The 54103-nt window shown below is 53.9% G+C and overlaps 2 protein-coding genes across 10 annotated transcripts; one reads left to right on the plus strand and one right to left on the minus strand.

Annotated features, from left to right (window-relative positions):
* The first annotated feature begins 16127 nt into the window (after window positions 1-16127).
* On the plus strand, window positions 16128-37013 carry MKLN1 (muskelin 1). 9 transcript variants are annotated; one of them, XR_013637210.1, is made up of 20 exons: window positions 16128-16242; window positions 18802-18871; window positions 19552-19694; window positions 20021-20109; window positions 20440-20549; window positions 21067-21280; window positions 22044-22121; window positions 22231-22296; window positions 23091-23203; window positions 25395-25607; window positions 27321-27554; window positions 28463-28592; window positions 29031-29178; window positions 30258-30375; window positions 30893-31032; window positions 31173-31275; window positions 31967-32021; window positions 32754-36257; window positions 36325-36353; window positions 36471-37013. XR_013637210.1 is itself a non-coding variant. In XM_078861118.1 (18 exons), exons 1-18 carry the CDS (start codon window positions 16133-16135, stop codon window positions 32873-32875), a joined length of 2256 nt encoding a protein of 751 aa, XP_078717244.1. In that variant the 5' UTR covers window positions 16128-16132; the 3' UTR covers window positions 32876-37013. The 9 variants fall into 9 exon arrangements, 2 of the variants coding, with proteins under 2 accessions (XP_078717244.1, XP_078717245.1); XR_013637205.1 differs by having other exon boundaries at window positions 32754-36353; XR_013637206.1 differs by having other exon boundaries at window positions 36325-37013.
* Window positions 37014-38996: 1983 nt separating this feature from the next.
* LOC144934872 (uncharacterized) lies at window positions 38997-47986 on the minus strand. Its single transcript, XM_078861120.1, has 6 exons — window positions 47843-47986; window positions 43138-43254; window positions 41809-42170; window positions 40376-40439; window positions 39701-39801; window positions 38997-39389 (listed from the first exon to the last, which is right to left on the minus strand). The coding sequence occupies exons 1-6, from the start codon at window positions 47901-47903 to the stop codon at window positions 39090-39092; spliced, it is 1005 nt and encodes a 334-aa protein (XP_078717246.1). The 5' UTR covers window positions 47904-47986; the 3' UTR covers window positions 38997-39089.
* Window positions 47987-54103: the final 6117 nt, after the last annotated feature.

The raw sequence follows: 54103 nt of genomic DNA on the forward strand, positions 1-54103 counted from the left end.
GGCGAGGGGGTGGAGCGAAGGAGGAGAGGGGTGAGCGGGTCCACGCACATATTTTTATCCCGTTTCCATGACGACCGCGGCGAGTGAGAGATGACGTCGCGAGTGGAGAGGGGCGGGGGAGAGCGTGGAGGGGAGAGCGTGGAGGGGAGAATGGAGAGAGTGGAGGGGAGGGGAGAATGGAGAGAGTGGAGGAGCGGGGAGGGGAGAGTGGGGAGGGGGAGAGTGGGGAGGGGGGAGAGCGGGGAGGGGGAGAGCGGGGAGGGGGAGAGTTGGGAGAGCGTGGAGGGGAGAGCGTGGAGGGGGAGAGTGGGGAGGGGGAGAGTTGGGAGAGCGTGGAGGGGAGAATGGAGAGAGTGGAGGAGCGGGGAGGGGAGAGTAGGGAGGGGGAGAGTGGGGAGGGGGAGAGCGGGGAGGGGGAGAGCGGGGAGGGGGAGAGTTGGGAGAGCGTGGAGGGGAGAGCGTGGAGGGGGAGAGTGGGGAGGGGGAGAGTTGGGAGAGCGTGGAGGGGAGAATGGAGAGAGTGGAGGAGCGGGGAGGGGAGAGTAGGGAGGGGGAGAGTGGGGAGGGGGAGAGCGGGGAGGGGGAGAGCGGGGAGGGGGAGAGTTGGGAGAGCGTGGAGGGGAGAGCGTGGAGGGGGAGAGTGGGGAGGGGGAGAGTTGGGAGAGCGTGGAGGGGAGAATGGAGAGAGTGGAGGAGCGGGGAGGGGAGAGTGGAGAGTGGAGAGCGGGGAGGGGGAGAGTTGGGAGAGCGTAGAGGGGAGAGTGGAGAGAGGGGAGGAGAGAGCGTGGAGAGGAGAGCTGGGATGCGAGTGGGGAGTGGTAGCGCAGTGGTCACGAGTTCGATTCCTGCTCACGACGGTTATCTAAACCGGTCCTGGGACTCCCCTAGGTCAACTCAGCCTTGAATGAGTACATGGTGCGGTACTTAAAACGTCAGCACAGGGGAGACAAAGACGGCCGGGGTTGGTGTTGGCTTCTCATCCCTCTCGTATGCAGTACCGGCCTTCAATAAGTGCTTGCTTGAACCACTGGCCCCAACATTCTGTTGCGACTAACGGGGGATCTGTGTGAGACCGTGCGCGTGTCGTGGTATCCATATCTTGTGGGTTTTGTGTGTGCGCGTGTCTAAAACCACTCGAGGTGCGGTGTTATCCTGCTCCTAAATTAGCACTCCCTGCCGCCACCCGAGTCTCGGACTCGGAGTTACGTCTGAGAACTCGGTGGGGAGGATCGGTGGAGGGGCGGGGGGAGCAGATGACCCCTTTCTGACCCCATTCTGACCCCGGTGACCCCGTCTCGACCCCCCCCCCCCCCCCACGTGCCCCTCGCTGTCTACAGATTCGCCAGTGCGACCTCAGTCCGCAGACAGCGGCGAGGCGGTGGACTGGCACGGAAATTGCCGCATAATTTGGCGCACAAAACTGGCACGGAAAGCGATGCGCAAGCTGGCGCACGACTCGCACCCACTGGCGCATAAACTGCTGCGTAAAAACTGGCGCACACGCTGTGATAGAACTGATACGTGACCCGGCACGCATCCCAGGGTGAGCTGGCACACGTTGGGGCACAGTCGCACAACATGGCACATACGTGGCACACGCATTGGCACATACGTGGCACACACAATCCGCAGGACAGAGACTGGCACAAAGGGCATCTGCGTAGGACACACACACGGATCCCTGTAACAAGACACCCCCCCCACCGACCTACCATTCATCTCTCCACTCCCCTTTATCCCCCACACACCTGAACACACCTGATGTCATCTTTGACCTCACGTCACCTGACCGGTCGTCATCTCATCCTCACCTGCCTCACCTCATTCCCACCTGCTCTCGTCTGGCCCTCACCTCACCTGCCCCCGCTCAAGTGCTATTAGCGAGCACCTATTAAGGCCTGGCATGGGGCACCAGGGAGTGGCGTGGCCAGCGCCACGCCTGGCTGCCTTTGTCTCCCAGCGCTGGCATTTACTCCACAGCGTGTGTACATCCAGACACGAACGCCACGCGCACACGCCCGTGGTGCAGAGAAATAGTCACTGCAGCCAGAGAGGGAGAGATGGAGGGAGTGGAAGGGAGAGATTAGCGAGGGAGAAAGTCGAGAGAGAAGAATGACACGGAATGAACAGGATGGAAAGCAGAGAGAGAATAAAGACGTGGGAAGGGAGATAATGGAGAGGCTAAGAAAAGAAAGAGAGGATAAGGAGGAGAGTGTAGACCAAGAGATCCAGAGAAGAGGGTAGAGAGAGGTAAGGAGAGGAGAGACGGAGTGTGGAGGGCGAGAGTGGGAGGGAGAGGCAGGATACTAACTCGCTGACCCCACGGGCGCGCGCGTCACGTGACCGCGCCGCTCCGCATGCGGATTCGGAACCCGAGGCAGCAGAATGCGCAGTCACGTGGTGGTCAGGGTGGGTGAGGGTGGTGAGGGTGGTGAGGGTGGGTGGGTGAGGGTGGTGAGGGTGGTGAGGGTGGGTGAGGGTGGTGAGGGTGGGTGAGGGTGGGTGATGATTGGTGAGGGTGGTGAGGGTGGGTGACGGTGGTGAGGGTGGTGAGGGTGGTGAGGATGGGTGAGGGTGGATGAGGATTGGTGAGGGTGAAAACTCAAGGTGGCGTCTGCTGCTGATGATGTTGACGATATGATAAATGGATGATTGTGATGTTACTGACAAGAAAAGCTACACCATCACCACCACCACCTACATCAGTGACGGTGCCCCCAATGCCACTCAGACCCCCCCCTTCCCTCCCCAAGCACCTCCTGCTCGTCTCTTCATCCTCACCCAATAGCAGCGAGAGAGAGGGAAGATCTCTCCTCACGTGAACTCTCGCATCCATTACCCGGAAAAGAGGGCACTGCCACCCCGCCCCTCCACCCCCTTTTCCCCGCCCCTCCACCTCCTCCCCGCCGCCCCTCCACCCCCTCCCCCGCCCCTCTTGGGCACTGCGCGAGACGCGCCCTTCCCTGCTGCTCCCCCTCCCTCCTCCCCCTTCTCCCCTCCCTCCCCTTTTTTCCTTCCCCCCTCCCACCTTCGCACATTCCTCCATCCACCCGCCCCTCGCTCCCCTCCCTCCACCCTCCCCCACTCGCTTTCCTCCTCCCCCTCCCTTCCCTCCCCTCCCTCCTCCTCCCCCACTCGCTCTCCTCCTCCCCTCCCTCCCTCCTCCTCCCTCTCCCTCCCCTCCCTCCTTATTCCCTCCCTCTCAATGTGGCCACGGATATATTTTTTACGTCTCGATATGAGGGGATAAAAGTCCGTCAAATCGTGCTCGAGTTCCGTTGGCAGTCGCAAGATCATCATCCTCATCGAGCTATCATAATTGCTGGGTCATCATCGTCGAGGTATCATTTCTAGGCAATCATCGAGGTATAATTGCTAGGTCATCGTCATTTCTAGGTACCAAAATCGACGTATGATCGAGGTAACATTGTTATCAATAATTATCACCACTGTTTGATTATCATAATCACCGTAATCATCATAATCGATTTATCTTTGCCATCCTCATAACAATATTTGTCATCAATGTATTTGCAATCATGACTTATATTTTCATCATCATGTATTCGTCAACAGCATCATCTACATACCTTTGGAATGATCAGTAGCAACAATATCAATATTTAATCATCATCATCATCATCACGTGTTACCATCATGAAGTCATTATCAATCACCGGGAGTTTCAAAGCATCACGTGGCATTCATCTCAATCCTCCCGTAGGATTAGAATCTGCCCCCCACTTTGCCCCCCCCCCGCCCTCCCCCTAACTAAACCAATTAAGAGCGCGGCGCGTCCATCACGCGGCTGGCGAGGCGACGAGGGCGACTCGGGTAACAGCGCGGTTCGAGCCACATGGCGACCGGGGACCCACAGGGCCAGGCGAGGACACAAGCGCGCCCTCATCCAGCAGTGGATAGACGACGACGCTGCTGCTGCTGCTGCTAGTACTACTGCCGCCGATTATGATGATGCGCTTACTGCTGCTGATGATATTGCTGCTGATGGTGATGACATTTACGATCGTGGTGCTGCTGATGTCCTTGCTGCTGATGATAATGCTGCTGATGATGATGGTGCTAATACTGATGATGCTACTGATGATGTTGTCCTTATTGTTGCTGCTGCTGATGATGATCTACAGAAACTCTCATCCCTTGGTTTCTCTAATGGAGCTTGTGAGTGGGCAAGGGGACAGCTCCTGGTGCTGACTCATCCAGAACACACCCCGTGAAACACCCCTACAGACCCCGTGAAACACTCCTCAATCAAGTCACCCCACCTCCTGTAGATGCCTTCACACACCCCTAGAGACCCCCAAAACACCACCTTCAGATCCATTTAGACCCCTATTATATAGTCAGATCTGTAAAACCCTGCAGTCCGCCATAGAGAACACATAAAAGCCTCTTCCAGACCCCTAAAACACCCCTCCTCTCCATACCCCCTTTTAACCTCCCGCGCCTCCCCTTCAGACCCCTCGCGCACACCCCCTTAGTAAGACCCGCGCGCGCCGACACACGGAGGTGCACTGCTCGCGACGAGGGCCGCGCAGACAAAGAGGCGTCCTCCCCCTGCTCATCTCGTGCCACGTGAGCGACACCGGTGAGTGAATAGAACAACACCAACCGCACTGCTTCATTTACCCACGCAGAGTGTAATCAATTAGCCAATTACCGAGACAAGCTAAATGACCCTGTTCTCAATGCATCAAAGGCCGGCATTATCATACCTGCCAGACAGACACTCCAATGTGTGAGTGTGTGTGTGTGTTCTCTATGTGGGGAGCGGTATTGTAGTGGGTAGAGCACTGCACTACGAACCTAGAGTCCCGAGTTCGATTCACCCTCACAGCCAACATTGGCGAGGAATATTTGTGGACTGGTCATGGGTCTCCCTCTAGGTCGACTCAGCCCCAAATGAGCACCTGGTGCGGTGTACAAGTAATTGGCACCGGGGAGACAAAGTAGGCCGGGCCTCACGCACCGTGCTGGCATTCGTAGCTGGTCTCTAACAGCACTTGCCCCAACAGTCTTTGGAGGCTACGCGGGGGAAACCTTGTAATTGTTTTTGTTATGTGTGTTCTCGTAAAGACTTCTTATGGACTCTGATGTTTCCGGGAAACGTGTTTGAGACGTTCCCCCTGTGCTGGGAAAGTCCCCACGTGGCGCTGCGTGTTGGAAAACACTGGGACTGTGAAAAACAGATTCCCGGCCAAACACTGAGCTCGCTCTATACCTAACCCGAACTCTCGCCCGAATCCTAACGCTGGCCAAATTCCTAACACTAACCCTCGACCTCAATTTCTAACGCGAGCCCGAACTCTATTCCTAACACTAACCATAATCCTAACCTCAAGGCTATCCATGAAGCGAACCCTAACCCCAGGTTACCAACATAACTGCAGCTCTATTACCCTTAACCCCAACCTAAATCTTGCCCCTAACCCAACCTTCTCCCTACTTGTAACCCTAACCCCGAATCTATCCCGAAGCAACAACTCCTTCTCTGGCCCCATCTCTCACCATCAGTTTATCATTAACTCTTAACCCTAACTCCTAACCCCAACTTTTATCTGATCTATATCTGGCTCGTGTGGGGCATATTATGCCCTGACACGTGTTCAACATCAATGCCCTTTATTCACACAGGAAATACTCACATAATCTCATGACTCCATTTCAGGAGGGTGCTGCTACTTTGGGATGTTTGACCGATTCGATGCACGAGTGTGTCGAGTCTATAGGATGATCATCGTCAATAACAGCAGCGGCGTCAGTAGTTATATCAGCAGCATAATAATCAGCAGCAGGCAGTAGTGTCATCATCAGCTGAACGACGAATCGTGGGAGATAATCAGATTACAGAACACAAGCGTCTACATTTATGAACTGAATAATTATTCAAAAAGCTAAATTCCAAATCGTTATTTTTTTTAAAATTCCGCAGCAATTCCGTTAATTTCCACCCAGGGGAGAAACTCCTCCACCACTTGTTTTTCTGTTTGCCATTGTGACGAGAGAGCCAGGCGACACTTGCAAACGAGACTCGATTCTGGTCTCTCATTCTCACCTGGTTAAGCAAACGAACCTGGACACTTGGAACCACAGCACTTTCCGAACCGTGAGCCCACAATCAGCGACGCGTTCATGGACAGGTGAAGCAACTTCACGTTCGCTTTATTATTGGGTCAACCCCAACGGCCACTGGTCAAGAATAGTAACGGACTGGGAGCCAAGCGATGGAAGGCATCTGAGTGGATGCACACCGAGGAGATGGAATCAGCTCGTGCACTGGCCCTAGGAGGATCGTCACAATCACAGACGCGGCGGAAGATGGCGACGGCTTGAGGAAGCCTTCATTCACCCAGCAGTGGATTGATCGTGGCCAATTATGTCATGAGTTATCGTTAACCGGCAGGTTATAAAGAATTAATATTCTCACGATTCGATCTGTCAATCATCCAGCACAGCACCGCCCCCCAATTCTCCCCCCCACCCTCCATCCACCCCCCTCCCTGCACTCACGCGGATTTGTGAAAGTCGCCGAGTCAGCATCCACCAGGTTGTTAACAAGGGTTGTGGGTTCAAAAATTCGAACCAATCATCATCTTACCTCGGTGAGGGCGTGGTCGATAAAACGAGGATCACAACCACTCATCTGTGGTGACGTCAACAGCCACGCTCGTCCGTTTGGGTCAGCCGCTCCCTGCCGTGGGACTGTGGAACTTCCACCGCCACTGATTCAGGACGGAATATAAAATACAGTCTTTGGTAGTGCGAACTGCTCCAATGCGATGTTTATGTAAGCTACACATTTTTGTAACCCCCCCCCCAAATATTACCCCAATTGCGCTATTGGCTTCATGCCCCTTGCACGCACGGGGCTTCTCTGCGTGCTCCAGTTTCCTCCCACATGTATGAACGCACATTGGCTGAAAGCATCTTCACATGTAGAGGACTGCAGAGCTGCCCGGGCAATTCTTGGTCACGCCGCCTCACCGCCTGGCTGCTGCCTCCCAGCTCGTCTGTGGGTTCCTCATCAGCGATTATAAGAGATGCAATTTGTATGGACAACGCTAATATATGAAGCCAAATATTGTTATGACTATTATCACGAGACTAAGAATCCATTCGTAACTCTCACAGAGCAGTGCAACACCGCATGTTAGAGAGAGGCCTGCGGAAGCGGATACCACAGAGCTACCTCCGATGTCCATTATTCAAATGCTCTCTCGTCCACTCACGGTCTAGGGCAGCACTTTCTCACTCGGCCTGCCATATAAGAGTAATGATTTTTGTATCACGGTCAAACCGATATTTGTAATTCTCAGCGCTGGAATAGCCAAATTAGCTTCAGAGCCGAATCGAATGTTTTTGTTGGGCAGTCATTGGTCACATATAAAATTAAATATTGACAAGTTTATTGGAATTAAATCTGTTTTATGGCACCGAGGTATGAATCGTTCTGCATCTTATCTGTGCTCTGCGAAAGGATCATAGCCCAAAACGTCAGAAGGAATGCGCTAATGAATGGGGAAGTTTAACCGTTCTGCTTGGGAAGTTTGTTATCAAGTGTTGTAGGAATAAGAATAGTGATTGGGTGAATCTTAATGAATGTAAGAATGAATAAGGAACGATTGGGTCAGAGTTAATCGAAAGCATCAACGAAATAAAATGAATTAATCGAAAGGATGAATGGATGGATCCGAAGGAATCACAATCATAAATAACCATGATGAATTAACTTATACATGAATCCGACTAAATGAATCGGAATGCATAAGCGAATCAATGAAGGAAGACGAGGACAGTGATCTAGAGGGGCCTGGAGGGAGTTTGGAGAGAAAGGGAGCTGGATGGATGTGGAGGGAGGGGGGGGAAGGGACGTGGAGGGAGCTGGAGAGAGGGGGGCTCGTGGGGGATGTGGAGGGAGCTGGAGAGAGGGGGGCTCGTGGGGGATGTGGAGGGAGCTGGAGAGAGGGGGGCTCGTGGGGGATGTGGAGGGAGCTGGAGAGAGGAGGGCTCGTGGGGGATGTGCAGGGAGGGAAGGAACGTGGAGGGAGCTGGAGAGAGGGGGGCTCGTGGGGGATGTGGAGGGAGCTGGAGAGAGGAGGGCTCGTGGGGGATGTGCAGGGAGGGAAGGAACGTGGAGGGAGCTGGAGAGAGGGGGGCTCGTGGGGGATGTGGAGGGAGCTGGAGAGAGGGGGGCTCGTGGGGGATGTGCAGGGAGGGAAGGGACGTGGAGGGAGCTGGAGAGAGGGGGGCTCGTGGGGGATGTGGAGGGAGCTGGAGAGAGGGGGGCTCGTGGGGGATGTGCAGGGAGGGAAGGGACGTGGAGGGAGCTGGAGAGAGGGGGGCTCGTGGGGGATGTGGAGGGAGCTGGAGAGAGGGCGGCTCTTGGGGGATGTGGAGGGAAGGGACGTGGAGGGAGCTGGAGAGAGGGGGGCTCGTGGGGGATGTGCAGGGAGGGAAGGAACGTGGAGGGAGCTGGAGAGAGGGGGGCTCGTGGGGGATGTGGAGGGAGCTGGAGAGAGGGCGGCTCTTGGGGGATGTGGAGGGAGCTGGAGAGAGGGGGGCTCGTGGGGGATGTGCAGGGAGTCGGCACGCGCTGTCACGCGTTGGCACAGACGCTTTAACTTCCGCGAGGGCGGCGGCGATGTTCATAATGCGAGCTGGCGACCTCCCTCACTATCCCCTCGCCCTGCCTCGTCTCCCTTCCTCGAGCCTCTCTCTCTCCTCGTCTCCCCGTTCTCCCTTTCTCGTCTCCCTTGCACATATCTTTACACATATACAACCGCGCGCGTGTGCGTGTATACTGTGCATATGTGCTAACTATTCATGTATGTACATACACATGACTGTGTATATACATTCATGAATAGTGTACACAAAGACAAAGATCCCCCGTACAGCCTTAACAGACTGTTGAGGCAAGTGCTGTTAGCGAGTAGCACCTCTGAAGGCCGGCCCGGCACGGGAGGGGCGAGTGGTATGACCAGAATCCACGCTCGGCCGCTTTTGTCTCCCTCGTGACGATCATTTTACACATCGCGCTCGGTACTCATTTGAGGCCGAGTCTACCGAAGGGAGGTCCATTCCTTGATTCAGATCATCGTCGTCACTGGCGTTGGGTGGCCGTGAGCGGAAATGGAACTCTGCCGGGTTCGCAGCACAGCCCGCTAACTGCTGCGCCACCACTCGCCACACACAACAACACACACACGTGCGCACACACGTGGATACACACACAACAGGACACGCATACACAACACAGTCCTAACACACACACACCCTTCCCCTCGTCATCCTCCATCATCACGAGCCATGACCTATCCACTGCTGGGTGAAGGTCTAACGATCTTTCGCTCCGTCTCCTCTCTCCGGGGGACGGAACGTGTGCCCCCCCACCCCACCAACACGTCATGTCATTGTTGAAACGACTTCGATCATTATCAATCGCGTCGATTCATCGACAAAGCCGTGCGAGCGGAGCGAGGCTCTTCCTGGCCCCGGCACTAGCGCGCCATCCTCTGACGCAGCTCGAATAGAAAGCAGCCATGACGCACTTCTTTATTCACCCGGGAAAGCCTTGCCGAGTCTCGAGTCTCCTTCGCAAGAGGATGCTGCTGCTGCTGCGGCCGCCTCATTGGGATGTTGTTGGGTCAATGCCGTTTGTTTTGGCACCGCGCGAGTTCGGGAAGCCGGAGTTAGCCGGAGAGCATTCTCCACGCACACACACGGGGGGGGGGGGGGGTAGGAGGGGGTGGGTTTCATAACACATCGCGGACTATGCACGCCTTACATATATACACAAAGAAGCTCCGCACAGACGGATTTAAGAATCCGATTTTGCTGCACTGCCATCTCCTGGCCAATCACGCAAACTTAAACCGCGCAGAGCATCCGGATATTCCGCAAGCAGCCCTCCTTGCCATCACAGTACCAACCAGAACGCATCACACCACCACTACCATCGCCACCACCGCCAATCCAACCACCACCAACACCACGCGCGCTCCGTTCCCAACTATTATTTCGAGGGGGGCCTTACCTGCGGTGCTTGCTGATGATGATGAATGGGGGTGGGGGCAAGGCAGGGCAAGGAAGCGCAGATTCACGTCGGTAGAGCCGGGTCTGTGCGCGGCTCCGCGTGGTGCCTGCCGCATGACATCTGCGCAACTCCTGGCGGTCGGCACCTCGTGGCGGTCGAGCAGGAAGGAATAAAATAAAAATAACACGCGGGGAGGAGGAGCAGGGGGAGGAGGAGGAGAAGACATGGCGCAGATGTATTTCCGATTCGTCCGTCCCCTCTCCCCCGTGCCCCCCCCCGTGTGTGTACACCCCTGCAGAGGGAGAGGGAATCCAGCGGGGTGTCGCCTCCCCGTGCCCCCCCCCCATCTCTATCCACACAGCTCCCTCCCTGCCACATACGCACATACACGTGCACACTCACATACTCGCGCACACACCCATGCGCGCAAACACACGCACATACACACATGTAAGCGCACACACGGACACATAGCCATGCACACTCAAACAAAACACAGATCCCCGTGTTGTCTACATGGACTGTCGGGGCAAGCACGTGGGGTGACCAACACCACGCTCGCCCGCCTTTGTATCCCCAGTGGTGATACCACACCAAGTACTAATTTAAAGCTGAGTTGACCTAGGGGACGCCCAGGACAGGTTCAATCATTCGACGCTGTTCTTGGCCGTGAACTTGAACGGAACTCGGCATCGCCGGGTTCGCAGCGCAGTGCGCTCACCACTGCATTACACCCCCACCACCAAAACCGCACACACCGAAACAGAGACACACTCAGGAGGCGCAGAGACACAGCCCCATCGCCCCACCTCGCTCCTGACGCAGCAGCTCTTGTTGCCTAGAATGACCCTGATGATGCAGTGGTGGCGGTGGGTACCGCGTTACTTCATAGCTGCTGCGCAGGTGGTGCCACGCGATCTCCACATCCCTCCCCCTCATCCCCCGAATCCACCCCCACCCCCTCCTCCCCCCAATCCACCCCCACCCCCTCCTCCCCCCCATCCCCCGAATCCACCTCCACCCCCTCCCCCCTCCTCCCCCCTCCTCCCCCCATCCCCCGAATCCACCTTCACTCCCCCCCTCCTCCCCCCATCCCCCGAATCCACCTCCACCCCCTCCCCCTCCTCCTCCCCCATCCCCCGAATCCACCTCCACCCCCTCCCCCTCCTCCCCCCCATCCCCCGAATCTACCTCCACCCCCTCCCCCCTCCACCCCCTCCCCCCATCCCCCGAATCCACCTCCACCCCCTCCTCCCCCCCATCCCCCGAATCTACCTCCACCCCCTCCCCCCTCCACCCCCCTCCCCCCATCCCCCGAATCCACCTCAACCCCCGCCTCCTCCTCCCCCCATCCCCCGAATCCACCTCAACCCCCGCCTCCTCCTCCCCCCATCCCCCGAATCCACCCCACCCCCTCCTCCCCCCGTGGGTGTCTTGGCAGTGACAACCACTGCGCGTGTTTACGAAGCGCCGCCGCGTGCGCGTGGGGCGCGCGCGCGCGACGATTATCTGACGCGGGCCCTAGGCCCTGTCCTAGGTCGACTCGGCCTCAAATGAGTGCCCTTGTGCGATGTGTAAACATCGTCACTGGGGAGACAATGCCAGCCGGGCGTAGTGCTGGCCACCCGCCCCCTCGTGTGCCATCCCGGCCATGTGCTTCTCGCGAACAGCACTTGCCACAACAGTCTGTTAAGCCTATACGGGGGATTTGTCTTTTGTATGGCTGAGGGAGAGTCAGGTTGTGTGTATATGTCTTTGTGGGTGTGTGTGTCTTTGTGGATGTATGTGTCTTTGTGTGTGTCTTTGTGGGTGTGTGTCTTTGTGTGTATGTGTCTGTTGGCGGGGAGCGGTGGTGTGGCGGTTAGCGCGCTGCGCTACGAACATGGCGACCCGAGTTCCCGCTCACGGCCAACACCAGTGACGATTATCTGAATCGGTCATGGGCCTCCTCGAGGTCGACTCAGCCTCAAATGGGTACCTGGTGCGACGTGTAAACATCGCCACGAGGGAGACAAAGGCGGCTAGGCGTGATACTGGCCACCCACCACATCGTGTGCTGTGTCGGCCATCATATGTGCTCGCTAACAGCACTTGCCCCAACAGTCTGTTATAGGCTATACGGGGGATCTTTGTCTTTGTGGATGTGTCGGTGTGGGTGTGTCGGTGCGTGTGCGAAAGCGATGGCGCAGTCGCTAACGCACTGCGCTACGAAGCCGACTACGGCTCACATTAGCGGTGATTCATATCAGAACCAGTCCTGTGCTTCCACTAGTTCGTCTCAGCCCTCAAATGAGTACCTAGTGTATGTATAAATCACTCATCAGCACCGGGGGAGACAAAGACGGCCGTGCAGTGGTTCTGGCCATAACACTACCCGCTCGTGTGCCGTGGACGGCGGTGTTACGGGCCCCTTAATAGGTGCTCGCTAACACCGGTTGCCCCGACAACCTATGGCGCAGCATGCTGTGTTTATCTGCTTCAATGATTCTTGGGCCAAACACCCCCTGCACTAAAGTGGCACTGCCCAAGCCTCTGTCAGAGCCGAGTTGTAAACAAACCAAGACCACGCCCACTACCATTAGCCCCGCCCCCAGCCCCCACCCCAGCCCCCACCACAGCCCCCACCACAGCCCCCACCACCACCACCACCCCCGAAACTTCTCCGCAGCAGCAAACAACAGCGGGAACACGCATTGGGGTCACGTGGCGTAGCCTGCGATAGCCCCTCCCCCTTCACAGTCCCCCCCCCCTCATTCCCCCCACCCCCAGCGTTGCCCAACAAGGGAGGGAGTCACGTGATTGGCTCGCGCCAGGGATGTTATCTAATCCTGATATGAACTATTAACAATCATCATGGACATCATCACTGTCATCATCAGCCAAGGCTGTCATCATCTATTCACTTGAATACACCCATTGTCTTTCGTCGACATGAACATCGTCATGAACATTATCAACAAGTTCACTAAACTAATTATCATCATCAATTTCGACTACAATATCATTATAAACAGCCATCGTCCACATCGTTAACCATCATTATCCCATTAATCATCAACATCTTGACAAGAACATCACTTAATAGTGCCGTCATCATCATTTACTTTCATTGACCGTTATCCTCGTTAAAGACCAACATCATCATAACATGCATAAACACCGATCACCAACATAATTCTATCCATTGTCAACATCACGATATACAGTAGTGCTTTCAACATCAGCAACATCATTAGCATCGTCGCCACGATAATAAACATCAATCAACATCACCATCCTCCCATTTATCATCACGAGATCATCACCAAATATGCCGACCATCACCACCACCATCATGAGTATCAATCTCACCACCATCAACATCGTCATCCCCAGATTTGAAGCTTTCGTGACTGCAATGATTCATATTCTCAGGTTTTTTCGGTAAAGTCACGTAGGTAAAAACATTAAAATTAATGAAAGTAAAATAAAACAAAACAAAATAAAATTCACGACGTTTCGGAGGCAACAACGTTTCGGAGGCAACATCACTTGATGCAGCTAATTCGGCTGTGGCGGTCCCACCTGATGACGGAGACTTGTGTTGCCTCCGAAACGTCGTGAATTTTATTTTGTTTTGTTTTATTTTACTTTCATTAATTTTAATGTTTTTACCTACGTGACTTTACCGAAAAAACCTGAGAATATCGTCATCCCCACCATCATCTTCCACCATCAGCATTACAATCATCCCTACCATCGTCCTTACAACCATCCCCACCATCACCCCACCATCACCCCCGTTACCTGCGCACTCCTCAGCAGTCGCTGCGCAGCGCGGCCCTGTCACGTGTTGCTGTCGCTGCTGCTGCCGCGGATTTCTACTCGCCCGTGTGTTGATGCGCAACGTGGATGCCCGCGGCAGCTGCGACGCAATGAATATAAATAACTAAAATTGTAATAAATCAGCCCGGTGTCGATCCTTTGCTGGATGAAGGTTCTCCATACTCGGCGGTGGTTGTGGGGGTTCTTTGACCATACTTTACTCAGCTAGTCAGGGCGAGTTGGTTCAAGTTTCAAGTTTCATTTATTAGGTATAGCTCTGTGAGCCATTCGGTTCTTGAATCGGGTGCAACCGCAACAAACAACAAACAAAACACATGAACAATAAAACATCTTAAAGTGACTATGTGCAAACAGAAAATCCAAGAAAAGACAGCAAAATATTGCAGAAAAAGCACCGGACACCAACACTGTGTGCAAAAATCCCAGTGGGAAAGTGTGGGGGTCAGCACTGGTTTGGGTATCACTCGCCAACCACGTTAGCCATGACCGGGAATTGAACTCAAGTCGCCAAAGTCGACGCGCAATGCGATAACCACCACTGCACCGCAGCACATGCTGTGAGCTGTGGGCGGCAGATGTAGTTTGTCGTCAGCAGAGGGAAGTTGCATAAATATCTTGTTTTGTACTTCTATGCTCCTCCGCCTTTACCATCCTCCACGATCCGATGAGCTATGAAGCTTCTTTTGACAGTAATACAGACCGGGCACACCACTGTTAATTTACTCGGCAGGCGGTGTGTGGTGGGGTCAAGTGTGAAAATATCCACCTCTTCAAAAACGTCCGGTCATCGTGAAAAAGTAGGCCAAGGGTTATTTTATTACTTATATTTCTCCACAACGACACGTGATTATTTTAACAAAAAAATACTTAACACCTAAGATGCATCAATAATACTGCCTTAAAAGGAAAAATACATAATAGTAATGGCTATTGACCATTGCCTGACACGATGCTTGTTCTATATCTTTTCACTTTAAGGCAATGTTATTGACGCCCATTTTGAGTGTGATGATTGTTTTATAGATTATTCATTAATGTGCACCAAACGATTCTCTGGCAAGTGCTTTAAAAATGTTTAAACGTACCCGGTTCAGCCTGGCATTTAGAGATAAAGATGAACACCCTTCGACAAATGTAAGGTTTGACATGAACCTGATTAATATTATTGCTGCATCGTATTAAATTTAAATTTGAGAATAATAATTTATGTGCAGAGGCCTTGGTTTGAAAAACAAAACGTCTTCCACAAATTCTTCAACAATATTTCCTTAAAAGAAATAAATTATCATAGGCGACGTTTCGGGCAATGACCATTATTCATACTACACAGAGAGTCCAAAGAGATAACAAGAGTTGGAGACTGCACTTGTTTACATCACGGTGTCAAGTGTTATTGACGAGTGTGTTGAGTTGTTGTTAATTGTGCTCTTGGCCCACTGCCAACGCAGCAGCTACAAATAATGTGTTTGGTTCAAGAAAGGCCCCTTTGGAGCAATATAATTCGATTGATTGACCAGGCAGGAAACTGCTGAGCCTGGCAAATCGAGTATTGCGTGCAATATTTTTCAGGAGCAAAATGTCAATATTGAGGTCTGCTAGCCACTAGAGGGCTTCACGAGAGAATTCGTGTAGTTTTGATATTCCTCCACACAAAATCAAAAGTCTATTTCCCGAGGAAAGCCAATCGAGCTAAAAAGCATTCCACAATTAGATATTTAAAACACAAACTTAATAACAGCAATTATGTTGCAAAATTATGTTCACACTTAACTCTAGCTATTTTGATAGTTTAAATGAGGATAGTGATGGCAGAACGTAGATGCCAAGATACGAAACTAAGTGGTTCCAAAACTTTGGGGCAGCTACATTAAATGCTTTCGCAAAATCTGGGAACTATTAACATACAATCAGACGCGCATCGCAGACTTTTGGAACTATCCAATGGTAATAACAGGTCAGACAAATAAAGAGCATCTCTACGGGCAATATCCTTGTATATGAAAATAGCCCAGATTACAGTGGTACTACTGAGCTAGCGCAATCACCAAATAATGTGTTTGGTTCAAGAAAGGCGGCCTTTTTTGAAGCCACAGCTCCAATGATTGACCAGGCTGGAAGCTGCTGAGCCTGGCATGCCACCACGTGCGTCCCAATTTCAAATCCTTAATCCGCGCTCCCATTGGTCCAAATCCAAAGCGGCCGCTCCAACCACGCGCGTCTCTTTCGCCCGTCACGTGGGCGCGCTCGCGGCCAATGGGCGTCGTTGGAGGGCGGCGCTCAGCATTGGCGATGGAGGCCGTGGGCCGCCGCCTCGCCTACTCCGTGCACAAGTGGTCGAGCTACTCGGCCTCCTACGTGCCCGAGTGAGTCTGTGATCGCGCCGCGACGAGGTTGCTGTCTACCCCTGCGCCAGTGCGAAGTGTCGCCAATTGCTTCGTGCGTTGATATTTAGACATTGCCACCCCGCCGCCATTACGCTCTTGCTTGGGCCTAGTCGCGGCCTACGCCCTCCCTACTTGCCTGAGCCGCTGGACCGATTTGAGGCGCACTAGCCCTAGCCGAGGGATCCATCCCAGAGCCGTCGCAGCTCCGCGGGTGTGCTTGCGTGAGGGGCGGTGGGGTCAATATTAATGTTTGTACAATAGTTTAATCGCTTTTAGTTGGTGCACATTGGAGATTACGTGCAAAGTAACGTAAGCGGGTGGATGCGCTTCGTGAGCGGGGGGAGGGTTGGCGAGCGTGTGGTTGCGGTCAAGGATAATTACGGAGTGGAAGCCAAAGCTTGCAACGCGCGCCAGAGAGAGAGAGGCAGAGACGTGGAGATGGAGCGACGGGAACGATTTCGTGTGTGGACGTTTGGTGGATTGCTACATCGCGGGGCCCAGCAGTGGATCGGTCATGATAGATAGCGATTGTTGAGCGGTGTTCCATAAACATGAATGGCTGTGGTCATGTCAATTGATCGCCTGACGCGTCGCGGAGTACGCAGACGAAATCAGTCCTTCATGTTTGTGTTAAGTCGTGGAAGCGGCTTTATTAACATTTGTAGGGGGAGGTTGGTGGCCGGTTTTGTAAAACGAATTGAGTCTTAAGCAGTCTTTAATACAACTTACACAACAACGCCAGTGGTTGCACTTAGCAGTGTGTATTACCGAGCGAGTAGTGCACATATGAACCACTCCACGACTCCGCTTGACGAGTGTGCGGTATAGTACGTGCTATGCGTTGAATGGGATCCAAGAGTGTATATTCAAGATAATTGTTTTTTTACCCTTCTATCTGGCAACAAAACTGACACCTTTTTTAGGAGTCATGTTTGCATAGACCACAATACTTGCAGCCATAATGCAAACAAAAAACATAACTCTGATAATATATGCACTGTTCTTGAAGTTGGTTGGTCCACACCCGAGACAGCTTTCCTTAGAGCCTAGTCTCACATGGGTTGGACCAGATGACGCTAAAAGGCGCACAACTCAAAGACAATGCACCATCAGAGTATGAGAGCTCGGGGTAAGCATTTACACCATTGGAACCTCATTTGCCAGTAAACATATGATAATTGTTTTTTTACCCTTCTATCTGGCAACAAAGCTGACACCTTTTTTACAAGGAGTCATGTTTGCATAGACCACAATACCTGCATTCATAATGCAAAAAAAAGGTGTCAGTTTTGTTGCCAGATAGAAGGGTAAAAAAACAATTATCATATTTTTTACTGGCAAATGAGGTTCCAATGGTGAGTGTATATTCAGTATATGAAGTGCTCTTGCCAAAATACCCGTCAACCCAGCAACTTCTATTTGGCAAACCTGTCTTCCGATGAGACCGGGAAAGTCGAAACGGGTCCATAGTTTGCATGCTTAAACACATACTCCTTAATAGTTTGGTCTGGAAAGCCTGTATAGGCTGATAGACTAAAAACGGGTTTTTATTTGCTGGAAACCACTCGAGTCGTTCTGTCATATAATATTTAAAAAACCCTGAAATTAACAAATTCGTCTGCAACACTGCCTTAAAACGAAACGTATGTGAAAGGCGACGTTTTGCCCAAATGTTCCTTCGTATCAAAATAAAGTCCAAAGAGGTAGGAAGATAATTTGCTATGTGATCGTCTCCATATGAGGGCAACGTTAACGAGCTTAAGTGGTTGTTTCACGTTGTAATGTAGACCGATGAGCGGATGCGTACAGCAGCTGAAGTCGGTTTACGTAGTTTGCGTCGGAGAGCACTCTGCGGTTGGTATAAATTAATGTCATTGTGGCTTGTAAGAGGAGGTTCGTAAGTAGTATCGTAAAACTACTCGAGTGTTTTTTTTGCAATACAAATCAATGCATGCTTTTTACAAACGCCTTGAATAGCTGCACGTGGTCTGCAGTGCTATCTTGTGTGACTGAACTCGGGATTGCACCCTCATAGCGAGCGAGTAGATTGTAAATGCTTGAGTGGTTTTATTTTGTAACTTGGATAAGGACTGTTCGATATAAATGAGGTTCGGTGTTTAAATTAGCAATGTCGAATAACGAGCGATTTCATACAGCAGAGCCACAATCCCTTGCGAGGCAACATTTCTCTGTATATTAAATAATAAGAAACAATAGACTTTATTTCACCAGCTCCAAACTCATAACAGCATCATGTCTTGTTTTGCAAGGGTGACCTGGATTAATGTTACAGGACAGTGAAATACAATCAGGGAGAGCATAACATCATTCAACACAGATTGTCAAGCTTGGAAAATGTATGCCACAACAAAAATTATACAGAGTGGAAAATGCCGCTTCAGTTTCTCTTCTTGGCTGAAGAAAATAAACTAGTTTAGTTCAAGGGTTGCTGCAGAGAACAGACAACTTCGTGGGTTGCCATCGCTCTGTGGATTTTACTTGATGAGGTTTTTGTCTCCCCGTGTCGTCGCCCACCAGAAACATCCTCGTGGACATCTCCAACGACCAGTCGTCACGATGGTCCTCGGACAGCAACCACCCTCCGCAGGTGCAGAGGGATCACTGCTCGAGATCCTACTACCATTTATAATGTTCACTTCTGCATCGCGCGTCCTTCCAAATTGCATCTCACACTCGTCGAGGAGGCACAGAAAAAAAGTGGAAGGCAGCAGCCAACCAGTGTGCCGGTGCCAACAATTTCCCAAGCTCTACATATTAAGATGTTGTCAGCCAATTAATCGTCTATACGTACGCAACACAAAACAATCGCCAAACATCGTTGTGGAGAACTGTAATGACAATATATTGCCATGTTTATTTCTGCACGTTAAATGTCACTGGTGTTTTTGACAAATTCTATTGGTGACACGGCCTTCTAGTAGTGCACATAATCAGCAGCATTGGCTCAATATAAGGAAAACATTAGACTGTTTTGACATTGTTTCTCATCAGCAGTCAGGCTTCCTCAAACCATTGCTGGTGAACTGCCAGGTGTATAAAGTGTTTTCTCGAGGAAATTCACGATTCATCAATTGGTCGGTTGAATCCTAGTTTTAGGTTCTTACGATACTTAATCACATTCAGAGATTGCACCGGAGACCTTGCAAGTCCAGCGTGCTAACCATTAGACCTTACAGCAGCATCCCGCCGGTTGAAGAATTTAAACTGTGAAACCTGTGTGGTCGTTGTGAGTAATGTTCCCCCGCTGCGTGTTTTGATCTCGCTCAGTTCCTACTGCTGAAGCTGGCACGCACGGCCGTGGTGCAGAGCATCACGTTTGGCAAGTACGAGAAGACGCACGTGTGCAACCTCAAAAAGTTCAAGATTTACGGCGGCATGAGCGAGGACAACATGACGGAGCTCCTGGCTAGGTCGGTCTATGCGTTTGACCCGGAAGTCTGTAGGGGTCGAGAGGGGTAATGGTTGGGATTGTGAGGCCGATGTAAGAATTAAGCCTTTGTATTAAACAGAACTAGAGTTGTAAATGTTTTTTTTCTATTGTTTATCAGTTATACTACATTTGAAAAATGTATAATTTGTTGTAGATTTCTGTAAAAAAAAGTATCTTAAGTGTTCAGTGCATGAAGCCAGCTGCATCGTTGTGGTTGAGGATTGTATTTTATTGTATTTCCTCTTTTAGTTCCCACTGTGACAAAAAAAAACATTCCACTTAATAACGCATTTGTGTGCTTTGCAGCGGCCTGAAGAATGACCACAACAAGGAGACCTTTTCACTGAAGCATAAGATCGAAGATCAGATGTTTCCTTGCCGCTGGATTAAAATAGGTGCGGGCTTGGACACTTGCGTCGATGCATACATTTTTTTATGAATATCGATTTTTAATAAGCTCACCGATCATATTGTCAGCCATGATCAATCACTTACCTGAGCCATCGACCATCTCACTTGGTTGGCTAAGGCGACGAAGTCATTGTGTGTGATGTCATCTCCTCACGTCACCCGTCATGCATTGTGTGACAGCATCTCGTTTTGCGGCTCGTAAATTTATTGCTGTTATCCGCTAATTAAATACGTCTAGAGAAAAACACATTTTGGAAAGCCTTATAAAATCCATGCATTTGTGTTGTTGTTCTTGTAATTGTTTGTGTGCCCAGTTCCCATCCTGTCATGGGGCCCCAGCTTCAACTTCAGCATCTGGTACGTGGAGATGCACGGGGTGGACTCTCCTGATGTGGTGCTGCCCTGCCTGCATTGGTATAGCAAGGTGCGTCTCGTGATAAAGACGCCCAGCGAATCGCGTAGAAATGTCCGCAGACTCCATACAAATTGCTTTTATAAGCGATCTTAATACAGAGCATCCCAGGTTCCTTTGCAACAAAAATAAGGCAAAGTAACTGGCCAATCCACACTGCTCAAAATGCAAATAAAACTGACGATGTGATTATTGTGAACTTTGTATTGTACAGTGTATAATGGTGTTGCCATATGGCAGGAAACCTACTTTATCTCCTGCTGTTGTTGCGTGTGAATCCACGAGTGCTGGGAGCACAAGGCCATCTGGCTGTTCCGCAAGCTGCAGCATTGCGAGGCAGTGTGACCCCACGTTATTTAGCATCAAGAGAGTCTAGAAAAACGCGTTGGAGCAATCTAACCAAGAAATAACAGATGCACACACTGACATCTCGGCGTCTCTTTAATCGGCTAGAATCGGGGCTTAATTTCACAATTTCTGGGTTGCTGGTGGACTGGAGTAGTAGGCGGTAGATGACTAGGAGACATAGCCATCGTTTCCGTCCGCACAGTACCGCGAGCGGGAGGCGATCCGCTTGTGCCTCAAGCACTTCCGTCAGCACAACTACACGGAGGCGTTCGAGTCGCTGCAGAAAAAGACGCGCATCGCCCTGGAGCACCCGACGCTCACGGAGCTGCACGACCGCCTCGTGCTCAAGGGCGACTTTGCCGCCTGCGAGCAGCTCGTGGAGAAATCCGTCGGCGGTGAGGCCACCGCACGTCCGCACAGACAGACGGACACACCAGCCACTGCGCGCACGCTTCTAGGTGTGCAGCGAATCATCCGTTATGGTTTGATTTCGAACGCTTTGCAACTAAGTGTTTGTGTTGGCACTGACCGTCGCTTCTGAACGCGGCAGGTACGATAACTCTGGTACAGATGATCCAGCGCGAACAAACAGAGTATAAAGTTGTGTTGCTCTTAGAAACTTACTGTGTTGGAAACTGGAGAAATTAGAAAAGGGTTTCCCAAACCGTGGGCACACAAACCAGTGCTCAGGGGACTGTAATTTTCAACGTGTTTTGCCCTAACAACTGCCCGTCAGTTTCTGCTTTTGTTGTTTTGCTGTAACTTCCCACTGCTGGGCGAATGTCTCCCCCATTGCATAGTAACACAAACCTGTATTCAACTCGCACTTTAATTGGCGAGTTTATAGAGGATACATTATTATAATTTACTCTCCTCTGCCAATCCATTGCTGGATGGAAGGCATCTCCATGCCATGTCGTTTGACTATACTTCACTATTCTAGTGAATGTGCATTGAAGGGGCTCCCTGGACCAGTTCCGATATGTCACTCGCCGCTGATGTTAGCTGTAGCCGGGATTTCAGCTGAGGTGGCCGGGTTTATAGCACAATGCACTAACCGCCTGCACCACTGTTCCACGACAATTTATAATTATGGTTTGCAAATAATAAAATCGCGGGACATCTTGTGAGTTGTTTCGACACTGCTTGTCGTTTCAGAGGGGCTGTTCAACCACTACATCAGCCAGCAAGAGTACAAGCCCAGGTGGATGCAGATCACACCTAAGAGCTACAAAGGTGGGGTTCTTGCAGCTGATGTGCATTCAGGAGCTGCCTTGCAGGAATTATCCCTAGTCTCGCTTGTTGGCAACAGGGCACTGACCTCATCTGCTGTTGTGTCCTCAAGATGATGGCGATGACAGCCGACCTGGGATGCGTGGAGGCCACCAGATGGTCATCGACGTCCACACAGGTGAGTGCGGACAGTCCCGGCAGGTGGCCTGTCTGTGTCTAATTCGCGTTTGCCGTTAAAATGTTAATTAAGTTGATTGCGAAACGCGTCTCGCCTGACTCCCGAGTTGCAGTGATGATGATGCTGCTTGTGAAGTGAATCAAATTACTCTGGTGATGCTGCTGCACTCAATAACACCGTGGCTTTATAACATTTAGAGAGGTCACCTTTATTTAGTGAATGAATAAGTAATCTGATTGGCAACTCGCACAAGTAGTCCAGTGGGTTGGCTGCCACTTGATTTTATACGAATGAAAAATCTAATAACTTGTGTTGCCATTAAGACAGCACTGATTGAAATTAAGATAGAGAACGTTTGTGTATGCATGTCCCACGTGACATGGTGTACTGATTCAATTTAAGGTCAGATCCCGTGTGCATGTGTGTATATACATGGTTGTCCAATCGGAGCCTCAGAAGCGGCGCTTACAACAACTGGCAGAGCTCCGGGCAGCTAAATCACAGAAAGCTGGTGCAGTCGGGAGCACAGATGGTGCATCTTGCCAATCAATATAGTCCGTCAACGCATAACACTTGTGCCTGCCCCGTGACCTCGTGCCAGCGAGCCTTCGACAAGTCATGTGGCTTCACAAGCACTAGGTGATGTCACCACAAATTAATGTCAAATGGAAGTCGTACCATGTTAATTAAAGAGTGGTCTGTGTGTTATACTGGGCTGATGATGTTGATGAAATGCAACCTGCTTCAAAGCAGAGGTATGATGTGATGCTCCCCTGGCCGCCCGCGTGCCACAGAGACCGTCTACCTGTTTGGAGGATGGGACGGAACTCAGGACCTCGCGGACTTCTGGGCGTACAGTGTCTCCAACGGCCAGTGGACGTGTATCTCCAGGGACACCGCCAAGGAGGTGAGGTTTTATTTCTCTTATCACCGGCAAAAAAGAACGGTTTAATCCTGAACGTGCGATAAGTGGCACGTCGCGAGATGAAGACTCCCATTTCGCAACTCAGAGCAGTGCAACTGGTCCACAGATGCAGATATTGCAGAGCTCCGTCTTGAGATCCCATCAAGTGACCTCAGTAGGTGACACCACTTTCCCACCTGCCTTGCCTTTTAATGTCCGTCACGTGACAGTCAAACTCGTATTTTTTATTCCCAGAGCTAGAACAGAGCCAAATTAATTGCACAACCATATTTAATGTGATGCAATCATTGGTAACCAGGCTGACATCATCATCTTGCTATGCTTGAGAACCCAGTTTAATTACAGCCAGCTGCCTGGATTTAAACTCAGGATCTCAGCAGTGTAGCAGTGGCATCTTGATCGGCCACCCAAGTTTGATTCCCGGCCACGGCTTACGCGAGTGGCGAGTGACATCTGAACTGATCCTGCGCCCCACAACTCCAGCCCGCACTGACCAGCGTGCCGAAGTATGGTCAAGCGGGTCCCCCCATGACCGACATGGCGTGGGGAAGCCTTCATCCAGCAGTGGATTGACTAAAGCAGCGTGATTCATGATTGTAATTGTAAAGCACTGCTATGGGCTACGCTGGAACTTCCCAATCACGGTAGACTCAGCAGCAAACACTGAACAGGGTGGTGTTGATGAGCTCAAAGTCCCCTGCATCGGAGGGCACAGTTGAGTGTGTTTTGTGAAAATTGCCCGCTATGCCAATGCGGTAAAAGCTTGGCTCTATAAACAGCGGGTGACCTTTAAGCTGTGCACTCTGATACAGGGATGGATAATCTACGGCTCACTTGCCAGATACACCCCAAGACTTCACATCATACGACCCATGGGCTACATGAGGTTCACCGTCATAATTTATTACTGGATATCACGCAAGTATAAAACACGGCCAGAAGCGCCAAGTAATGAAGAACCTATACTGGTTCAAGCGCTGTGGTGACATCACTGCCACTTAGTGGCGAATGGCAGCTGTTATTGGGGTTGCCAAAGGCATTTGAGAATCCGATGCAGCAGCCCTGGGCAAGGAATGGGTTTCTCACGCCTGCTCTCTACTGGGCTAACGTTTCAATTGCAGAATGTTTGTTTGTTAACACAAGCACTCGACAATGAACTCGCCAGCCATTCCAGGAGTCGTTGCAGTTCCATGTGGCGATTCGATTTCGGAGCAACGTGATTATTTTTACCTTGCTGTGAATGTCCACCACTCGTGGCTGCAGGCTTAACATAAACCAATTGTGTAACATTTATTCACAATAAGTTGCAGTCCACTGCCACATGAAGTCTTCCCAACGTGTTTTTTCGAGGGGTTTGTTTGACTATACTTCACCATGCTGGCCAATGCGGGTTGGTGAAGTTAGCGCAAGCCCATTTTTGGTTCAGATGTAGCTCGACTTTAGAAACCCTGCTCTGGAGGGAGACCGAAAGAGCACGTGGATTGAAGACCATACGCAGGTTAATGTCTTCGTCGTATTGGCTGTTGAGACGACTAAGAAGGCTTGGGCAGGGCGCGTTGCACCTAGAACTTAGATGGAATGATGGACGATGGTCAATAATAGTGACGGGAGTGGCAACAAAGGCGTGGGTCGCATCCAATGGGACGTCCACCTGGGAGATGAAGCGATGGACTCCGCGTGCAAGTGCCTGGTTGATTGTGAGAGCTTGGGGAGGCGCTCATCCAGCAGTGGAATGACAACAGCTGATGATGATGCTCCAGAAGGAGGGCCTCGTGAGTGTAGAGCCTTTACCCCGCCTCCCCTACTGCCCCCCTCCCCCATCCTGCACCCACCCGCATGTCGTATACTATACTGCGATTTAAATGTTTTTCAGGGGAGGCCCACCAAGCTCTATAGCTCTTTTTCAGAAGCGACCTGGCCACAAATGATATCTCAACGAAGTGGCTTATCATCATGTGGAAATTTATAGCGGCTAAACACTCATCATACATGTTGATTCTAAATGTGGTGAGAAAAACTGGAGCATCTGGAGAAAAATCCACACGACCACGGAGAGAGACACGCAAACTCCAAATATACTGCTGGCGTCGGGGTCGGGATCTAACCTGTGACCTCCTATATACCAGGTGAGGTCGTTAACATCTTGCCACCGTGACACCCCTGTACGACACAGGGAGGCCCCAGCGCGCGCTCGTGCCACAAGATGTGCATTGACGTGGAGCGGCGCCACATCTACACGCTGGGGCGCTACCTCGACTCGCTGGTGCGTAGCAGCAACGCGCTCAAGAGCGATTTCTACCGCTACTCGATCGACGGCAGCAGCTGGAGCCTGCTGAGCGAGGACACGTCGGCCGACGGGGGGCCCAAGCTCGTCTTCGACCACCAGGTGAGATGGCGGCGGTGGCGGCGTGGAGAGGGATGACGTAGCAGGCCCGGAAGCTCTTTTCACGCACTCGCTAATTTACTCGGCTCGGTCGCTCTTCTATCGCTACTACCATTGTTATCGTTCTCGTCACCTGCCCTCGTTGATTCCTCCACCCCTGTTGATTAGACAGAGGGCTGTTGAGCCCCCCTCGCACTCCCTTAGCCGCCAGCGATGATGTTTCCAGTCGAGCCGTTGACCGCCAGGCGAGGCAGTGACATCATCATCCGCGAGAGTTTATTTTTACAAGAACAACATACACAGGAAAAGAACTGAGCCAGAGAATGTGATGCATGGAAAATAGGTGCCCCCCCCCCAACAGTGGTCCAGCAAACAAGGGAAATAGAAACGCAAGAGACAGGAAAGGGAGAGTAGGGGAAGAGTAGGAAGAGGTAGACAAAGGAAGGTGAAAACGAGAGGAGCGATTGGAGAGGAGTACACAGAGGGGTCGACAAATCTAATTGCCGTCGAGCCGACAAAAGGGGACACCGTCTCTTCCTGTAAGCGGTTAGCGAGCGCGCGACAGAGCCCCGCCACGTACCACTGTGGGAATCTCTTGCGCCCGCGATTCGGGCCGGCGCCCGCCGCTCGGCGATTCTCGTGCTTTCGATTGCGTCAGCGGTGACGATGTTTGCAGGCGAGTGGGCGAGCGAGTCCATTTGGGTTTGGAATTGGCAGCCGCCTGCGTGCTCGGCGGTCGTGCCGCGGAGTAGTGCGAGCGATTGTGATTGCGCGCCGCCGTCGCCGCCACTGCGGTTGTTTTTGTACTGAAATCCCCGGTCCACCCTTTGCCCTGGCCAGCTGATGTTGGCAATGACCTTGGCCTAATGGGTTGTTTGTGCTCTCACTGTACCCCCACACAGTGCTGCCCACGCACCCACGCAACGTATGCCCGCATACACACAGCAGTTTTGTGTGCTTTATGGAGGGAGATTTTAAGCAAGGTGTTTGTAGAAAGAAATATTGTTGATTTACTAGTCACCTCTCTTGCATTGGTAGTATTGGTGATCACACTGGACCGGTTTTGTTCCATCTCCCTGCCCAGCTGTTTAAACAACGGTGCAAGTTTCTCAAATCCACCATTCCGCCTCTGTCCACCCGGCAGTATAAATGGGTACACCACAGTTAGTGGTTTGGTAGGACGCGTGGTGGGTAAACGCGTGGGTACTGCCACTTCTTGAAAGAATAGAGGCTCTTCTGTCAGTTGTGCTTTAATTGGTGCAGCAGTTCACGTGCTGTAAACCCAGCGAGTTCAATTCCTGGCCACGTCTCACGTAAGTGACGAGTTTTATCTGAACCAGTCCTGGAATCCTGCACCTGCACCAATCTGCATTTACCGGCGTGGTGAAGCACAGTGAAACTACCTCGTGACTGATACGGCATGTGGGGGGGGGGTGGGGCTTTATCCAGGAGTGGAGTGACGGGCTGTACATTCTACCCACCTCGTCCATCTACTCGCAACAAAAGCTACTTTCTGGACACTGGCGTTTTGTGTGTTTCCGTATTCTCTGGATTATAAGACGCATCTTTTTCTCCTGTACCTTAAAGCAAAAGTTGGGATGCGTCGGCGTGTGTGCGTGTGTATGAGAGCAGATTCGTAAACTTTTTTGGCACCAGGCACAAGTTATTTGCGTCCCACGCCGATCGTTTCACCCCGCGCCCTCCTCCCCACGCCAGATGTGCATGGACTCGGAGTGGCACACGGTCTACACGTTCGGGGGCCGCATCCTGACCGGCGGGGGCCAGGGCGACGAGAACCGTGGCGGTGGCGGTGGCGGGGAGGCCCAGTTCAGCGGCCTGTACGCCTACCACTGCCCCACACGCTGCTGGCGCCTGCTGCGCGAGGACTCCAGCAACGCCGGCCCGGAGGAGATCCAGTCCCGAATCGGCCACTGCATGCTCTTCCACACGGTGCGCGGCGACAAGGGAGATTTCCCCGCAGCTCCAAAAGGATTCCCTTTCCTAAACATTAAACCAATTGTATGGTGGTGGCGATGCTGCTGCTTGGCAGTGGATGCACGAATAACGGGAAAAATTATCCCGCCATGTTCGTTGATAACGCTGCGGCCTTAAGCAGAGGGCAGTGTTCGTGATGAATGTGTTGAATTGTTTCAGACGTGTACCCGGTTAATCATCTCCCATCTCAATCGTAATTTGATGCTAAGCTGTCCATCCTTAATGGTGACTGCACTTGCAATTGCATTTGTAGCACAATTGTCACCCTATACCTGTTTAATGTTTCATTGAATTTGTAATTGTACTCTGATCAGTCTAAAAATAATCCTCCTGAGCTGATTGATCACGCTACAGGGAATTTATTGAGCATTGAGTTATGTTTGTGGAATAATTTAGATTTCTCATGCAACAGTGTACTTGGTCTGAGCTCCTATAAAGGCTGGCACGGTATACGACGGGGTGGGTGGTCAGAACCATGCTTCACAACCTTTATCTCCCCATTGGCAATGTTTACACACTGCACAAGGTACTCATTTGAGGCTGACTAGACCTAGAGGAGGCCCAGGACGGTTCATATAATCGTCACTGGCATTGGCCGTGAGTGGGAATTGAACTCGGGTGGCCAGGTTTGTCGCGAAGTGCGCTATAAGTGCTGTTGGTGAGAACTCATTAGGGCCGGTACGGCGTAGGAGGGGCTGGTGGGGCCAGGAATATATAGATATGGACGCACGCACGCGAGATATAAATAACCCTCGAGGTCACGGCACTGAGGGACCACCTCTCTGTGCTTTTCCTCATTACGCTGAGCGACAGGCCCAGTGAGTGAGAGTCCGCTGCTTGTGTGTCCGCGTGTGTGTCCGCAGAAGAACCGCCACCTGTACGTGTTTGGTGGGCAGCGGGCCAAAACGTACCTCAACGACTTCTTCAGCTACAACGTGGACACGGACCACGTGGACATCATCTCGGACGGCACCAAGAAGGAGTCCGGCATGGGTGAGACGCGGCGCGTGCGGTGTGGCCGAGGTGATGAGGTGCTCTCGGCTACGCCTTACCCCGTATTGTCCACTTTGCAAACTATCGCTTGTTGTGATGATCGTTTTTTATATTTTGAAAAGTTTATGAAACAACAAACTTGTTAATCAAAGTTCTAAATATGTGTTAGCTGTAAAGTAGAGTGCTATGCGAAACGATTTGTCGCGTAACCGAAAGTGGATTTCGGGTGCGTGCCGTACATCAAGTACCGCATGTGTGCCATACAAGGTGGTCTCATGTGTGTGCCGTGACGTGACTGTTGTGCCGTCATAGTGTATGTGTGCCATGTGATGTGTGCATCTCGTAACGGTTGTGCCGTGCCATTCCTGCGTGCGCGTTGGTGTCTCATGCCAGTCGTGCCCTAACGGTTGTTGCGTGGGCGATTGCGTGCATGGGCAGTGCCGATGACGGGCTTCACGCAGCGCGCCACCATTGACCCCGAGCTGGACGAGATCCACGTGCTGTCGGGCCTGAGCAAGGACAAGGAGAAGCGCGAGGAGAACGTACGCAACTCCTTCTGGGTCTACCACATCGTCCACAACACCTGGTGAGCCTGCTGCCGCCACCACACCCGCCGCGGCACTCCGCGTGCCTCCCTTCCCTTCGTCCACCTCGGATGTATGTTGAACTTCTTTCGCACCGTGCATAGCCAACCGTGCTAATCGGAGGTGCTTGTGGTGCGGACCGACGGGAAGCGACCTTACGACCCACGCCGCACACCAGGGCTCGCTTCCCCGTCATGTTGTCTTCGTTGAGCTTGGGAGTGAGTCCGTTAGCCGTGTGATCGGTGCGGTTTTGCCACAGACGGATGGGCAAGGACGGGTCACCCGATGTCCTTTTGCTTGGACTCGTCTACGCGACGAGGCTGAGAAATCACGCAACCTGATCTTCCGTCACCGAACGACCGCTTTGTACACGCGGCCTATTTGTGATCGTAACGACACGTCGTGGATCGCAACCGTGTCACATTGCGATGAATTACGTCGCTTCCGATCGCTGAGCAGGTTGCCACTTGCCAGTAGCGTCTGTGTCCACTGCGAGCAACCAGTTGCGGAGATATCCAAGTACAAGCGATTGAAATGGGACCTTTTTTCCAGTATAAAAAAGGTCCCACTTCGCCTTTTGGCGTTCTCTGGTCTGACACTGGCGAGACTAGGCGCCAAAGAAGGCTGTTTATGGTATAGGCCATGCTTTGTTGTGTTCACCACAAGTTCGTGCGGTGAATGCGAACTTGATTAAATCTTGACTTAAAGCTTTCGTGACTGTAGGAATTCATATTCTTTGGGTTTTTCGGTGAAAGTCACGTAGATATAGGTTCATAGAAAATAACAAAAAACTACGACGTTTTGATCGCAATATAAGCGTTCGTCATCAGGAAAGTCATCAGGCAGACGACTGCTTGTGTTGCGATCGAAACGTCGTAGTTTTTTGTTATCTTCTTTGAACCTATCTACGTGACTTTACTGAAAGACCCAAAGAATGCGAACTTGATTCCTTGCAAAGAGTTTCTATTTGGTGTTTGAACATTTTAACACCAGTTTTATTTCCAGAAAGGGTAAAACCTATTCTTATTTTTTTTTAATGCAAGTTATTGAGTTGCGTGCGCCGTGTGCTGTGCACCCCAAGGTCGTGCGTTTACAAGAACTTCCAGGCCGGGAAGGAAGGGGCTGCCGGACGCGGCAGCGTGGAGGAGGAGCCGTGCCCTCGCTTTGCTCACCAGCTCGTGTATGACGAGGTGCACAAGGTGAGCAGCAGCCCCTCCATGCTCACCGTTAAACATCGGCCACGATCGATCCACAAGCCGCCGCCATCTCTCATGCAATGTCATCATCCGGCGAGCCGCCCTGCTGCGCACGAGCTGATCTCGCAGCTCTATCTCCTCGGTGGATGTCCAACCTTGACGCGTCCCGTCCCCAGGCTGCCACTCCATCATTATTCTCAACCGTCGGCCGTCTCCGCTTACAGTGACGTGACCTGCCCAAGCCCCGCTTACTTGACACAACGATTCTAACGGTGTCATCCACCTGCGTAGGATGTTTAATCCATGTGGTCCCTGGCTCTGTAATTTCAAGTAGGCCTCGCTTCGCGCGAGTGCTGTTCTGTATGCGACATATCAACCTGCTCTGCTTGAGAAACCCAGTTAATCACAGGTGGCTGAATCCCAGATTCTCGAATCCGGGATCTCAGGCATGACACCTCCAAGCCGCTCGGCCACCTCCCGTCGTAGGCCGCATGTTAACCGACGTGAACGTTGCCGGCAGGTGCACTATCTGTTTGGGGGAAACCCCGGGAAGCCGACCCTGCCCAAGATCCGACTGGACGACTTCTGGGCCCTCAAGCTGTGCCGGCCGGCGCGCGAAGACCTCCTGCGCCGCTGCCGATACCTCATCCGCAAGCACAGGTCAGGCTCGCTTTACTGCTAGGCTCTCCGCTCTGCTCGGCTCACCCCACGAGCCACAGTCTCGCCTCGCAGTCGGGCTCGCTCCACAGCTAGTCTCGCAGCTAACAACTGGGGGGGGGGGGCGGTGGTGGCGCGTGCAGGTTCCAGGAGAAGGCGGTGACGGAGCCCGTGGCGGCGCTCACGTACCTGCAGACGGAGCTGGCCGACACCGTGGATCACTCCGACCCCACCGAGACGAAAGAGGTAGCGGCTTCTCATCAGGGGCAGCAGCCGAGTTGCGAGCAGGCTCTACGTGTGTGTGAGGGCGGAGGAGCGACGCTCGCAACAACGAGCGGAGCGCGGGGTGGTAAAAAAACGCAGTGAGGTGGCACAGAGGGGGCAGCACATGTGGTGCATCTGCCAGCCACCTCAGTCAACCCATGGCACCTGAGTTTGTCCTTTGACCTCCTGCCAGCAGCGGTCCTTACTCGCATCACGTGATTGCCTTAGAAGTGCACCTAGCCTCTTACAAGTGGTGTGGTGACGTCACCACCACTAGTGGCGGCTGTTCTTGTTATCTATGGCTTATGGGAACAGATGAGCGCCCGTGTGAGTGGAATGGCTCGTTTGTATCGCCCGTGTGGAACAGATGTTTTTGTTCCACTGTCTGGAATGCATCTCTCATCTTCCACCTGCATGGGATCTGCACGCCCTCCAGCTAACAAGAGGCTGTGAGATAACCAGGGGGAGTGCGATGATTCACTCGCTACGCTATGAACCCGACGGCCGAAGGTTAATTCCCTGCCTCCGCTAACATCGGTGACGAGTGACATCTGAACGGGTCAAGGACCTCCTCTTTCCCACCCACCCCTTTTACCAACTCGCTCTAAGTGGCGTGGTGAAGTATGGTCAAACAACTCCAGCGGTGCATTGCCGTGTTGTTTCTCTTTGACAGTTCCAGCTGCTGACGTCGTCTCTCTTCAAAACCACGTCAGACTTCATCCCCCTGGGTGAGTGGCGCTGCGTGCGTGCGCGCCCGGCACCCCCTTCTCGGCGCGACGTCTACGAGTCGTATTTCGTAACAGCGCTCATTCATCCGAGAAATCTGCACGCGGTGGCTTTGTTGCGATTTAGGACTATAATTAATTAATGCCAGTTGTAGAAAAGTGATTGTGCCCATGTTAATGTTTAAGGCGAGGGAGCGAATAAAACTGTCTGGTTGAAACTGGACAAATGAGCTGTAAGAACATGACACCGAATCGTGAGATTCCATTGACTCGGCATGAAGGTGAATCGCTCCATACCTACTCAGACCCACAAGGCAAAAGCTTTTGTGTTGCGTCAGTCTTTTGTATGCTGGGGAGTTGGTGAGCGATGGTGCATGTTGAGGTTGCTGAGCGAGCCAGGTGGACAGTTTCAGCAGGGGTCTCATTGTGAATCTGTGAAACTGCCGATGAATGATTGAAATCGTCAGGTGTAGTTGCTTTGCGCCCTGCAGTTTGAAATTGGCGATTCCAGTCGGTCTGCGGGCTATCGTTAAATCTTCATCGGCGGCTTCCGTGAGGATGCGTTAAGCCATTCAAGTTGTTTTACGCAAACAGTCGCGTTTTGTAGACACAATCTGGACGGTTTCAGCGGAGAGGACTGGCCCCTCTGCCACCACCCCCGCCACTGAGCCTGCTGGACATCATTAGAGTCATCCTTCCCCCCCCCCCATCACTGTCCCATCACATTCCCCGCAGGTTACTCGGACGTGGACGAGACGTATGCCCGCCGCTCGCAGCTCTTCGACACGCTCGTCAATTTCTTCCCCGAGAACATGACCCCTCCCAAAGGGAACCTCGTGGATCTCATCAGCCTGTGATGCCCGCCGCTCACGCACTGTCTGGCGCCAGTACCACCACCACCACCACGGCCACTGGTGATGGACGGCGGCAGCGCCGGCGGAGCCACGGGTGGGGCTGAAGAAGTGGCCACCACCACCACCACCAAATCCAGTGCCTCGCTCGGTCATTCGCTCGCTCCTGCAGGTGCAGTTAGCCAGCGTAGAAGCAGACCCGCCGAGCGGCCAGCTCAGCGTGCGAACAGAGGTTGGTCGCCCGCCTATGTGTGTGCGCGGTCTGTGGTCGGTAAGTCCAGCCCAGGGCTCCAGTTCGTACAAAATTACAAGGTCGCTGGCAGAACGGAGTCGTTGACTCATACCCATGGCCTGAGCGCGAGAGGTATTCTGGATGTGGTGGACCGGGGAGCGGAAATATTTAGCGGGTCACCGGCGTGGTTCGACTCGGCTGAAGCCAAGCCTCGGTACCTGTGCGCACAAACGGCGCGTGCCGTGGGGTGCGTAGCGGGTGGCGCGTTGGTGCCCATGGTCATGCTGCAGCTGTTGCTGCTGAAGCACACTTCATCTCATCCCGTCGACCGGCGCCACAATGCTGGGCAGGCTTGCGGCAGGGCGAGGGCTTCCACGCGTGTATATTCTAACATTTTAAACAAACATTTTGACAATGATTTTTTTTTTCCCCATTATAAAGAATTGTTTTCAAAAGGCATGAAACTCACACAGTTTTGTTTGCGTGCGTGAAATTGACACATCTTTGCTTGCGCTTAAAAGGCTGGCTTTGAGTGGCCAGTGCTGTCTTTGATTTGATTGCTGCCACGTATAAATAAATTGTGTGGTGGTGCGCTTGGGGAGGTGGGGGGGGTGTGTTTGGGCGTTGCTGTACCGCTGGGGCATGGAACAACGAGTGCCGTGAACTCTGCCTTGACGTTGCATCTGAAATCTACTGGAGCGTTAATAATGTTTACGTCCGTGCAGGAGTTGGGCGGGGTGAGCGGTGCTGCGAGTCCGGCGAAAGCCACAGCGACCTCATAAGATCATGGAGCTAATTCAGGCGTCATACCACCCAATCATCGCTTCTGTATTCGGATTGTTAATTTCCATAGTTTTCTCTTTTATTTTCGTTCAGTACAGCGACTGCGCTTTTCCCTTTTTTAGGGGTAATGGGCGACTGCACTACAAAACGCTGGGAAAAAAAATCTCACCGCGTGGTAAAGTTTTCTTGGCATGGTTTATCCGATCACCACCCGTCGGACCGGCGCCTTTTCCCTGCCGCCGTGGCCCACTGCTCGACGGTGCCACTGCAGCGTGGGAGGTGGTGGTTCACCATCCAAGTGGGACGAGCCAGGCCACTTGCGGCACAGCACAAGCGTGACACCGTCCTTGCTGCTGCGGGGGTCGTAGCCCTGGGTGCCACGCCCGCTGTGCGTCAATTTAGTTGGGGCAGAGCCGTCAATGAGACTTGGCACAGCGATAAAAGTGCGGCACCACGTGGAGGCCAACGGGGGCAGGTTGGTCTTTGGTGGGGGCCTGAAGCTGGCCCCTCTACCTAGCAGACTGGGGGGTCCGAACTGTAGAGTTTACAGGTAACAGGGTGGGTGGATACAGATTTAAGGAGTCGGCTGATTGAAATTTTAACCTTGACTTGTATGTATTATTCTGATTACAAACATTTTTATTGTTAAATCCACAGTACATCACGGATTGAATTTACTGTCGATGTAGTTGAAGTCGGATTTGTTGTGGCGGAGGGGAGAGACGCTGTAGCCGATGGACGGAACACTTGGGGGTGACACGTTGGCAGAAGAATGCTGCGGGGGGTCCCTTACAAGGCTCCAGAAACAATTTGGGTTTCTCTTCAATGGGAAAGGAAACTCTTATGAATAATCATCGTATACTTGCGTGTGTTAGCTTCAAGCTTAGAAAGTATTGTTGAACCCTTAAAAAATAGTGCATTCTAGCCTGAGCCAGGGAGAGTCCAACCCATTTGGTTGTGCAGGTGGTGGAACTGCACTGGCTACTACGGGCCTGGAGGCAGGGGAGAAGTTGGAAAAAGTGGCCCATTTTGTTCCTTGTAGCAGAGCTCACACCAAACATACTTTGTGTGCCACTGCTCAAACCCATTGCCTTCATTTTCCAAGCGCCAGCTGCTTGGCGCCCAAACCCCTCGGCTGCAGCGCCCAGAGACGCCGCTTTCAACTGGGGAGTTGCCAAGGAGTACCCAACGATCGTGGCTTCCACATTGTCAAATGGTGGTGCCCCCCCCCCTCCCCGGAGACGAGAGCCGGCGCCACCGTGGACACCACGTGGTGCTGTGCCCCCACCGTGTCCTCCCCCCCTCCGCCACCAGTGGTTGAGTTCTCACGCTCGGCACGGCCCCCTGAGCGCGCTCGAGAGCGAGGATCCCGGTTCACTCGTTCCGGGTGCGTGCGTGTGACCCTTGCATGCACTTTTGGACATTAACCGCATAATCAGTGGCATTTTCGTGAGGATTTGAATCTGCATCGTTTCTTGAGAGAGAGGCTCTTTAAAGTGAGAATGTTAGAGGTAGGGAGGGAGGTGAGCTACATTAAAAACGTGACATTGTGTGGCGTCCATTTCATTTGCCACCAAAACTGAGGACTGGTTCCATCTCTGGAGGTCATCTCTTTTTGGGTTGTTGCTCGAGTGTATGAGGAGGTATTGGAGGGAGGCAGGACATGCAGAGGAGGTGTTGGTTTGTGTGTAGAGGTGTCTGTGAGTAGGTGTGTGTGAGTGAGTAGTTGGTTAGTGTCGCTGTGTGTTGGTGTCTGTGACTCGTGCAATGCTTCGTGCACTGCACCACGAACAGCATCTTGAGTTTGATTCTCGGCCACGGCTAACATCAGTGGCGAGTGATATCTCAACCGCTGCTGTGCCTGCCTCGGGTTGACTCAGCCTTACGAGTACCTAGTGCATTGTGTAAGCATCATCACTGGGTAGACAAAGGCAGATGGGCGTGGTGCTTGCCGCACCACCCCTCGCGTGTGCTGCGCCGGCCTTAATAGGTGCTCGCTAACCGCATTTCCCCAACAGTCTAGGGCTATATGGGGGATCTTTGTCTTCGTGTGATGTCTGTGTCAGAAGACATCTATGTGAGCAGGTGTCTGCGTGTAAGCAGGTGGGTTTGTGTGCGAGCAGGTAGCTTGTGTGTGGGCAGGTGTATTGTGTGTGTGTGTGGGGGCAGGTGTATTGTGTGTGTGTGGGCAGGTGTATTGTGTGCGTGTGGGCAGGTGTATTGTGTGCGTGTGGGCAGGTGTATTGTGTGCGTGTGGGCAGGTGTATTGTGTGCGTGTGGGCAGGTGTATTGTGTGTGTGGGGCAGGTGTATTGTGTGTGGGCAGGTGTATTGTGTGTGGGCAGGTGTATTGTGTGTGTGTGTGTGGAGGCAGGTGTATTGTGTGTGTGGGCAGGTGTATTGTGTGTGTGTGTGGGCAGGTGTATTGTGTGTGTGGGCAGGTGTATTGTGTGTGTGTGTGTGGAGGCAGGTGTATTGTGCGTGTGTGTGTGGGCAGGTGTATTGTGTGTGTGTGTGTGGGCAGGTGTATTGTGTGTGTGGGCAGGTGTATTGTGTGTGTGGGCAGGTGTATTGTGTGTGTGGGCAGGTGTATTGTGTGTGTGTGGGCAGGTGTATTGTGTGTGTGTGGGCAGGTGTATTGTGTGTGTGTGTGTGGAGGCAGGTGTATTGTGTGTGGGGGCAGTAGTGCAGCGGTTATCGCGCTGCGCTACGAACCCGGCAACCCGAGTTTGATTTCTGCTCACAGCCTCCAACACCAGTGAGGATTATCTGACCTAGTCCTGGACCTTCCCTAGGTCGACTCAGTCTCAAATGAGTACATGGTGCGATGTGTAAACATCGTCACTAGGGAGACAAAAGTGGCCGGGCATGGTGCTGCCCCCCCATGCCCTCGTGTGCCTTCATAGGTGCTCGTGAAAAGCACTCGCCCCAACAATCTGTTAAGGCTACACGGGGGGTCTCTGTGCGAGCAGGTGTCTGGATCAGACTGGTCACTTACGCTCTGCCTCAATGATTTAATTTTCTCACCGCTTGCGGGATCCCGCACGTTTCGCGTGTATGTATTGTACATAAGTTGTAAAGGCTGTATTTTTTCGTCAGTATTATTTCGTAATAAAAGTTGCAAACGGAACTTCTGGTTGGTTAGCGTGGTGCAGCTCTCGCTACCAATGCCATGACGCAAGTGACTTGGAGATGACGCTGCTGCTGTTGGCAGTGGTGCACAAGCAACATAATAAGCAACTTAACACATTAGTCAGTCGGCCATGAAGGAGGGCTATTGCCTCGCTCTACGCGTGGTGCTCGCACAACGTGTTTTCTCTACAATGCGATTCTTCGTCGTATCTCGCCAAACTTGATCGTGACATTGTTTATGGGGAGATGGTTTTTGCTGAATGTGCTTGTCGCTTAACGCGGAACGTATCAGGAACGCATCTACCGCGTTAAACGAGGACTACACCTGTGTTTGTAATTTTCCTTTTAAAGCCACAGTGCTATTGACGAAGGCGTTGCGTTTTTTTAATCTTTCAGAAAGACTCAACTGCACACGCCTGTCGTGCGATTTTGAAATCGGGTCACTGCGTCACGTGCCGGGCTATTGTAAATGCTTCCCCCGGACTAACGCGTGCTGGACAGCACATCGCAAACGGTCCCTGCGCGCTCCGCACGACTCCACCGACGTTGTTTGCCGTGGTTTTCGAGGCACACGGGAGAGGCGGCGTTCAGGTTTTTTTTCACGGCGTGCGTTTATTTTTTGCCGAGATCTCGCGACTGCGGGTGGAGCAAGCACGTTCCGAGTGAGACGCCCGTAACGCAAAACGCAAACCCTGGATGAGAGCCTCCTCCCTCCCTAGTGGGGCAAGGGAGGGGGTCATCCAGCCACACTTCACACTGGTCAGCACTGGGAGCAAGGACGCGGTAGTGAAGAAGTATAGGAGAATAAAAATATATTTATTTTTGCTGCACTGCCCTCTGCTGACTTCCCTAGCTGGTACGAGTGGCAGGTTCCTGTGAGTGGTATCAGCTAGTCAGTTTGTATTCGGGATGAGGTGCAATCGGGGTTGTCTCATCGGTTTGTTACGGCTACTGTCGCGTTTGCTTGGCCATTTGTTTCCAATCTGGGTAGTGCTCGTGGCAAGTTGGCTACCCGTGCAGTTGTCTAGCATTGATCCCGTAACATCTGTACAAGTTGGCTCGTTATGTAGTGTATGGGGTAGCGCCCGCTGGGCTAGCGTCCGCTGGGCAACCGTTCGCTGGGCTCAAGTTCGCTGGACCAGCGGCCGCTGGGCTAGCAGGCACGGAGCTGCCCACCTCTCCCCGGGGTATAACGCTTCTCCTTGTGCCTGGCACTCGCGTGGCATTGGGAATCGTCAGCGCCGCCGCGTCTGTTGGCCGTGATGAGAGTTGAGCGTGACGTCCAGCTGCCTGTGTCCACGTAGTCTCTCCACCTCCCGTGTACGCGATGTTTGCATTTTGGATTTTTTTTTTTTACAAAGGTACAAAAAAATATATAACGGCAGAAAACTCGTACAGAGCGGAGTTCACGCGCGCACTGCGTCGTCGTCGGAGCGGATTAATTGTATCGTGGTCACGATGGTAGCGGTCGTAGAGTATGGCCCATCCTCGCCACGCACGCCCATCGCTACTCGCTCGTAGCGCCCGTATGGCATCACAGGTGTGGCCAGCGATCGGAAGCGCAGCTGTGTGGAGTACCGCTCATCTGATCTTGACCCCAACCCTAACCCCAACTCTACCCCGACCCCAACTCTACCGTAACCCCAACTCTTTCCATTAGCCTAACTCTATCCTCTCCTGACGGGGCCCCCTTGCTTACGCCACGTGGACCCGTTATGCCGAGATCAACAAAATACATTAAAATAACGCCTTGCTGGAGTGACGTTTCATCGAGTCACGACTCATTGGCCGCCACATCTCGTGATGCCCTGGGTCGTGCAATTTAGATATTTAGATGTCAGTGACGAATTATAAATGGAATAAAATGACGCAACGATTCAATTACCGCTCATCGTTGAACCCCCACGGTTTCGCGCTCTGCCACCCTAGACACTGACCCCCCCCCCTTCCCATGTCCCCCCCCCCCGACCCTGAATGGCAGGGCAAGCGTGCCCACCCCTCCCCCAACACACACGTGGATCGTCGTGACACCGGTGGTCCCAGTCTCGACCGGTTGCAGGGCTGGGTGGGGGGCTCACAAGGTGGTGTCCTCCTCGTCGTAAGCGTGGCCGCTCTGCTGGCCCCCCGAGCCGTTCAACGTGACCCGCGGAGGAGGCCCGCGGCGGCCCCTTGCCCGGCCCGGGCTGTCGGGGCAGCCGTTCTTGGGGATCGCCTCGAGGTCGTGGTCCCTCGAGGAGGAGGGGTAGCAGCAGCGCGGCCGCTTGAGGTAGGCGACGATCAGGACGATCACGCCCACCACGGCCACCACGCCCAGGATCCCCCAGACGACCGTCGTGGGGGACAACGGTGCGGACGCCGGCGGGGGCGCCGTGGTCTGGGGGAGAGCGCACGGGGGGGGGGGGGGCGGCGGGGGGGGGGGGTGTCACGGGAATCATCATGAGGCATGACCAGGCGTTTATATTGCCAGATTTTTTTCCTTCGCACCGTACGATCCTTATATACTTATATATGCCATATTACGTGAGGCTTTTGTTTATGGCATTTGAAAATGATTGCAGAGCAATGGGATGGGGATAGGGGAATGGGACTGGTATAGGGGTGGGGACTGGTATAGAGGGATGGGATGTCTATCAGGAATGAGACTGATTTAGGGGACGTGACCGGTATCGGAGCAGGGGACGGTACCGTGGTTTGCTGTCCTTGCCACTGAGAGGAGTCACGTGGTCTGGGTTTGCCTCCAATGCTGGGTTCCTGGGGGAGCGCCTTCGGGTGCCACGATGTCGATCCTTGAGACACATCAGCAGCACCATCATCTCCCACCTCATCACCATCTTCATTATCGTCATCATCACCATCAGTAATATCAGCAGCAGCAGCAAATCTTTTAGCACAATCATCAAGCTGTTTATGCTAAATACACATTGGCTTTCGCAACCAATATTATAATAAAGGTTTTTTGGGTTAGATCGCGTAAGTATAAATGTGTCGTAACCCGCCACCGCCCAACCCAGCCGACCAGTAATGTTCGTCACGTAAACAAAACGTGACAATTCGTAAATCGCCCGATGATGCTGGTTGATGTAATTACCATCGAAGCGGCACAGTACTCAAATTGTGGTGTATTTGCTCTCCAACACACTGGTGGGCTGAAGTTAGAAGTACCTCGTCGTCGGGTGGTGGTGGGTTACGACACATTCATACTGACGCGATCTCACCCAAAAACAAACTGTTATTATGAAAGCTGTCGATGTCCAAGTTTTTCTCATCAAATGGAGCCACAGACAATCATCGTGAGCCACATCGTCGTCGTCGTCATCGCTGGCATCATCTTCCTGCTGTTCCAGGCGGGGAGGGCCTCACCTGCACGGGTGCCGCTGGCTGCTGTGTTTGTGTTCCCTGCCGTGGACGCCTCCAGAACTCTTTCCTGTGCGGCACCCAACACAACCACGCCGCCAGCTGTGCCACCCGAGTCCCATTCCCGGCCGCGCTCCCGAAACATCGGTGGGCGAGTAATCTGAAACGGTCCTGTCCTGGGCTTCCCCTGAGTCGACTCGGCCTTAAACGATTGCCTGATGCGGTGCGTAAACATCAGCATCCGGGAGACAAAGGCGGCCGGGCATCGTGCTGTCCATCCATACCCTTGTGTGCCGTGCCAGCCTTCATAGGTGGTCGCTAACCACTTGCCCCGACAGTTTGAGGCTGCATGCGGGACCGTTATCCATGATTACCAAGCGGTGCCACGTGCTCCCGCCCCCCCTCCCGTGCACCCCACCCTCGCCGCACTCTCCTCACCCCCCAAAGTCCATCCCCTCACCTTCCCATTGCTTCTCCCGCATTGGACCGTGACCTCTCTAACCTCACCACGCTGCACGCCCCTCTCTGTCTTCTCTCACTTGGACCTTTCACCACCTCCCTGCTCCTCTCACCTCCCTGAACCCCGGTTCAAGGTGAAGGAGAGGGCGGGGGGGGGGCTGCCCCCCTACCCTCTCGCCCCCTCCCCCCGTCACTCCCACATTGTGCGCGTTCACTTTAGGAACGCACCCCGCCCCCTTCCTCGCAGACCCCCCACTTCCCCCTCTCACACACGAACCAAGGAGTTCAGTGGTCCAGGGACCCTGGGAGGGGGTAGGGCCGGGAGGGCTCCCCCCCCCCCAACTTCCCTCGACCCCAACAATAACAGCACGGGCGCCGTACGAGTGCAACGGAGGCGGCTTCCTCCCCCGTGGGTACACGGGCTACGTGTGTGTGGGGAGCGGTGGCGCAGCGGTTAGCAACGCACTCGGCCACGAACCCGGCGTCCCGAAATAAATTCCCGGCCACGGCTAGCGTCAGTGGCGACTGATGAAGGCTACCCAATGCCGACACGGCGTGGGGTAGCCTTCATCCAGCAGTGGTTCGGCAAAGGGATGAGGGTGATCATTGTGATTCGACGTTTCAGTCCTCGATCCAGACTCGGACGCCCCTCTGTGTGGTTTGTGTTCTCTTCCCCTGGGTCCCACGTGGGTTTTCTCCCGAAGCTAAACCCACACACATTGTTGAATTGGTAGTGGCCAAACATCTCAATGCTGGGTAATTACTGCAAATTACTCAATTGTGGTTACACAGCAGCAGTAACATCGCCCCCCTCCCCTCACCCCACTGCTAAAACATGGGCAGGACCCTCCTGAAAAACAGTCTTGAGACTTGGTGAGGAGTCCCTGAGGAAGCGAGTGGAAATAAAATAGAAGCGTAAAACATTGTCAGCATTCACTCTGGTGCCACGTGAGATTGAATAACCACGTTTTCTCTCTCACCTTTGGGTCTTGGGTGTTCTTCTTGTGGACTGATGATGCTGCTGGTGATGTTGATGATGGTGGTGGTGGTGATGGTGGCGAGATGGTTTCAGTGACTCCTGGGTTTAGCACAGATGTGACATCAGGTGATGGTGATGATGAAGATGGCAACGATGGTATAAATGACGATGATGAAAATGATGATGGCGATGATGATTTTGATGTCGTAGTGGTCTTGGTTTCTGACGGCATCAGCTTATCGGGGCTGAAGGAGTTCACATCGTTTGTCGGAGCTGCCGACATCGGAACTCGCGACATCGGAGAAGCTGGACTCCTGGTCGTCGCCACCACGATAACCGAGGTTGAGATCGTCGAGGGTACACCTGGAGACGGAACGCACACAGCCGGGCAAGAACATAGCCTCAGTTCGCACCCGATACGTGGAGACGCGGTGGCTCGGCTAGGTTCGTCGTGGCCATCGTGTCAAAGACCTGGGTTCGAATCCCGGTTTCAGCCACCCGTGAAAAGGGCCCTGAGACTGAGCGAGACATTCCGGGGTGATACTGCACGGTGTGCCTTTATTCTCTCGTTGGACGGGGTCGCGTGGTCTACCTGGAGTGCAAACCTCCTCTTGCGATTGCTCAACGAGCCTGAATTCTCTGCCAATGAGACCCAGACGGTCGAAACCAGTCCAGAGTTGTCTCGCTCAAACAAAACGCTTGCTAGAAATGTTTCGATCTGGAAGGCAGATAGCTTAAAGCGTTTAACACGTAGGAGGCTTTCGCGACCAATATCATCCGTAATAGAGGGTTTTTTGGGTTAGATCGCGTAAATAAATGTAATATATAGAAAAAGAAATCCTCAGTGGGCCTTAACTTGTAATTATTTGGAGATAGTTTGAGCTATTTTCCATAATACACTAGAGGTTTTTTTGGGTTGGATTGCTAAAACTATATATATATTAATGATTACAATTTAAGGTCCACTGAGCTATGTATTTATTTTTCAGAAGCGACCTGGCCACAAATTATAGCTCAACGAAGTGGATTATCAATGGCAAATGTATAGCAGCCAAAACTCTAAACGCGTGACGTTGATTCTAAATGGGGAGGGAAAAACCGATGGACACGGAGAAAAATCCACGCGACCACGGGGAGAGAGACACGGAAACTCCAAATATACAGAAGGCGTCAGGGTAGGGATCGAACCCACGACCTCCTGTGTACCAGGTGAAGTAGTTAACATCTTGCCACCATGGCGCCCGAGGCTGATGGACTCGAGCCATGGTTGACGTGGAGACAGCTCGACTGGGTTGTGGCGGGTGTGCTGTGGTGGTGCACACGCTTGCACCTTCAGGGGTCGCGGTCGAGGACGTGGGACTCTTGGGGGAACCCGTGGCTTTTGTGGTCGCGGGGGGCTCGGTGCGGCCTGGCATGGCGGTGTCTTCCGCGAGGCTCCAGCGCGCAGCTTAATGGGGGGAGGGGGGGCGGGGAGAGGGGGGACCGCTAATGAGGTGAAGACGCAGTGACGAGGACCCTTGGGGTATCCCCACTCTCAGTGCCTGGGACACGAGCGTCTCAGGGATGGCTGCTGCTCACAGGCGATGGAGAAATATAAATTGTGGTCAGGGGCCGGGGGGGGGGCCGGGGTAAAAGTGAATGCTTCTTGGTTGGAGGGATATAAGGCGGGATGGAGAAAGGGAGGGAGGGAGAGATGGCAATAGGGAGGGATGAAGAGGGGTAGGGGTGGAAGGCCACTTCTTAAAGGCCACCTCTTAAAGGCCACCTCTTTCGTACAGGCCCCTTATTTCGCCTGACTTTCTAGCCACAGCGAGCTTTGGCTCCGCGCAGAACAGTCACTCTCATTTATGTCCGTAAACCAGGATGCGCATTAGAATATTGCATTTGTATTATGATGATGATGGCGCTTCTTGACCGACGATGCTGCTGTTGATGATGTTGATGATGGTGCTGCTGTTGATGATGTTGATGTTGATGCTGCTGCTGTTGATGATGTTGATGATGTTGATGTTGATGCTGCTGCTGTTGATGATGTTGATGATGTCCACTCGTGGACGATGTCGATGCTTCTCGTGTCACGATAATGGCGATGGCGCACACCCCACGCCGCGCGTGTCAACGTGGGGCATTTTAATTGACAAACGCAACACGCGAGAGCGTTACAGCCTCACACTCTCCTGTGCTTGTGTTTCCCCAGTGATATGACGGCGGGAGGTCGGGAGGGGTTAGGGTCCCCTGGCAAACAGGAAAGGGGACGCTGGGAAGCAATCTCAGTGATATATCAGGGTGGACTCCAACGCCGTGCAGAGGTGACTCAACTCCAGTCCGTGTTGATGATGATGAGGCTGATGATGATGTTGATGAGGCTGATGATGATGTGGCTGATGATGATGATGATTTCCTGCACGGAGAAGAGCAACCACGACTCCGCCCGAGTTAGGCAACTCATGGAAACTCGCTGCAATTACCTGAATCACCCCTTCTTCTTTCTTCACTATCAACATCATCATCACTACGACCACTGGATAATGACTCTACAGCACTCGGCACGGAGATCACCGTGACTCGCGATGACGGCCCTCGAGCCTCCGCTACGCGTCGACTCACCGAGTGGTCACATTTTCCACTCTGATCACTGCAGATAGAGACGATAAACATCAAGGACTCTCGATTCCTCTCTAGGGCTGCGTGGCGGGAGGTAGGTGGGGTGGGGGGTCGATGGGGTGGGGGGGGCAGACCACCGCTGCATCTGAGTAAACAATCAGTTCAGGCGAGGAAGGGCGCTCCCATCCTCCCCGCCCTTCCCGAGCCAACCCCACCTCGCCCCCCCCCACGTCCCCCCCCCCCATTCTACAGACTGCGTACGTGGGGGAGCGGTGGCACAGTGGTTAGCACACATGGCGCGACGAACCCGGCGATCCGATTTCGATTTCCGGCCAGGGCTATAGCATCAGTGGCGGATATCTCAACCAGGATTGAGCTTTCCCCGATCATGGAAACAGCAACGCTGGGAAGACAAAGACGGTCGGACGTGGTGCTGGTCACACCGCAACCGAGGCCTTCATAGGTGCTACTCACAAACAGCGCTTGCCCAAAGTCTGTTAAGACTATAGGGGAGATATTGCGCAGATCTATGATCGTGTGTCTGTCTGCATGTGGTGAGCGGGAGTGGAGCGGTTCGCCCAATGCACTTCCAGAGCTCGATTCGCGCTCAGCCAACATCGATGAGGACGCAGTGTCGAGTATCTACACCGGTTCGGCTGTTAGCGAGCACCCAACGAAGGTGTTGGCACCTACGAATCGCACGGTTGGCTCCATACAGTGCGAAAGAAGTTCGACAACACACATGGCCGCCTTTGTCTCCCCTGTGCTGATGTTTACAAATCACGCCAGGTACTTATTTAAGGCTGAGTCGACCTAGCACACACACACGCACACACAAAGATCTCCCATATAGCTGTTAATAGATTGTTGATGCAAGTGCTGTTAGTGGACACGTGTGACGCCCGGCCAGGCCTCACGGTGTCTGGCCACACGGCCACAGACAGAACGAGGGCACCCACTGCGCGATTGTTTCGGTTCATGCCGCATGGGCCAACAACAACAACCACCACCACCACAGGCGGAGTTTCACTTCTATATCGGGGGGGGAGGGGGGTTCGCTGTGTCACCGCCACGAGGTGTCCCGCTTGTGCCAGGCTAGGTGCATTTTGACGCCACGTGAAGTGTCGAAGGCCCGCGGGCAGGATGTCACGGAACAGACCCAGCAGGTGCCATGGCTTGACTGAGATGACTGGCAGATGCACCAGCTATGCTCCCCACTGTGTCAACTATCTGCGTTTTAGCCGCCCGGCGCTCCGCTCGTTGTTGTGAGCGTCGCTTCTCTGCCCCCAGCAGCGTCCTTCACGAACATCCTCCACGGAGGGCGATCTTGACACTGGTGGTCATTGGGACGTGCAAACAGCTCCACATACTTGTGTACCACATCATTCCATCTCTTCTCTCGCCCGTGTCGTGCCCGTTTAGCCCCCTTTATCCGGCCAAACGGAAAAAGCTGCTTTGGCATGCGGTGGCTGGTCTACATGACCCAGCCAATGCAGCCTCACTTTCCGAAGGAGTTCACTGATGGCACTGTGTCCAGATCTTTCAAGAATCTGTGAGTTCCTCACACAATCCAGTCTGATTAAACCCAGGATGGATCGTAGGCAGGCCAGTCTGAATGTTTCAAACATCGCACTGCCCACGTGCGTGAAGTTCTCCACAAGTGCCCCATCACTTATAGGGGAGCATTTTATGACATAAAACACCCAGGCAAGTGCTTTGTTTTTGTAGGGATCGTGCTTAGGCCCCATGTATGTATGTATGTTGAACTTCTTTCGCACCGTACTTAGCCAAGCGTGCCCAACGGTTGCCTAAGGAACGTCAGTAGCACGTTCCAACAGTAGCGTCTCCAGCTCCTTCTCAGCGAGCAGCAATCGCCAGATCATCCGCATGCATAATCAAGCACCACTCTGCACTAGAGTGTACAATAAGTTATACTGCACCCATCAACATCACACTACCGCACAGCAGTGTACAGTACTGCACATTGAGGGCCGTTTCCTCTCCGCATATTCCGATCGGCATCCTAAGAATGCAGTTTTTGTTTTATAGTCGTGCAATGATTCCCACAAATTGTTGATTCAAGACGTCCTCCGGACAGGATGTGGTTGAACAATCGATAAAACCCAGCGCCGTGACGTCATCACCAATGTCCACTTTTGTGAGATGTTAACTACCTCGCCTGATACACAAGAGGTCGTGGGTTCCATCCCGACGACACTGACGCCTGCATATTTCGAGTTTGCGTGTCTCTCTCTCCGTGCCCGCGTGTAATTGTCGAGGGGTTCTCCGGGTTTTCTCTCCCCATTTAAAAACAACGTCACGCCTTTGGAGTATGCGGCTGCTATATACCACGTGACCATAAGCCACTTCGCTGAGCTATCATTTGTGATAACCAGGTCGCTCATGGACAAGAAGAGCTTCATGGCTCGGTGGGGCCTTACTTGGTAAAATAAAACTACATTTAGTTTAAATCATGTTTAGTTTAGATGCGAGACGCGAGAGGGCGCAACGCCAGGAGGGGGGCGGAGTGGAAGGGCGGTGGCGCAGTGGTTAGCGCCACGCTGCGCTACGAACCCGGCGAGCCGAGTTCCATTCCCGCTCACGGCCAACATCGGTGACGAATGTCCGAACCGGTCTTTGGTCTGTCGTAGGTCGACTCAACCTTTTAACGAGTACCCGGTGCGGTGTAGAAACATTGTCACTGGGGGAGGCAAAGGCGGACGGGCCTGGTGCTGGCCACCCAACCCCCCTCGTGTGCCGTGCCGGCCTTCGTAGGTGCTACTCGCTAACAGCACTCCCCCTAACAGTATGTTAAGGCTATACGGGTGACATTTGTCTTTGTGTTGAGGGGCGGTGGCGCAACGGTTGAGTAACTCGCGCTACGAATCCTGAAGTATATTCGCGGCCACGGCTAACATCAGGAGCGAGTGATTCCGAAGCTGTCCTGGGTCTCGCACGAGTGGACCTGGCACCGAGGCGCATGCGGCTGGGCGTGGTGCTGGCCACGCCACCGTGGGTCTCGAGTGAGGTTCCCACCACCAAAGGTTGTCGCCAAATCTGTTAAAGATTCGTGTGCGTACTCTTTGGTGCTTTCGGTAAAGTCACGTAGGTGAAAAAATAATAAAATAACAATTAAAAAGTGAAAACAACTAAATTAAATCACGAAGTTTCGGGCGCAACACATCTAGAATTCGTGTGCGTGTCTGTGTGATTCGTCAGGCAACAAAGAAGACAGTCCCCATGTTAACCGCGATTATGGTAATGTATCGACGATGACGATCATGATCTTTGATGACAGTGATGATTCCTTCTAAGGATGATGATGAAAATATAAAAATTAACAGATGATGATCGAACTAGTTATTTTGATATCCGATGTCGTTGATGATGATGCTGCATTGTAGACAATGCTGATGCTGATGAAGACTCACCCAAGACCAGCAGCGGCACCACCATCACCATCATCACTCTGACCGTCTCCGCGTAGCGCATCCTGGCTTGCTGTCGATTTAGCGATGACCCAGTGAGCCGTCTCGTGCGTTGTGAGACCCAAAATCCGCACAGTCGCGGCTCCGTTGCTTGTTTCGTCAACTCCTAGAGCGTCTCCCTTTATATTGGAGCCAGGGTGCACCCAGGGGGTCTCGGGGGTGGGCGGCTCGTCACGTCCGCTCTTTCACTACGGCTGGGGAAGGGGGGGGATATTTGGTGGACTTCAACTCCCTGCCTTCTTCAGCGACTATACTTTAGCCACCTCCAAGGCGACCTCCGAGAATAAATGTGATGACACGAATTGTAATCGATGATTAAATACATTACACACTATGGCTAAGTAAACTACGACGAGTAAACTACGATGAGAAATAATAAAAAGTTGTACAAAAATGCAAAAAATAAAAGTACTGTTGACATACGTTGCGTATGTATCCAGCAGAGCCACACCGAGTCCAATGACTCTTTGTCAAGAGGATCCTGCCTCTCTCTGTGTTGCGATGTTTTCAGCCAGTTCACGATTTTACCATAGATGGCGACGTTTCGTGCAATGGCCGAGGATAAACACGTGCGCGTGTTGCAACATTACGTTGACTACTCTTTGGTTCTTTCGGTAAAGTCACGTAGGTAGAAAATCTAATAAATAAATCACGACGTTTCGATCGCAACACAAGCAATCTTCATCAGGTGGGAAAACCACAGCAAGAAATGTTTTTTGCTGAAGTGGGAGAGAGATACCGTGGTAAGAGGTTATATAGGTACAGCATCCATAATTATAATCAAACATCGTTTTATAGATTATTTTTGGAAAAAAAACGGTGGTGAATGTGGCCTCCAGTGGCTGGAGGCGTCCGTTGACCCCAATGAGGGCAAATTGAAGCATCGATTGGAAGACAGGCGACTCGATTGTGCGTATCGCGAGCTGGAAGGACAACAACAGGTCCTGTCATTGTACAGCACCTAAACGACAGGAGGTACAAGAACAATGTGCATGCATAATGTACATCCTTGATGGACGTTGATAACTACCATATGATTAACCCAGCCGGCAGGGGATGCGCATTGTAATTTAGATGCATTCATTAACCCCCCCCCCCCGACTTCGCACGTGAAGGGCTCACAAATGACGTCATCACATCTACGAAACAGGAGGATTTCTCCGCAAATCTGGCTGTCGCCTGATGAAGCTGGTGGTCAGTTGCGTATCGGCAATCGCTACGAGGAACGTCAACTGCGTCACAACAGCGCAGCTGCATTTCTCAGGAAGGAGTCAGCCCCAGAATGCATTGCAGGCGCGCTCCGTACTCTACCGTGCACGTGGCGCTCTGGGTGCAACCCCCTCACCCCCATTGCCTCATCATAATTATACTAACAACGCACCTGGCTACCCCGAGCTTATACAAATTGGTGTATTCGGTTCACATATACAGCAGAGTGCACAATTGTACGTGCGATTAAAACGCAGGTGAGCTCACACCGGCTACACGTCACCTCCTCGAAGCCGACGGGAAGGGAGATTCACAATATTTGTGCGATCCACTGACATCTGTAATGAGAACAATAGTAATGCCAATCGTGTACACAGCGGCACGTCACTGACCAAAATACCAATTCAATAGATTCGGTGTGGGAGGAAGTCAGACAATACAATCTCCGAGGGCTGGGGGAGAGGGAGGGAGCGGGTGGGGGGTTAGGAGGGGGCGGGATTCATTAACGCGGCTATTCATTGACACGTCACCTGTGCCCGCGCGCGCTCTCAACTCATCACGCGCCGCCAATTAGGACCCCAACGGGGGCGCTGGGAGCGCTGGGAGACAGACCACGGGCTGGAGACGGACCACGGGCTGGAGGAGACGGACCACGGGCTCCCCGGGCGAGGAAGGCGACGGCAGCAAGTGGCTGGGCAAGAGGAGTGAGTGTGCTGACATAGCTCGACCCGCGTCTTGCACCACATGACACCACCGTCTGCGCGCGGATTAATGCTACGGCCATGCGCCCCCCCCCCCCCCGAGCTCGCGGGGCAAGTGGCGAGGGGGAAGGAAGCGGCTCGCTCGCCCCGCGTGCGTCGGCCGCGGGGAACGTCGAGCCCCGGGATGACGGGTGGGACGGATTCTTGGGGCAGTTCGAGGAGGAGTTCTGGTTGAAGGGCGGCGTCCTCGGCTTTATAGTGCGAGGCGAGGAGGCTGAGCAGCCTGCGAGGAGGGTTTGTTGGTGCGGCGACTCTAAATGCCTGGAGTCGACAGCGTCTCGCGATGTATCTAAGAATCGGCTTCCTGGCAATAAAACTGGCGGCGTGAAGATGGTCAAACTCCAAACAGAAACCTTTTAGCCAGGAATCCTGTCTGCATTAACCACACGTACTTGTGGTGAACATGCAAACAAAAACATGCTCTGGTAATTGTATATTATAAATGCATTGTCTTTGAGAACTGATTGGTCTCCACCACAGACGACAGCCTTCTGTAGACCCGAGACTCAAAGTGTTTGAACAGAGAACGCCAAAAGGCGAACAGCGCAGAGACAAAGCACTGTCAGGGCATTTATAGCTACAACATGGGACCTTTCCTGCCAGTATCAACGTATAAGAATAGGTTTTAGGGGGCGTCCATAAAAGACGTCACGCACCTAGGGGGGGGGGGTGGGTCAGACATTTGTGACGATGTCTGACGAGGTATGGGGGGTTTGAGAAATGTGACGTCACATCAAAATGCGCAACTTTAAATAAATGTAGACAACACGTTCTACTTAATTAAATCGACTTTGTAATAAATGTTTTCTCCTACAACATCAAGAGTGCAGCGCCACATTAAACACGCACTACAATGACAATAGTTTAAAGCGATTTGAAGCATGTTTCATTTTTTTGGGGGGGGGGGGGGGTGGCAGAGCTTTGTGACGTCATATTTGAGGGGGGTCTGATTTTTGTGACGCCGTGTGACGATGGGGGGGGGGGGATAAAAATCGTCAAAAATCGCGTGGCGTCATTTATGGACGGCCCCTTACGCTTTCTGGCAATAAAACAGATAAAGGGTAAACCCATAAAGGGTAAAACCTATTGTTATTCTTTGACACTGGCAGGAGAGGTCACGTGTTGTCTTGAGATCCTTGCATTCGACTTCCGAATCCGCTGCGGGGGTGATGCTGTCCCCGGCACGGGGACCTCGCGGTGCGCCACAGACGTCGTCCTCGAGGTGGTGTCGCTGCGGCAAGAGGCGGTCGTGGGACGCGACGATGACGACGACGCTCCGAGGGTTGCGGTTGGCGGCAGTCGCGTCCCGAGGGGCGGGCAGTGGGGGGGCTTGCCTCCCCCGGTGGCCAAAGCTACGAGTTGGGTCCGCCTTGACAACCACCACGAGGTGTTCTCAACAAGAGTGTGCGAGAACAAACACTCATTTCAAACGCGGTTTACTTTTATCTTCATGAAAATGCCTTCACAAGGAACTCTGGGCTATTTCTTTCATTTAACACGTAGGCTTTAACACGTCGGCTTTCGCGACCAATATCATCCAGTATAGACGTTTATATTGCAAAGGGGGGGTAACTACGGAGCCGTAGTGGCTGCATTTTGCGAAGACGGAGCGCCTCGACAGCGTCACAGTGTTCGAGACCGAACATTGATTGAGGCAAGAGCAGCCGCGAGATAGAAATCCTCGGTGCGACCGCAGGAGACGAGTCAAACACCGCCTGCTGTCTGGGGGCCCCGCCTGGCCGATTGCCGCACCCCCAGAGCTGGTAATGTCGTCACTACGTCACTGGTAACGTCGTTACTACGTCACTGGTAATGTTACTACGTCACTGATAATGTCGTTACTACGTCACTGGTAATGTTACTACGTGACTTGTTATGTAGTTACTACGTCACTGGTAATGTCGTCACTACGCCACTGGTTGGCGCTCGTCCCTCGCTGGAAGATGGGCGAGAGGTGTTGCTGCTGGCTGGCGAGATGTATGTCGGTATGGCTCGAGCCGTGGTCTGTCGCCTCGCGCGGTCGGGTGGGGGGGAGCGTGGAGTGGGGGGGGGAGCGTGGAGTGGGGGGGGGGGCGTGGAGAGGGGGGGGGGAGCGTGGAGGGGGGGGGAGCGTGGAGGGGGGGAGCGTGGAGGGGGGGGGCGTGGAGGGGGGGGGGGAGCGTGGAGGGGGGGGGGGCGTGGAGAGGGGGGGGGGGGAGCGTGGAGAGGGGGGGGGCGTGGAGAGGGGGGGGGGAGCGTGGAGTGGGGGGAGCGTGGAGTGGGGGGGGGGGCGTGGAGAGGGGGGGGGGGAGCGTGGAGGGGGGGGGGAGCGTGGAGGGGGGGGGGCGTGGAGGGGGGGGGGGAGCGTGGAGGGGGGGGGGGGCGTGGAGAGGGGGGGGGGGAGCGTGGAGAGGGGGGGGAGCGTGGAGAGGGGGGGGGGGCGTGGAGAGGGGGGGGGGGCGTGGAGAGGGGGGGGGGGAGCGTGGAGAGGGGGGGGGGGCGTGGAGAGGGGGGGGGAGCGTGGAGTGGGGGGAGCGTGGAGTGGGGGGGGGGCGTGGAGGGGGGGGGGAGCGTGGAGGGGGGGGGGGCGTGGAGAGGGGGGGGGGGGAGCGTGGAGTGGGGGGGGGGAGCGTGGAGAGGGGGGGGGGCGTGGAGAGGGGGGGGGGGGAGCGTGGAGTGGGGGGAGCGTGGAGAGGGGGGGGGGCGTGGAGAGGGGGGGGGGAGCGTGGAGTGGGGGGAGCGTGGAGAGGGGGGGGGGGCGTGGAGGGGGGGGGGAGCGTGGAGGGAGGAGCGTGGAGTGGGGGGGGGGGGAGCGTGGAGTGGGGGGGGGAGCGTGGAGGGGGGGGGGGGGAGCGTGGAGGGGGGGGGAGCGTGGAGGGGGGGGGGGAGCGTGGAGGGGGGGGGGAGCGTGGAGGGGGGGGGGAGCGTGGAGGGGGGGGGAGCGTGGAGGGGGGGGGGGCGTGGAGAGGGGGGGGGGGAGCGTGGAGGGGGGGGGGGCGTGGAGAGGGGGGGGGGGGAGCGTGGAGAGGGGGGGGGGCGTGGAGAGGGGGGGGGGGAGCGTGGAGTGGGGGGAGCGTGGAGGGGGGGGGCGTGGAGAGGGGGGGGGGGGGAGCGTGGAGTGGGGGGGGGGGGGGAGCGTGGAGAGGGGGGGGGGGCGTGGAGAGGGGGGGGGAGCGTGGAGGGGGGGGGGGAGCGTGGAGGGGGGGGGGCGTGGAGGGGGGGGGGGAGCGTGGAGGGGGGGGGGGCGTGGAGAGGGGGGGGGGGGGAGCGTGGAGAGGGGGGGGGCGTGGAGAGGGGGGGGGGAGCGTGGAGTGGGGGGAGCGTGGAGTGGGGGGGGGGGCGTGGAGAGGGGGGGGGAGCGTGGAGGGGGGGGGAGCGTGGAGGGGGGGGAGCGTGGAGGGGGGGGGGGCGTGGAGGGGGGGGGGAGCGTGGAGGGGGGGGGGCGTGGAGAGGGGGGGGGGGAGCGTGGAGAGGGGGGGGGAGCGTGGAGAGGGGGGGGGGGCGTGGAGAGGGGGGGGGGGGAGCGTGGAGAGGGGGGGGGGCGTGGAGAGGGGGGGGGGAGCGTGGAGTGGGGGGAGCGTGGAGTGGGGGGGGGGCGTGGAGGGGGGGGGGAGCGTGGAGGGGGGGGGGGCGTGGAGAGGGGGGGGGGGGGAGCGTGGAGTGGGGGGGGGGGGAGCGTGGAGAGGGGGGGGGGGGCGTGGAGAGGGGGGGGGGGAGCGTGGAGTGGGGGGAGCGTGGAGTGGGGGGGGGGGCGTGGAGGGGGGGGGAGCGTGGAGGGAGGAGCGTGGAGTGGCGGGGGGGAGCGTGGAGTGGGGGGGGGGAGCGTGGAGTGGGGGGGGGAGCGTGGAGGGGGGGGGGGAGCGTGGAGGGGGGGGGGAGCGTGGAGGGGGGGGGGGAGCGTGGAGGGGGGGGGAGCGTGGAGGGGGGGGGGAGCGTGGAGGGGGGGGGGAGCGTGGAGGGGGGGGGGGCGTGGAGAGGGGGGGGGGGGGGAGCGTGGAGAGGGGGGGGGGCGTGGAGAGGGGGGGGGGAGCGTGGAGTGGGGGGGGAGCGTGGAGGGGGGGGGGCGTGGAGAGGGGGGGGGGGGGAGCGTGGAGTGGGGGGGGGGAGCGTGGAGAGGGGGGGGGGCGTGGAGAGGGGGGGGGGGAGCGTGGAGTGGGGGGAGCGTGGAGTGGGGGGGGGGGCGTGGAGGGGGGGGGGGAGCGTGGAGGGAGGAGCGTGGAGTGGCGGGGGGGGAGCGTGGAGTGGGGGGGGGGGG

This window comes from Lampetra fluviatilis, chromosome 11, assembly GCF_964198595.1.
Source record: "Lampetra fluviatilis chromosome 11, kcLamFluv1.1, whole genome shotgun sequence".
NCBI classification, from domain to species: domain Eukaryota; kingdom Metazoa; phylum Chordata; class Hyperoartia; order Petromyzontiformes; family Petromyzontidae; genus Lampetra; species Lampetra fluviatilis.

Excerpts from the sequence above, each read along its gene's own strand:
- LOC144934872 (XM_078861120.1), bottom strand. The coding sequence starts at position 47,903 with ATGCGCTACGCGGAGACGGTCAGAGTGATGATGGTGATGGTGGTGCCG. Across the intron at positions 40,440-41,808 it reads AGAACACCCAAGACCCAAAG|GAAAGAGTTCTGGAGGCGTC; the intron begins GTGAGAGAGAAA and ends GGTGCCGCACAG. Across the intron at positions 39,390-39,700 it reads GGCAAGGACAGCAAACCACG|ACCACGGCGCCCCCGCCGGC; the intron begins GTACCGTCCCCT and ends GCTCTCCCCCAG.
- MKLN1 (XM_078861118.1), top strand. The coding sequence starts at position 16,133 with ATGGGCGTCGTTGGAGGGCGGCGCTCAGCATTGGCGATGGAGGCCGTG. Across the intron at positions 19,695-20,020 it reads ATGACGGAGCTCCTGGCTAG|CGGCCTGAAGAATGACCACA; the intron begins GTCGGTCTATGC and ends TGTGCTTTGCAG. Across the intron at positions 31,033-31,172 it reads TACCTCATCCGCAAGCACAG|GTTCCAGGAGAAGGCGGTGA; the intron begins GTCAGGCTCGCT and ends TGGCGCGTGCAG.